The sequence below is a fragment of the Camellia sinensis genome, chromosome 8 (assembly GCF_055761805.1).
Source record: "Camellia sinensis isolate YWXY chromosome 8, ASM5576180v1, whole genome shotgun sequence".
In the NCBI taxonomy this organism is placed as follows: domain Eukaryota; kingdom Viridiplantae; phylum Streptophyta; class Magnoliopsida; order Ericales; family Theaceae; genus Camellia; species Camellia sinensis.
This window is the reverse complement of record NC_138968.1, coordinates 155189971-155262059: the sequence shown is the minus strand read 5'-3', so window position 1 is coordinate 155262059 and position 72089 is coordinate 155189971. Positions and strand designations below refer to the sequence as shown.

At 32.8% G+C, this 72089-nt stretch overlaps 2 protein-coding genes and 1 long non-coding RNA gene across 8 annotated transcripts; 2 read left to right on the top strand and 1 right to left on the bottom strand.

Annotated features, from left to right (window-relative positions):
• Positions 1–9810: 9810 nt before the first annotated feature.
• LOC114317788 (uncharacterized) lies at positions 9811–14278 on the top strand. Of its 6 annotated transcripts, none has more exons than XM_082883863.1 (9): positions 9811–10403; positions 10553–10624; positions 10717–10784; positions 11831–11893; positions 12596–12779; positions 12901–13046; positions 13247–13364; positions 13525–13639; positions 13962–14278. In XM_082883863.1, exons 4-8 carry the CDS (start codon positions 11847–11849, stop codon positions 13636–13638), a joined length of 609 nt encoding a protein of 202 aa, XP_082739989.1. In that variant the 5' UTR covers positions 9811–10403; positions 10553–10624; positions 10717–10784; positions 11831–11846; the 3' UTR covers position 13639; positions 13962–14278. The 6 variants fall into 6 exon arrangements, 2 of the variants coding, with proteins under 2 accessions (XP_082739989.1, XP_082739990.1); XR_014338488.1 differs by having other exon boundaries at positions 9815–10403; positions 13247–13387; XM_082883864.1 differs by lacking the exon at positions 11831–11893 and having other exon boundaries at positions 9814–10403.
• An 11308-nt stretch (positions 14279–25586) lies between these two features.
• Positions 25587–28009, top strand: LOC145796721 (uncharacterized). Its single transcript, XR_014337209.1, has 2 exons — positions 25587–25722; positions 27081–28009. It is a non-coding gene; the product is annotated as an uncharacterized LOC145796721 (long non-coding RNA).
• An 8304-nt stretch (positions 28010–36313) lies between these two features.
• Positions 36314–40830, bottom strand: LOC145798203 (uncharacterized). The gene is made up of 4 exons (XM_082885695.1): positions 39700–40830; positions 36842–36940; positions 36641–36748; positions 36314–36565 (listed from the first exon to the last, which is right to left on the bottom strand). The coding sequence occupies exons 1-4, from the start codon at positions 40828–40830 to the stop codon at positions 36314–36316; spliced, it is 1590 nt and encodes a 529-aa protein (XP_082741821.1).
• Positions 40831–72089: the final 31259 nt, after the last annotated feature.

The following is a 72089-nucleotide window of genomic DNA, read 5'->3' as shown; positions in this document are numbered from 1 at the left end:
TTCTTTTTTAGACTCGATAACTCAAGCAGTGCTTAAAGCTCAAACAATTACATTTTTTCTAATTTGTTTTGTTATGCATGTGTTTCAGTTGAATTGGGATTTTAATGAATCAATTTAATTTGGTAATGCTATACATTTGAATGACAGGGTTTTTTTTTTTTTTTTTTTTTTTTTTGTCAATCACTCCAGTCATCTTTGTAATTTTTCTTTAGTTAGTGTTTTAGGTGTGATTTTTTCATTTTGAAAATGCTATACTCTGTAGAGTATGGACATCTATGTTGATTCTCTTTGATAATGAACTATGAAAGTGATTCGAGCCTTGACAGAGTCACCTAAGATACCGTTATTTTCTTTTACTTACTCCGTGTATAATGGACATCCATGTATATTTTCCCTTGCACTGTCTACAAACATTAATGATATTTTGATTAATTATTTTCTTTCCTTCGTTTCGATTGTTATATTTCTATAATTCAATTTATAATATCTGATTTCCTCTTGCTGCAGTTCATCAATTTTAGGATTTCTTTGATAATATTTTTCATTAAAGTTTTGATAAATATGTCATTTCCTTTCTACCTCTAATTGTTAGTTTTCTCCCAAATTTTAGTTTGTTACTTTATGTTGTTTTCGTATTGTGCTATGTTTTTTGTTGGTGGTCATCAATTTATAGGTTCTCGATATAATCAAAGGTATAAACCCTCTCACACAATTTTTCTTTATTACATCTATTTCATTACTCATATAATTTTGATAAAAGTTAAATTTTTTGGTCTGTTACTTATTGGGTCTTCGGTGATTATTGGGTTTATAAAAAATTTCTCCCTCACCTCATTTTGTAGTTATGTTTTAAACAAAGCTCTCTTTCCATTTGCATAAAAGATGGAAGCAAAATGGGACTAATGAGCAGTAAATCATGATAAAAAAATAATATTGCTCAAACTTTTTGCTTTCATTTGCTTTTTTCACTAGATTATTTTTCTCAATCTTTCTTTTGTTATGGAGCTTAGTAAAAGGTGTTATAGTAGTTTTTGTAGCTTTTCTGTGAGTGGTTTTGGTGAATGTAAAGTAACAGAATGAAATAGAATGGATTGGTATGACTTATGAGAAACCTAATATAATGGCTTATTTGACTGACTCATGCACTGTACACTAGATTTCTTTTCCCGCCATAAGAAAATGTTGGCTTGGCCATTACACATTTTGGTGATTGTTGGGAGTATGTGTTGAAGATTTAAACCAAAAAGAAAATGTGCATAATGAGGATTGAAAAAATTAAAACAAAAAAAACAAAAAAAGAGAAGATAAACAAAGATAAATCTCTTTTTTTCTTCTTTTTTTTCTTTTTTGGTGAACACAGATTAATCTTAGAAACAAAATAAATGTCTTGCTTAAGACAATATATGTTGGTAAATTTTGAGTTACTTTGGGAATAACTTTGTGCGAAGTTTTGGAATCCCCTAAGTTTGGAATTACAGAGTACAGGTTGGTGTGTTTTATGTGGTATTCAGTAATTTTTTTTTTTCTTTTTATTATAGAAAGTTAACGAGTATACAATAGCGCTAATTTCTGTATTTTGTTTAGAGGGAGTTATTATTTTATTTGAGTTCTATACAACGTGTGGTACAAGTAAAATTGTTACAAATTCTTTAAGAAGAATAATATTTCTTTATATTTTCTTAGTATCTTTATCAAAAAAAATGACACAGATTTCATAAATTTCAACATAATATGTATAAAATACAACTGCATTTTAATCCCAACATTATTTACACCGTACCTTTAGGCACGGACATATACTAGTATATATATATATATATATAGAGAGAGAGAGAGAGAGAGAGAGAGAGAGAAATTTCAAATTAGTGCAAGTTTTTTTTTTTTAAATAACAAATAAGTAATAAGTTTTATATATATTAATAATTAAAATAATAAATTTTTTCCCAATTATGTACTATAATATTTTTTTTTGATAAGATAACTGATGGATAATTTCTCCATATATATATATACAACTATGATAGAGAGCTCTAGTAAAGCTGCTCTAAAAAGAGCTCTACTGAGCTGACACCTAAAAAAATAAAAAAAAAACAAACAAATAAAGAGAAAAAATACAAATTAATACTATTTTAGAGCTCTTCTTTTAGAACTCTAAAACATTTTTCATATAAATATTTAACTTCTCTCATATTGAGATCCTACATATTATTAAACTTTTACTTAAATATTTTTTTTAAAGACAGTATACATAAATTAATAAGAAAATTACATGTCAATGAAATAAATAAATAATTGGAAAATGAGTGAGAGCACTAATTAGTGCTATCACTAATGATGTGGCAGTGGGCCCCACCAAGAATGATTTGATGTTTTGGCCTTCGTGTTGTATTTTTTTTCTTTTTTTATTGAGTGTCATGTTATTAGTGGTCTTTTTAAAGCTCCAAAATTAGTGGTATCTATCATTGTTGTAAATAATTACACAAATATAAAAGGACGCAACTCGTACTTTCACCTCATAATTTTTTAATTGCATCCCATCACACTAAGTCTCCGTTTGGTAAGTTGGTTTATGGATTTTTTTGATTATTTTAGTCACAAAAAATAAAATAAGTTATTTTAGCCACAACAAACAAAACATCACATCCAATCCATAATCAGTACAATATTCTCTCTCAAAAAAATTTAAAAAAGCCAAAAAGTTAAAAAGTCATTCCTAAACCAAGCTTTTTAGCCCAGGCTAAAATATTCAAAAAAAACCAAAAAATCAAAAAGCCAACCCACTTCCCAAACAAATATTAAAAAAATACATAAAAAAATAACTTTGCTCCGTTAGAGTTTTTCAAAAACACTTTTTAAAAAATTCTACTTTTCTTATTTTTTGTGTTTTTTTATTTTTACTGAATTTTTTAAATATTTTTAGCAATTTTTTTTAATTTTTAGACATACCTAACATAAATATACCTAAAAAGTAAAAAAAATTATGAAAAAAACTTTTAAAAATTCACTAAATACCTAAAATATAAAGAAAAAATACGAGAATTCAGTACATTTTTTTATATTTTTATATATTTATTAATTTTTTAAAATATTTTTTTACAAATTTTTACTTTTTAGATATATCTAAGTAAGGTGCATCTAAAAAAGTTTTAAAAAAATGTTTAAAATTTTAAAAATATTCACTAAAAACAAAAGAATATGAAAACCAAAAAACTTAATTTTCAAAAAACTTCATCTAAAAAACTCCAGCCAAGCACACTGAATAGTCTTTTAACCTGTACAGTTATTTCTCCTAAATTAATTTAGAAATTGTTTAGGAAGTATTAGATTAGTATACTTTTTGATTTTTTAAGAAAAAAATATAAAAATATGAATTAGGTTGAAGTGATGTGATAAAGGAGTAATGTAATTTAAATAAAATGATTATGATCTAAATAGGATAATGTGTTAAAATAATATTTAGCACATATCAAACAACCACTTCCAAATATTTCTGATAAAATAAGAATTCCAAAAGAGTAATTTTAGAGATTCCAAAAATTCTACCAAAATTCTTACTTAATATTTCACATAATATGAGTCCTATATATGTAAAATTTTTAATAAAAGTTTTAAAATCACTAACATTTTTACTACAAAATAGTGATAGTTAGGCCAAGTTTGGGAAATCTCAAAAAAGTCAAAAAATGAAAACGTTATTCAAAAAGTTAAAAAGTTATCACTATTTATCAAAAGTCAACAATTACTGCTGCACAACTCTCAATACTAATTTTCTCCTACACATTAATTTATATAATTTTTTAATACATATTTTTTCATAAAAAATCTAAAAATTAATCCAAATATTCATATTTTCAACCTCAATTTTTTAATTTAAAAAGATAAAAAATACACTTATTTAAGATATCCTAAACAACCCGTAATGAGTAGATTTGGTGGGAAGGGAGAGTGGGGCGGAACAGGCGGGGCGTGTCTTCGCAAGTTGAAATAAAAATGTCATATTGGACACGACGCCATTAATCTTCTCTCCGAAGCCACGCCTCCCCGAAAATTTATTTGGTGCTATTGGGATATTATGAGGTACTTTGGCAACTAAATAAAATATTAACTTTTAGTTTTTTACTTATTTTCACTCATAATATCTCTTGTATTTTTTTTACCTATAAAAAGATAAAATAAATTTTAAAAGTCAAAAAATTAATTTTTTCTTAACTTTTCAAAACACTGCTATGTGATCAGGGACGGACTTATGCGTGGACCAATAGGGGCCACGGCCCCGCTAAAATAAAATAAAATAAAATTATATTATATATTATTTTTGAACCTAATATTAATAATATATGATTTTGTAGGAGATATCCCCCTCTTTTGTCATTGTGAAGTAGCATGCGACTCACCTATTCATTATAAGGCCCACTCCTTTTTCTTCACCTCTTCTTTCCAAGAAAAAAAAAAATTAAACTGAACATAAAATAAAAAATAAAATATAATTAAAAATTCACTTCTTTTATTCATATATTAAATGTAATTTTTTACCAACTCTTTGCTTGTGTACATTAAAAAGAAAATTGCTGAAAATTTTATTACAAAATCAATCCTTGAATACTTTCGAGATATGAAAAAGCACCGAATTCCACTTTGATAGATGATTGAGTTGATTTGTATAAAGGATTATTTAATACATGACTTTGCTTTTATTCGTATTAAATATACCTATCTATAAAAATAAAAATAAAAATCACTAAATATATGATTGTTTTATTTTTTATGTACTAATTTAATAACAAATTTAGTTTATTTTTTGAATTCAAAAAAATAATAGTTCATATCAATTCATATAAAAAAAAATTATTTATGTCATGGACCACCACATATGAATTTCTGGTTCCATCCCTGTATGTGACGGTAATCTTCATCAACTACAATGACTCATGTTTTCTATTATTGTTCAATCACTCAATAATCTTGTTTGGAAAGAGAGCTGCGTCAAAATAAATCATTAAAGGGTAAAATATAGGTTAAAGTAATTAATAAAATAAAATATAACATTTAATTCATAATCATTTTATTTTTTCTCTCACAATCATAAAATCAATTATAAAATAAAAACAACCAACTTTTCAAATATAATTTTTTTAGTTAAGCTAAAATAGTTTAAAAAATTAAATAGTCAATTAAAATAGTTAACTTCTCAAACATGATCATTATAAAATCATTAATCTCACTTCTTCCACCACTTATAATACTCCTAAAATATTATGCAATCATATCCTAATATCACCAAATAACTTCTCCTCCAGACCCTGACAAGCTATTTGATGCAGGTGGTGCCAGAGCATTGTGTATTGTTCAATATTAGAGTAATGATACATAACTCTAATTTGAGAGTTTTAAATAGAGCTCTAGTGAGGTGGAAGAGAGAAAGATAGAGAGAATAGTGTGGGCTCTACCTTCACATGGGTACTCTCCACATCATTAGAGTTGTATTAGGGCTCTCAAATTGGAGCTCTCAAATATTATTATTCATATTAAAGAAATGAATGTAACAACTAAGGGTATGTTTGGTAATCATTTCATTTTCAGTTTTCAGTTTATATTTACAAAAATTTTAAAAACTATTATAAAAACTTGTTTAATAATTTTTTTGGTTTGTAAATGGTTGTCTCTAGGGATGGGCGCGGGTTGGTTGCGCCCACGAATTCAATCTGCCATCCGTCCGCCAAATTGGCGAATTAGAGAAAATCAATCCGCATCCGTCCGCCAATCCGACGGATGTGGATTGAGCGGATTGGTGGTTTGGCGGATGGATGCAAATCGGTTTGGCGGTTTAAAATTTTATAAATTTTCAACATAATTCAATTTGTGCCCTTCCTCAAAAAAAGAAGAAGAAAGTATTATAGTCAATGACTTAAAAAAATATTACAATCACTGCATATCTCATCTAAAGTAAGAAAGTTTGAAACTTTAAAATATCACAATGACTACATGTCTCATCTACATATTAAAATCACAGCATGTTTCATCCACATAAAGTATTACAATCTGTGATTCTTAAAATATAAAAACAATTCAAACCACCAAAATCATGAACAGAGCAGTAGTAGAGATTGTATGTCTTTGTATTATTACATCTATATTTGTTTTTGGAAACAAAAACCAATCAACATATATCATATTTTCTATTTATTATTTTTAGAGATATATTTAAAAACCAAAAAATATAGATATATAATACGTTTATTTTTTTCAATTCAAAAAAGATATTCAAGTTGAAAACTTTTTTTCAACAAAATATTTAAACTCTTTTTTAATTGAAAACACAAACAGAATATTTAAACTCTTTTTTAATTAAAAACATAAACAGAATATTTAAACAAACTAAAAACACAAAGTCTTCTAAATTACTAGGAGTGCTAGCGATTTGACGGTTCGGTTGCTGTCAAAGGAATTTCAAATTCGCCATCCGTCCGCCAACTTGGCAGATTAGAGAAAATCAATCCGCAACCGTCCGCTCGTCACCATGCATCCGTTCAAAGTGCGGCGGATCGGTTCGGTTTGGTCGGTTTTGGCAGATCGGTATATTCACTGCTCACCCTTAGTTGTCTCAGTTTATAAATTTAAGGAAAAAACGTAAACTTAAAAAATGAGTTTACGTTTTCAGTTTTAATTTTTTTCTAATTAATTTTTTTTTCAATTATTTTTTTTTCAATTATTTTTGTTTCAATTAATTTTTTTTTCAAATAATTTTTTTTTCGATTAATTTTTTTTTCAAATAATTTATTTTTTTAATTAATTATTTTTTCATATAATTTTTTTTTCAATTAATCTTTTTTTCCAATTAATCTTTTTTTTTCAATTAATTTTTTTCCCAATTAAATTTTTTTTCAATTAAATTTTTTTTCATTTTTTTCAATTAATTTTCTTTTCAATTAAATTTTTTCCAATTAATTTTTTTTTCAATTATAATATGTGTGATCCCATTGTCATAAATAAATAAATATAAATATAAATATTTTAGGCTTGAACAAACATATTTTTTAGTTTATATTTTTAAACATTTTGTTCAAACCAAACGCGTTTATAATTTACGTTTTTTTTAAAAATAAACAAAAATCATTTTATAAAATTTTTGTAAAGATAAACAAAAAAATGTAAACGTTACCAAAAGCTACCCAAGGGTTCGTTTGGGAAGTGAGTTGATTTTTTAGTTTTTTGGATATTTTAGCCTGAGGCTAAAAAACGTTATTTGGGAATGATTTTTTTGACTTTTGTGAGAGAAAAAAGGTAATGGTTATGAATTGGATGTGATATTTTGTCTTATTAGACTAAAAAGTTTATTTTATCTTTTTGTGACTAAAATAATCCCAAACTCAACCAAATCCTTCTTCCTAAAAGAAACCTAAAACACTTGATAATTTTTCGACGACCTCAATCAAACTCAGGCCCCGTTTGTTTTCAGAAATAGAATGGAGAAAATTGATAGTGAGGGGATTAATAGTGAGGGGATTGATAGTGAAGAAATTAAGTAAAATTGTGTTTGTTTTGATGATAGTTGTTATTAGGGCTGCAAACGAGCCGAGTCGAGCCGAGCTTTAGTGTGTTTGGACTTGTTTATTAAGATTTTAACGAGCTCGAGTTCGAGCTCGAACTGAATAAAAATTTAACGAACCGAGCTCGAGCCGAGTTGGCTTAGGCTCGACTCGAGCTCGAGCCTGTTCACGAATCTTAACGAGCCAAAAAATTTATAAATTCATACTTGCATGTGAGACTAAAGTTATAATTAAAACTTTGATTATACAATTATATATACAATATATATAAACATACTAAAAAAAAGTCTATATTTTACTAAAATAATAATATCTACTATCACTATTATATAAATATACTATCTATAGTTAAGTATTATTTACATTTATATTTTTTAAATATATAAATAGCATATTTCTCTTATTTTTTATACATAATTTTATATTATTTAATATATAAATAATAAATTTTAAACGAGCCAGCTAACGAGCCGAACTTTAGACTGTTTGGGTTTGTTTATTAAAAATTTAACGAGCTCGAGCTCGAACGGCAAAAAAAAATAAACGAACCGAGTTCGAACGAGCTCTTACCGAGCTGAGCTCGAGCTTGTTCATGAACGGCTCTGTTCATTTGCAGCTCTAGTTGTTAGTGTAGGGATTGTCAAATTATTTTTATATAAAATAAATATAAAAAAATTAAAAAAATTAAACATTAATGTTTAAAAAAAATACCCAACATGTAAAAAATTTTAAAAAAATAAAAATAAAATAAAAAAATTTTAGAAAAAAATAAAACAAATAAAATAATGATTTTTACTTAACAAAAAATACAAAAAATTAAACATTAATGTTCAAAAAAAAATACCCGACATGTAAAAAATATATAAAAATGAAAATTTTCTATTCTCCTGGACTATTTTTTTAATACCAAGTTCTGGAGGTCTATCCAAATCCCCTTAAGGAGGCCTATCCTAATCCGGAGCTCACTATTAATCTCTTCCCCATCTCTCAAAACAAACACAATATTAGTGAGTCTCACCTCACAACCAATTCCAATCCTCCCTCTAACTCTCTAAACAAACGGGGCCTCAACCTGTCACCGTGACTCGCGATTTATCACTGATTATTAGATGGTTGACAAAATTTATCACTTAATATTTTTTAAATTATTTCTCGAAACTCTGATAGAAAATATTAAATTATACAACTTTAATAAATTAATATCAAATTAAAATACTATATAAATTTACTTTAAGGTGAGGACATAATTTTTAATCACCAACTCCCCCCATACCATAATTTTGAATTATTTTGAGAAATAAGTTAAAAATTAATTTTTAAATTTTTTTGATATTTTATGAAAACTATATAAAAGAATAATATGACCAAAAAAATCTAAAAAATCAATTTAAAGTCAAGTTTGAGAAGACTAAATAAGTGCACTTTTTGACTTTTTATGAAATATGGGTTGGATTTGGGTTGGGTTTGAAGTGATGTATTAGAGAGGTGATGTGACTTAAATAAGATGATGTGACTTAAATAAGATAGTAACTTTTTGACTTTTTAAATTTTTTGGAAGATGCCAAACTTGGCAGTTTCGTTTGACATTGACTACGGTAGTTAATTTTTTTGTGTTGAGATTTTTTTAACTTGACTTTTTTAGTCTCATTTAGTTTTTGTTTTTTTGACTTTTTTAACTTTTATTAAAAAAAATATAATAATTATAATTTAAATATGATATTTTATTTTATTGACTTATATAATTTATTTTATTTTATTTTTTATATATTTTTAGACCTTAGAGATTTATCAAACGAGGACTAAGTTGATCATTGCTTTGGCTGAAAGGATGTAATATCCAAAATTCAAAATGTTCCACAATTTTATCAAAGTGGTTCCGTCCCACCATTACCCCCACTATAATCCACATCCACTCTATTATTACCGGAAAGTTGGGGCTCCAATTTCAACGACTTTCATTGGGCAGAAGAGGCGGCGACAAGATAGCATGAGTTTGGCGACAAGTTCGATAAATTATGAAAAACATTACGAATTCTAAATGAATTATTAAATTTTTTATTAAAGTGTGATTTAAAGTGTTTTAAAAAAATTAAAAAATTATTAAAAAAATAAAAACAATATTACTATTTACAAATTAAAAATATAATAAAATTAATATACATAATATTTTAATACAAACCAACTTTACACCACTCTAGGCACTAACGTGAAAGGAGACACTACAAGAAAATTGTGATTTAGAGACTAATATTTAGGGACTAATTGAATTTAGTCTCTAAAAACTATCATTTAGGGACAAAAACAAACTTTAAAAAAAAATTATACAAATACACCACATTCTTTTAGAGTAGGCCAAAAAAAATTATTTTGAGACTGTTAGGGACCAAAAAACTAACACGTACGCTTATTTCGACACTTGACCCGCGTGTGTGAAGTGGATAAAAGCTGGAGACCAATTAATTTGGTTGCTAAAGGTTGTCAAATACGCGATATAGAATCGATCTTCACTAGGACTTAATCGATCTCAGCTATTTCCCCTGTTGCTAAAGGTTGTCAAATACGCGACATCAGAATCGATCTTCACTAGGACTCTCGATCTCGGCTATTTCTTCTGTCTAGGGCTTAACGATCTTCAACTTCGATCGATCTTTAGCTTCAATCCGAATCAATCTTTGTGCCGCCTCATATCAGAATTGATCTTCACTTCAATCCGAATCGATCTAAGTACTGATCTCAGCTTCAATCGATCTTACCTATTGTAACTTTAATCCGAGTCGATTAAGATCTTAGCTACTGATCTCAGTTTTAATCCGAATCGATCATTAATGATCTGAGTTCTTTGGCTTCAATCGGAAGGTAAATCAATGATTTTCATGGCTGCTGAGATCTTCATCTTGATACACAATTTTGCTGAGATTTTCTATCATTTTTGTTAGCTTCACACACACACACACATTCTAAGATCTTATATAATTCATTCTTCATCTTCTTCAATTTTTTCACAGATATATATAAGTTTGAGTAAATCGATTTGGTTTCCAACAGAGATCGTAGTAATTTGGATCAATAACGATTTGGTGTGTTTTCAATCTCTCTCTCTCTCTCTCTGTGTCTCTGTGTGTATTAATTTGATGGTATCTCACAATATATGTACATGATGCAATTGTAGAGAAGAAGTCCTGGAGGAAGCAAAGTTACTGGCATTTTTTGGAATCTCCATATCCTATCTCTAAACAGGTCATAAATTGTTTTGTCTTCCTTTATATTCAATTGAAGTAAATTGTCCATGTAGATGCAATACACCCTTGCCTCAACTTGCTACTTGAATGATGTGTACTCTGCATGAATTGTGTGCAAATATTAGATGTCTGGATGTATATGTGGATTTTTGTTTCAGTATATCTGATATTCTGATATTGCATGATTATAAAATTTCATGTTAGTATATCTGTGACTTCTTTTGTCTGCTGTGTGAATAATGTCTGCTTTCTATTGAATAGATTTTTCCCAATGTAAATCCAACTGTCCTGGACCAATTGAGGATTGTTGACTGCATCATTTATGCTATGGGATCCCTTTTTACATCCATCTGCCCATCTTTGGTAACACTATCCACAGCCCTGTTAGTAGGACCCATAAATATTTGCATAGGAGGAGGATCAATTATTCATTGTCTGTTAGTGCTGACAATACTCCAACCTTTTGAGTATCAGGTTTGTGGAGTTTGATTAGTATTATATATTTCATCATGTGAATGGAATTTCAAATCTGCACTGAGTTGGCAGGTTTACAAGGCCAGAGCCCTGCTGGAATGTGGGGGGCTCGGTAATTTGTATCGAGAATATTTTGATAATTTGTTTATGTAAACTGTGTATGTATATTATTATCTTTACAGTAGTAGTCGCATTATATTATATTATTTTTTAACTATAATCGAACATTTTATATGCTATGTACCTAAATAATTATGTGAAACTCGGTAAATTTGTTTGGCTGTTGTTTATGATTGATTGATTCTTTTTACTATTATTTATGTGTGATTTATTATGAAACAATTGGTTCCCCTTTATATTCCCTTATCCATCAGCAATTTTTTTTTTAAATAATAATTTTGCCCATTTTTTAAGCAAGAAGAATCGTTTATTTGATGATTGTATCCAACAAAAGATAGAAGTTTTGTGTGATTCTGTTCTTTGTAAGGAAATAATATTTATTTTAATTTATTTTATTATATTAGATAGTGATGATTTGAGATTTTATTTTTGACCACCAAATGATACTAGGGCTTAGTGCTTTGGGATGATGCTAGCATGGGGGCACGGGGCGCTTGCCAAGAAGATTGGGTGGTAAGAAGGGTGGACACCAACATCTTTTAAGCAAATTGTTTGATGATCACTATTTGTGGCTTTCACACCTATGATAACTACTAGCTTATTAGTAGGAAAGACATAATTCAATTGGTATATATGGACCAAATCATGATGTTATACTGTTCATTATTAGAACAATGACTTTTGAATATAAAGACATTAATTTTGTGTGACTACTGACTGGACCTGGGTTTTTTTTCATTCACTTGCTCTTTAGTAATGATGAAGCATTTTGCCATATGATTGGTACAAATAAAATTCCTAATATAACACTTCAGCAGTGAGTCCAGCTCTAAACATGTTGGAAACATATTATGTTAGTATAGATTAGTACTTTAAATTCTTAGTTTAAATAGCTTGGTCTTTTGTATTTCTTCTGAATCACTTGAATTAGTTCTAGTTCCTGCATGAGGATTCATACTCATCAAAGATAAATAATTGCACAATAGTTAACGTTTAGAACATTCTCTTATTAGTTTGGGATGACTCTTTCAAATTAAATGCGTCATTGTTAGTAGTTGCTTATGAAAATCTTGTAAATGTATTGGGCTCTGATTTAATTTGTAAGAAAAATGTTAGTTTGCATTAAATAAAACTCTCTTCTCTCTCATGATAAAGATCTAGAATAACCTTTAATCAACTGTTTCCATTGTTCCCTAACTGCATATTTTTCTGTAGGCTTCCATTTACCATGTGGGTTTTGCAAGGAGCTGTTAAGATGGTGTGGAGTCTTCTCGGGGTTATGAGAGTAGCATGCACATTCATGTTAGTCATGCTTTTATGGCTAGCATTATGGTCTTTCGGTGCAGCTGGTGTTGTGGCTTCAAGCATGGGTGATGGTGGACGTTGGTGGCTTCTTGTGGTGAGCTGGCAAGTTTTTAGCTATTCGTGCTATTTGTTATTGTCAGGGTTTAGTTAGAACAAGGTATTATCATTGTATGTTTCTTCCACTGAGACCAAGAAGTGTTGTTATTTATATGCAGGTATTCTCTGTAAGTTTATTTTGGATGAGTGCAGTTCTCTGTAATACTGTTCATGTTATTGTGTCTGGGATGGTGTTTCTTGTTCTTCTCCATGGTGGTCAAGAAGCGGCATCAATGCCTTCCAAGCCACTGATGAAGTCTCTGTTGTATGCCATGACTACTTTTGGTAGCATTTGCTAGGGATCACTCTTTACAGCTGCTATCTGGACATTGCGGTGGAAAGTAGTCAAATACTGCTTTGAATTAAGTTTACAGAAATATTATTTGCACAAGTGGATAGCATTCATAGATATTATCAAGCGTGCATGGGTATGACTGATTATGCAGTTTGATTGAATTCTTTCAGATTAGGGGATTCAGATCAAAGATTGGCAACAATGTGTGTTTGCTGTGCTGTGTTGATTTTCCTGTTTTATCTTGTGGAGACTCTGGTTCGTTTTTTCAACAAGTATGCCTATGTCCAAGTAATTCCATTATCCTTTTATTGGTAATTCTACTATCCTGTTTCATCTTGTGGCTGGTTTGAATTCTCTCTTGTCTTTGAATTTTTGTAATCACGTAGATCGTGATCTTTGTGTTTACTATAACCTCTTAATAGATCAATGTCTTTTGTGTATTTTACAGGTTGAGAGCTCTGTTTCTGCTCCTACGGATGGACAAAACACCCGTGGTCTAACAATGGCCCAAGCACCCTCCAATATGGTCGGGCATCTATCCCATTTTCACACCAAACTATGAGGTAACTATCGTCTATCATTTTGTCTATCTCACAGATGACTGAGTGACCAATATTTCTACCTTCTAAAACCACAGAGAAATGCAATCTTTCTAATATAACAACAAAATCTATATGATAAAGGACAGTAAGCAAGCATTCCACAGCAAAAGTCAGAGTCCTTGTTTTAACAAAATGATAAATAGTAGATGAACAACTTAAATCATATAGTAGCCTTCTAAGAAACCTTCTGATTGATTAGAACTTCAGTTCATGCTTTTGTTCTTAGACCTTCTCATTTGGATTTCTAAGAAAATGGTTTTGATCATTATCTTTGGTTTGCCAGGAAGACCATTAGGGAAGGCCACTGAAGCCCTTCCTTTGCCAGCATTCTCAAACTGGGCATGGCAAATGCAAAGCCATAATAACGTGGTGTTGAAGTCAACTGTGGTTGATATCTTCAGAGAGTTTTAATTCATATAATGACCTATGTTGAACTAATTTGATCCTATTTTGAGTTTTAACTCATATAATAAACCATGTTGAAGTGACTTTGGATATTTTGTGTTTTAATTTTTGTAAAATTTTATTTTCTATATACTCTTTGTGGTTTGGGAGGAAAATGCCTTTGGTGTGTGGATTTTAAATTTTTATTTTATTTTATTTTATTTGATTGGATGACAAATTTAATTTTTGGGCATTATAAGCTATGAAATTAAATGGTTACAAAATATTTTCTAAATTGACTTTTAGCGACGAAAATGTGTGGTAGAGAAAGTTATTTGTCTTTTGGCGACCAAATATAGTTGTCGTTAAAAATGTCATTATTTTGTTTTTCGCGACCAAATCGGGATATTTTGTGACGAAGTATTAGCGACTAAATGTTTAGTCTTGTAAAATCAAACATTTTGTGACAATATAAAATTAGTCGCTATTTGTTATTTTTAGCGATATTTTCAAAAATTGGTCGCTAAAGACTTTTCTAGACGCACTTTTAGTGACTTTTTTAGTGACAAATTTAATTTTGTCACAAAAACTATTTAGAGACCAAAATAATGGTTTTAGGGACCAAAATAATTGGTCGCCAAAAGTCTTATATGTTGTAGTGAGAGTACAATGAAAGAAATAAAAAAAATTACATATATATATTTACTAAGTTGGATGGTAATGTTGGGCCCGTGGAGGCCCACTACGGGTTCCTTTTTGATAATCCGAACCATTCAATATGTAGAACTCGTCCAGTACTATATGTCTATGAAAAATCACGTTGATCGGATATCGCTAACTATATGATCAAATTAGTTTGTATAAAAAAATGGATGTTGTTATAGTTAACAGTTGACAAAAAAGACTAACACGATCAGATAGCTATCGATATTCAATCAATGTGACTTTTTACAAATATATAGTACTTGACGAGTTCTACACATTAAATGGTTCCGATTACCAAAACAGGATCCGTAGTGGACCCTCACGAGCCGAACAACACCTTCCGATTCAAGCTCGAAAAGGAGGTAATTATTTTCCATCTCCTAACCAATCCACTACACTGCCCAAAGTGTACGGGATATTTCACTAACTTTTCCTATACATTTATTTATATAATTTTTTAATATATATTTTTTCGTAAAAATTCAAAAAGTTAACCTAAACAACCATGTTATTTTTCTCGACTTTTTAGTCCAAAAAAATAAAAAGTACACTTATTTAGAACACTCCAAACAACCCCTAAATCTTTGATATAGGTATGGAATTTACATAAATTACGTGTGTAGGTCTCATATCTATGTGAGAAGTTTAATAAAAAAATTGATAATTTACTTAGAATCCCTAACATAACTCATAAATTATTTTTTAATTTATTTGCTTATGTTTTTCACCTCATCTCTTATCTTATCAGTCTTAGTGTTCGTTTGGGATGTTTTATTAGGGCTAAAATAACCATATAACATAAACAATAGTGTTTGGGAGCTCTAATTTGAGAGCTCTAATAGAGCTCTAGAGCTCATGTTAGAGCTCTAGTATTAGAGCTCTCTGTCACTGCCCATAAGATAAAATAGGATATTTTAACCAAATATGATAAAATGTCACATCTAACTCATAATTATTTAATTTTTTCTCTCACAAAAGTTTAAAAAGTCTATCTCAAACAGGACTTTTTTAGCCCTAGGCTAAAATAGTCATAAAGCCATAAAACCAACTCACATTCTAAATGAGCTCTTAGAATTTGATAAGTATTTAGAAGTATTGGCCTATTTTAGCAATATGATTTAATTTTTTTAAAGTCATATCACTTCATTATTTATTTGTATATTCTTTTAAAAACAGTTAAAAATGATTTATTGATATGTAAGATGTAATATTTTATTTTATTAATTATTTGAATTTTTGTTATCTTTATTTATTGTTTTAGCCAAAATCAAATATCCCAAACTAAGGGCTTGTTTGGCATGTTGACATATCTATCCAAGTATGAGCTCCATCTCTCTAAGGGCTTGCTTGGCATGCAAAGTTTGGACTAATTTAGTCAATAAAGTGCTCGTTTGAGATGTCCCATTGGGGCTAAAATAGTCATATAAGACAAAATATACTATTTTAGACAAAAGTTATAATCATTTCATTTTTTCTCTCACAAAAGTCAAAAAAGATAAAAAGTCTATCCCAAATGAGACTTTTTAGCCAAAAAATTAAACAGCCAACCCACATCCCAAACGAGCTAAAACATTTATTTTAAGGGAGATTTGGTGATAGACTCCTTAGTGTCTCACTTGTCCTTCAACATGACAAGAATTATATGAATCATTTCAAAAACCTCTAATATTTTAAACTTATTTCTTTTACTATAATACCCTCATATATATATATATATATGTGTGTGTGTGTGTGTATGTGTGTGTGTGTCAGATTGCAATCATTCTCTCTCATCTCAATCTCTTTTCTTTTTGTTTTGCTCTTATCACTGCTGCTCTCTATCGGCGCCATCGCCGCTCTACATCGGTGTCACTGTCGTTCACTATAGAACTCTTTCTCTTCTGTCTTCATTGCAACCATCACTTGTCGCATCCACAACCTCATATTTGAGATCATTCACAGTCGTCTTCGCCGGAAAATAACGGTTCGCGACAGTTTGCAGACCTCAAATCTGAGATTCATCGCTCTCTCCCTCTCGTTGGTTCTAATTCTTCGTGCTCTCTTTCTATGTGTGTGTGTATCACTCACCATTTATACTCTCTCTCTCTCTCTCTCTCTCTCTCTCTCTCTCTCTCTCTCTCTCTCTTCTTCTTTCTCACGATCCTTTGTTTTCGAACTCTGTCTCCCTATCTTTCTTTCTTCTTCTCATGATACTCTGTTTTTCAAATAGTAAAATTTTGTGCTGGTTCATGTCACAACACTCTACTGTAAAGTCATCCTTGCAGCTTGTTTCAGAGTAAAATATTACTTTGAATCATATTAAACTTTACACTGATTCAAAGTAAAATTTTACTCTTTAATAAAAAAAATATAATTTTTTTTTCTGAATCAGAATAACATTTACTATGATTCAAAATAAAATTTTACTGTTGTTAAGCAGATCAACATGTTGTTAACTAGAGTAAAATTTTACTGTTACAAAAAAAAGAGTACATACTAAATGAACGAACTAGAATCAAATTTTACTTTTAAATCTATGAACAAACAAACAAAAAAACTCTTTATTTTTCATTGCAATATCTCAATTTCTCATTTTTCTGTCAAATCTAAGTTTTTTTTTAATCTCAGATCTCAAGTTATTGATTTCAAATATGAGTTCATATGTACAAAATCTGAGATGGTGGTGGTTTGAGGGTAAAAAATGTGGTTGACGACCGATGATGAGGATGAGCAACGCCAGTAAACGATGAAGATGGTGGAGACGATGAACTACTATCGAGTCAGTGAAAAGAGAGAGAGAGAGAGAGAGAGAGAGAGGGGTACAATGGTTAAATAAATATCCAAATAATTAATTTTATCCTTCATACAGAACTTTATAATTATGAGGAGATTTTGAAAGTATTAAATTTTTTTTTTTGTCCTTTTAATAAGAAAAGGAAATTGTGAGAGGGTATATGACCAAATTTTCCTTATTTTAATTAATAAGACAAATGTCACATTTAAATCATAATCATTTTTATTTTTTTCTCTCATAATCATCCAATTAATTACAAAAAAAACCAATCATCATCACAAACATAACTTTTTTTAGTTATGCTAAAATAGCCAAATAGTCAAAAAGTCAAATTAAAAAAATTCATCACAAAGCTAAGAACCCATTTTAAAATCAACTATATTACTTAATTTTTTATAAAAAAAATAAAGAACAATACAAAAATTTCTAATAATAATTTCTTTGACTTTTTAATTATCGAGGCACTATTTGACATCTCCTATATTAGTATATATTTTTCTCTTTTTATTTTTTTAAGTTATATCACATTTTTACTTTTTACACATCTTTCATAAAAAATAAAAAATATATATATTTGTTTAAATTATTTCAAAAATCCTCCGATTCAATTACCGAACGGCACCTTAGTCAAAGGAGTGGAATGTAGACCCAGATCACATGCAGACACAGACTTGCCCTTCTATGGAATATATAGGTAAAATAGAGATTTGCTTTTCTTGGAAGAGAAGACTAGAATGCATGAGCAAATAAAATTAAAAAAGGAAAAAAAATAATAATAATAATAATAATATTAAAAAAAAAAAAGAAGAAAGAAAATTAAGCTCACTCAAAAATGAACTAATGTCGGGCTGGCCCACCCCTCTGGGGCATTGGAAATGTTTTAAAAATATATTATATATTTCAATAATAACATAAATAAAGTTTTTTATTTTTTATTATAAAATTTTTATTTGAATTTTTTTTTCTTGAATGTATATTTATTCTTGTGTTTTGGAAGAGTTTTTATTTTGATGGACTTTTACATAAAGGGGATTTTTCCTTGTTGGGACTTAAAGCCCATGAATAAGAAGGGTTTTGGGCCTTTTTGTATGGTCCTTTTTTTATTTTTTTATTATATTATATTTATTTATTTATTTATTTTGTAACATGACACAAATTGAATAATTGTGCAGTTATAAGTAAAAAGCAACCCTCGTGTTTTCAAATAATTGAAAAAAAATACGAGAACGAGTCACTGTGTTTGATTTCAATTATTTGGATTCAATTTTTTAGAAATTGAATTTTTTTTTATTTTTTTGTTTTTTATTTTTAGTGAATATTTTTAAAATTTTAAGCAATTTTTTTTAATCTTTTTTGATATACCTTATTTAGACGTATCTAAAACGTAAAATGTTTGTAAAAAATATTTTTAAAATTTAATAAATAAATAAGAATACGAAAATATATTAAATTTTAGTATTCTTTTTGTATATTTGGAATTTAGTAAAAAAAAATTAAAAAAAATTACAAATATTATACTTTTTAAGTATATTTATGTTAAATGTATCTAAAAATTTTTAAAAAAATGCTTAAAATATTAAAAAAATTCAGTGAAAAAAAAAAACACAAAATATAAAAAAAAAATAATTTTTTAAAATATGAATTTTGAAAAATTAAACTGAACAAGCTGAATAGAAGTAAAAACAAAGTGACCATTTTGATTGAACTATTCCCTACCTAGAAGGTTTGCAAATTCTTTTCCTTCTCGGCAAGGAAGGCTAAGGCGCAGTTTGGGTACTTTCAAAAAAGTCAAAAAGTCAAAAAAATACTCAAAAAGTTAAAAAGTTAACACTATTCACCAATAGTCAACAATTACGGCTGCACAACTCCCAATTCAAATTTTTTCCTACAAATCAATTTTTACAATTTTTTATTACACATTTTTCAATAAAAAGTCAAAAAGTTAATCCAAACATCCATATTCTCAACCTCAATTTTTTAGTCCAAAAAGACAAAAAGTGCACTTTTTTAGTCTTCCCAAACTTGGCCTAATTCTTGTTATCCCAAGTTGATTGACACAGGAGGTACTTCTATTCACAAATTAAATTATTAAGCTGGTGACATTGGCTATAGTGAAGGCAATTTGAACCCAACCCGACGAGGACTCTGCCCCTCAACCCCAATTAGAACGATTTTTTTTCAAAAAATACCCCTGACAGGCCAGAGATGGTATTCGAAAATGTATCCAAGACAACTTTCTGGCCGGGGACAGTGATACATTCCCCAGCCCCCACCCGTCTCTGTCCTCGTTTCTCCCGAATTGAAATTACTATTATACCTCTATATATATAAACCAAACCCTAACACAACCTCACACACAAATCGTCTCTCATCTCTCTCTTCCTCTTACTCAAATTTCTCTCTCTCTTTCAATCTTGCGTCACTCACCATTGCCTCAAGAACATCACAGCGACTTTGACGCATTTCCCTTCTCTACCTTCTCTCTTTTCACACAAGGCCTAGTTTTCTCTCTCTAAAAGCTTCCATGGCAAAACCAAGCATCAGATCACCGTCGATCTCAAAAAGAATCTATGCAGATCTGAATCAATCGTCGACTCTCACTCACGCTCAAGTTCGCCTCCGGTCACTGCCCTCTATCGCTGACTCTTGCTGATCTCAGCGTCACTTGCCGCCATTACCGCTGTCTCTATCATCGCTGTCGTCAATGTCACTATCTCTGATCATCGATCTGCATAGATTTGTTATCATTCGGGGTTTTTTTTAGCTTTTGTTGGACTTATTTATTTTGATGATTTATTTAATTATGTTTTAATTTATTTGAAAGTGAAAAATAGAAGCAAAATTTATTTTGTCCCATTATTTTTCACATAAACGTTTACCCTAAATGTTGTTAGAATGTATTTAATATTTGATTAAATCAGGAGTTCAAACAGTCTAAAACAGAGGTTAAAACAACCCAGTACAACAGCAGTTCAAAAGGTTCAAGTGAAAGATATTCAAATTAGTAATGATGGAATGGAAGAAATTCAAATTAGTAATGATGGAATACAACGGTTATAAACGGCTATAAGTTTCATTATATATACCAAAGCGTCTAATGATATGCTTTACTATGGAATCATTTGAATCTATTTTTGAGATGTTTTATAAATTTACCAATATTATTAATGCTCTAAAATCTCTTGGTAAATCTAATACTAATGGTGAGCTTGTAAGAAAAATACTTAGGTCTTTGCCAAATGAATAGGAAGCTAAGGTTACAGCTATCTAAGAAGCAAAAGACCTAACAAAATTAGGCATTGAAGAACTCCTAGGCTTACTCATGGCTCATGAACTTTCAATGATAGATGGCAGCAAAAAGGAAGCCATTTTGGGAGAAAATGATGGAGTAACCAACCTGTGTCTCATGGCTTTTGGAGAAAAAAAATCCACTCAAGATGAGGTAATCTCGAATTACGTAGAACTTGAAAGTGCTTTCAATGAATTACATGACATATTTAGAAATGTTTATGTTAAGAATTCTGAATTAAAGAAATTAGTTACTTCTCTTTCAAATGATGTGGGTGTTTTAAAAATGGAAAATGCTACTTTGAAAAATGATTTTACGTCTATTGCCAATGAGAAAAATATTTTGAAAAACAATGTTGAGGATTTAAACAAAACTCTTGAAAATTTTGTAAAAGGAAAAGAAAACCTCAATAAGCTTCTTGAAAATAAAAGATGTGTTTTTGACAAAGTAGGCATTGGTTTTGATCCTACTAAACCTTTTATGAGATTAAATGTTCTTGAGACTAATTCCCATGAACCCAAGAAAGTATGGGTACCCAGAAAGAAATCAAGATATTTTGTAGGTGGAATCTCAAAGAACACCAAGGACTTCGAGAGGAAATGCACAACAAGAGTGTTCAATCTAAAGAGCAAAATCAGCTCCTACAAGAAGAAGAAGGATGAAATGAAAATCACCAAAATAAACAATAGAGGTAATGTATGGGTAAAGATTCCAAAGAGGTAAATGAAGGTATAACTCCTAACACACCTTTAAGCTTAAAGTTCTATATTCTTTAAGGTGTGATTTGTGTACAATAGGTTGTGTCTAATTATTGCTTCCATGTAACCTAGTTGTACTAAGTTTGCTAAGTCATGCTCTGCTACTTTCTTTCAAACACTCATTGAACTCAAAAATGAGAATTAAATTATTTTGATGAATGCCTATTAGAATATGAATGATTCATGCATTCATTAACATTTTATATCATGTCATCCATTGCTATGACAAAGAGATAAGAAATGATAAATTTTTTGTGAGCATACTTTTCACATCTTATATATGACTTCATACTAATATGTTAATTCCTTTTTTAGTCATATCTTTAAAGAATCAATTTTGATGTCATAGCATCTTTTTGAGATGTATACTATCTATATTTTGAATTCTACATTTGTGATCTCAAGAATATGCTCAATATGAAAATTTCATGCTTTACTTTGGAATATTTGAATGAGTTGTGAAATTTCTTGATTATGATCCATCAATAATGTCTAAATGAAAAGAAGTATCATGCGTTTGTGGAAACATTGCATCTATCCTATTGAATATCTTTTGAATATGGATTATATTGGCATACATTTCATGAAATGCTTTTGATTGATAAATTGTTGAATTAATTGTTTATAACATTCATGTTGTGTTCCACATTAAGTAAAATGTTTTATCACACTTAAGTACGTGAATTGAATTAATGAAAATGCCTCTTGATAATGTTATGTGATTATATGAGATTGTTGCATCATTTTTTAATAAAACAAAGAACATAATATTATTTTCTTATGCATATTATGCTGTGTGTTACAACTTGAAAATTCTAAAAAATAGCATTCCAAACTCTCGTTTGATCATTGAATTATTTTTCACCTTTTGAGTTTGTGATAAGAAATTATTTGTATTGTATTTTTATTGAGTAATAGTGATTGTTCTATGAATGCTATATTTACACAAATCACATTAGAAAAGGGTAGCACCAACTTAGGGGGAGAAATCATTTTGCTAACATACTTGTTAAACCCTTTTGAGATGAACTCTTCATACAAGAAAATTAAAGATTGAAAAGCTTCCATCTCTTGAACCTAACGTATGCCTCATATACTCTCTTAAGCTTTTGAGATAAAAATTCTATCTTATATCCTTTGAGCTAATACTCTTGTTACTTTGATATGAAAAAGATTGATTGTGCTTCATATGATGCGCAATATATACTCTTTGATGATGCTCTTACCTAAAAATCATGTCTATGCTTAAAATGTGTGCTATATATTGAAATTCATAATTTTTCTTGGCATATGGATTGCTATACCTTGAACATGCTTCATTTTTTAGATTTACATTAGCTCATTGAGATTATATTGAGTTTAACCTATTACGAGCAATATTTGGTATTCTAAATAATGCTTGAGTTATGATTGCTAAATCTTCTAGATTGCATATTGGTATCTTTGGTAGATTTCATGTTGGTGTCATTTTGGCATCATTATTAGTAACATTTGGCATCCTATTTGATATTATTGAGGAGAACATTTCAGTTATGAGCTTTCATTGTTCATATCTCCTATTGATTTTGCCAAATGAAATAAGAGGAAGAATTTAAACTTGATTAGTTTAAAAAAATAAAAATCCCCTCAGATTCTATTTTATTTTTGATATCACACTTATGAGCTTGCACCTCATATATATATTTTTTAATTATCTTGTATAAAATCTGTATGCTTTTGCCAGAAATTGATTGTTAGTTCATGCTTAAATCGATTGTTAGATCATGCTCAACCACTTCACATATACTTTAAGTTTAATTTGTACTGGTATTAATTTATTTTAATTTATTTTATTTTTTTATTTTACTATTAGGCTTAATTTCTTTTATTTTTATTTTTTTCTCCTTATTATTTTTTGTTTGGACTTAATTTTTTTATTTTTTTTCTGCTTTTTAATTTCATTTTTCAGTACTTAAATATAAAAATAAAAACAAATCCAAAAACAAATATTTACATAAAAAAAAAACCCTTTATTTTTTTTCCGGCCATACGCCGATCAACATACACATATTTACATAAAAAAAAAAACTTCATTTTTTTACGGCCATACGCCAATCTTAATTATTCGCCTCTTCCACCGCTCTCTTCTTCTTTTTATCACCTAGGACGACCCTTGACGCCCCTGCTCCCGTGCTTTCGTCGAGAGTGACGACTCCCCGCTGACTATCAAAGGCCAAGAACGACGTTGCTCCAAATCGGGCCATGGAGGTGGTCTTCCGTTTAAGTTCTTTATTTTCGGCCTTCAGTGCGCCTATTTCTACTCGCGCATCCTTGTACATGCTCTGAAGCAAAGAGAGTTGGGCGTTGACCTGATGGAGCTCACTCGTCCTATTCTGCAATCGGTGAGCCAATTTTGTGGCTGCAGTCACCGTCTCCATACAAGACGTTAGTGTGAAATAATTGGCTTCAATGTCTGATTGAGCTGCCATGATTTGCTCAATCGTCATCATAAGAAGGTTAGGCAGAGGATTGACAGGAAGAGTAGGAGTAGGGGCACTCGGTCCAACAGAGCTTATGGGATCGTTCAGGTCCAAAAACAGAGTGTAACACCCCAACAATGCAAATTATAATTATCTGAGAGGTTGTTTGGGATGTTCTAAATAAGTACATTTTTTGTCTTTTTAGACTAAAAAAGTTGAGGAAAAAAATATGGATGTTTGGGTTAATTTTTTGACTTTTTATAAAAAAAATATGTATTAAAAAATTGTATAAATAATTGTGTGGGAGAAGATAGGTTAGGAGGCCGTACGGATGGAGAGAGGAACCGGTTGGGTGAGTGATGAGGAAATACTGTTTCCTTTTCGGTGATTGATTGGATGGTGTTGTTTGGTCCGTGGGGGCCCACCACAGGTCTCGTTTTTCTAATCGGAACCGTTCAATGTGTAGAACTCGTCGAGTACTATATGCTTGTAAAAAATCACGTTGATTGGATATTGATAGCTATTTGATCGTGTTATTTTTTTTGATTAACTGTTAACTGTTAACTGTAACAAAACTAATTTCATCATGTAGTTAGAGATATCCGATAGATGTGATTTTTTACAAATATATAGTACTAGACAAGTTCTACATATTGAACGGTTCAGATTATCAAAACGGGGACCCATGGTGAGCCCCTACGAGCCAAACTTTACTATTAAGATTTAGTGAATATTCTACTATAATTTTTTTTTTCTCTGTCACCGGTACCTCTCATCACGTCAGTCATCATTTCAGCCAACTTTTGATTTGTATTAATATTTGTTTATTAATATTTTAATATATTTTTTTTGATGAATAGTAATAACTTTTTAACTTTTTGTATAACTTTTTGACTTTTTGACCTTTTTGAAGGTTGCCAAACTTGGCTTGAATTATCTATGTGTTAATTGCGGATTATATGATTTAATTTGTGTATATTGTCCAAATTGGGAAATTATTTGTTGAGAATACAACTTTGGAATTGAAATTGATGACATAAATGGGTTCAGAAATCAAAATTGAGTACAAGGATATGTTAATTAGAATTTTTAGAGTTATCTGGGAAGTTTAATTAAAATTAAACTTGTCTGATTCGCTAATCTTAATAAGTTAAAATTAAATAATTGGATATGAAATTAGAGCCTAATTTACATTAGGCAAATTGAAACTATTCTGAATAAATTGAGTTTTATGATAACTTTGATTAATTGTATTTGTCCAAGATGTTGCATGATTAGTATCTAATTCAGCTCTATTCATGATTTAAAATTTCATTAAGTGTAGTAAGTGTTTGGGAATTTTGTGATGGTAAGTGTAGGAGATTAAATGTTGGTGGGTGTACTGAGATCTGGGTGTGTGTGTGTGCAGAGAAACCAGCGTGGGTGTGTGTATGTGATTACACGGGATGTGCAATTCAAATGGGAGGGTGTGTGTGTATAATCTAATGCTTAGAATGAAGGTTTTTATTCATTTGGTTCATTGTGTTGTGAATATATATATATATATATATAGAGAGAGAGAGAGAGAGGGGGAGAGGGAGAGAACTCATCTAGAGAGAGAGAGAGCTCAAGATTTTGAAGAGGAAGAAGAAGAGAGCTAGGAAGAGACCATCCTATAATCTGAAATCAAGCTCTAGGTAAGTGTTTATTTATGAATTAGACTCATCATATCTTTGGATTTAAGGAAATTATGGAGTTAATGTAAGAGAGAGCTCATAGATGATGAATATGGGAGATTAGCTCACATGCATGAACATTTATGTGTTCTAGTGTTGAATTCATGGAAGTAATTTGGTCTCTTGCATATATTTTGTCATAGAAAATCAAGACAGTTGAATTCCTTCATGCATGGATGATTTCATGAAGATTTATTTATATATTTTGCAATTCATGCATGGGTTTTCAAGATTGAAGGAAAATGTCATGGATTTTGAGGATTTAAATTTAATCAAGAAGAAATTATGCATGAGTTTTCCAACTTGAGGAGGAAACCTCCATGAAGTCAAAGATTAAACTTCGAGATTATGAGTTTAATGTTTTAATTTAAGGGTTTGAACTCTTTTCATGGGATTTGAGTTTCAATTTAAAGTTAAGAGTTTGTTGGAAGCTATAGATGGTACATTCAACATGTTTATGAGAGGTTTTAGGCCTTGATTTGCTTGAACATGAAGTTGAAATTGCGAATTTATATGTTTATGAGTTTCTGATTCAGTAATTTAAACATGACTGAATAATTGTAATTTAATGTGTATGAGCTTAATTTAAGTTTGATTGTGTAATTAGTGAACTTAATAAGGATTGGTTTATGATTAGATTATTTATATTTAATTAGTTTGGTTAATACATGGTTAAACATGTTTTAATTAGAGATTAAAGGAAATTAATAATCTAATTAACTCATAATTCTAGTCGTCTATATTTAAAAGCTTAAGTGAACTAAATATGTTTAAAATGATTGGGTATTGTGCTATGCATATTTGTGATTGTAGGTCACGAGTCAAAGATTGCTTGACCAATCGTTCTGGAAGCCCACTATAAATAACGTTATTGTAAAGATATGTTCATATGAATTATATTCTAAATGTGATTTGTTAAGTTATAATTTCTGAAATGATATTTGTTTACGTGAACGAATGTCCTATGTTTGAAATCTATTATGGCATCCATAGATAGTCCCAAGTCATGGGGGACGGCATGTTAATGCGGGTCCATGACATATATGTGATTACGAGATCTCGTTAGCCACTTCATTGTGGTGATATGTGTTTAATCGGTATCCAGAACCGATTACTCTAGTCAGAAGACGATATGTGATGTGTTCTATGAGATGTACCATTATGTTATGTTCTGATATGAGACTGATATGAATGATCGTGTCATGATTTGTTTTACGGATATGATATATTTGGAATTCGTTCATTAACCGCTTTAGTTTAATGTTATTCACTGGGTTTTAGCTCACTGTTTATATATATATATATATATATATGTATAGGTGAGCGTTCTGGAGGACAAGTCTAGAAGGAGTCTTTAGTCGAGCCACCGTTTTGAAGCCTACCACGTGGTTTGAGTGCCTTAGAGTTGAGGCTAGGCCTAGAAGGCCGTTGTCAAGCTTTTGATCATGCAATAAACTTTTATTATGTGCATATGTTATGTATAAGATGTTAAGTTATAAGTTATGTATTGAATGTGGGTAAATTAACGTTTTTGCATGTAAATATTTGTTCATATAGATGCATAGCTCATTGGACTATTGGTGTTTTTGTGTATTACTTCCGCTAGCCCCGATTGTTTGTGATTGTACAAGAAGGCCCATGGTAATCTCAAATTACTGGCCGGTTATGACGCCAAACTTATAGGGGTGGGTTTGGGTCGTGACACAGAGTGAGGGGACGGGATAAGGAAGCCATCAATTAGAGGTGAGAGGTGTCAAAGAAATGAGTTGCAGAGAAATAGAAGCGAACAGACTAAGGTTTGGCCTCCTCTGTTCAGTTTCTTTGTCTCTCGATGAGGAAGAAGAAATAGAAGAGAGTGGTGAAGAAGAGATAGAAGAGAATGGTGAAGAAGAAAATGGAAGAGTGTGTGATTAAGAAGAAGGCAAAATAGAAGAAGACAATAAGGGAGAGGGAGCCGAGGTGAGTACAAATCGAGGCCTGCTTTTGTCGGCCAATGACGTAAAAGTGAGGCCGCGTGTCAAATGCGTTTATCGAAGGAAAAAGAGAGACGTGAGAGAGTTGTATGTGTATGCATATATGTATATATATGTTTTGAATTGTATTGATGCCATTTATCCCTATCATTTTCCTCCTCCTCCTTCTCTTCCTCCTCCAGATTCTGACCCATGATTTCCTTTTGATAATGTCACAGGGGGCGAAAACTTATGATGTTATGATATTATGTATTATGGTATTATTTTCAAACTAATCCGATGTTATCTGATGTTATGTGTTTATAGTTTAATATCTTAATCTTATATCATGTTGTTGATTAAAGCATATTTATTACACATGTGCTAACCTATGTAATTAGAAATGAATTCAGGGAGCATGACTTGAGGGGGAGCCTTTCTTACTCCCAAATCAAATCAAAACATCATTGTGTGCCATCATTAAAAAGGGAGAGATTGTTAGACTTATTTATTTTGATGATTTATTTGAAAGAGAAAAATAGAATCAAAATTTATTTTGTCCCATTATTTCTCACATAAACCTTTATCCTAAATGTTGTTAGAATGTATTTAATATTTGATTAAATCAGGAGTTCAAACAGACCAAAACAGAGGTTCAAACAGCCCAAAAATAGAGGTTCAAACAGCCCAACACAGCAGCAGTTCAAAAGGTTCAAGTGGAAGATATTCAAATTAGTAATGATGGAATGGAAGAAATTTAAATTAGTAATGATGGAATACAACGGCTATAAACGGCAATAAATTCAAATTAATACAATGGCTATAAACGGTTATAAGTTTCATTATATATACCAAAGCTTCTAATGTAAACAAGTTACAAAAAATCAGAAAATATTCTTTGATCTATAATCACTCACATCTATTCTCTGAAAAATTCTCTGAGAAGTGTTCTTCAATTTTGTTTACATCATCTCTCAGAAATTATACACTAAGCCTTATAGCATTAAACTCATCTTTACGATGTGAAATTTACAGAAAAATCAAAACTTCATTTTATATATCTATCTTTAAGAGATAATTATTATAAGCTTTCTTTGAAAGCAAAAATATCATTTCATCTTGTAAAAGTGTTGCAAACACTATATTCTTGAAATCTTGAGAGTGATTGTGAATCACCTAAGATTTGCAAGGGTTTGGGCTTGTGATGTCTGTGTAAAATCTATGGAGGATTGCTCTATGTTTATGAGGTTGCTAGCACCCCTGTGAAGTTAGAAGATAGTGAAAAATCTCAAGTGAATCTTGAGGAGTAGATGCAGGCTTAGTTGAAGCCAAACCACTATAAATCTGTTTGTTTCCTCTTCCCTAATCTCTTTACTTTCCTGCTACTGCTATAGCTATCTAATATTCATGTGTTAATCATTTGATTTACCCTATATGTTAGTTATACTTCATTATTATTTTGCTTGATCATTTACTGCTAAGTTCATCATTGTGCTTGTTAATAATTTGTTGTACTAGTAGTTAATTTTATTAGGGTATTATTAATTTTAATTTGTAGAAACCTAATTCAGCCACCCTCTTAGGTTGCTTTTTGGGAACAACTTTGATTTTGGTTCAATGAGCTTTTCTCCACTAAAATTGAAATGAATCAAAAACTGGGTTGCGGAAATATTGTAACACCCCGAAATAAATACAATATACCCTTCTCATAACAACTCATGAGTAGCAACATAAATGAATTGGTAAGCTTTTATTAATCAAAGTTTGATATACAAGAAGTGACACATGTGATATACATTCATAAACAGTACATCCTGAATGTACAACATGTGTTGCAAGATGGTGAAAAGACATGAAAACTAAATAGATAATCCTATGCCTTAAAGGTTTACATCTTTCCAAGTCAATGTTTAGGTACATCAAAAGTGAGTCTTAATCTCAATACATATAAAGCGTTAGGCTTGTACAAAATTAAACACAAAATACAACACTAAGCCTTCAGTTCTACAGTCCTTCTAAGCTAAGTCCTTGGTGGAGGCATATCACTAACACCTAAAAATGGTTTTCCCATATAAGGTAAGCTAAAGTTCGGTAGAAATAATCTAACACAATATATGAATCTTAACAAAGATATATAAAAGTGAAATGTATATGCAATGCCCATATCAAAACGTTTTACAATTCTTTCCCAAAAATCATGCCATGCTCAGTTTATATCATAATTCTCAAATCATGTCCTTTACAATAGAAAACAAGGGGGAATTCTTAAACCGGTACAAAATTTCACGGATATTTCGTCTACGGGAAACTATCAAATAGCACCCATGTAAGCGTGGCCTATACAAGCGTTACTATTGCCATTTTACGAATATATCGTCCGCGGGAATCGGCACCAATGTATACGCACGTTTTTTTGGACTTTCATCTTGGACACATAGGCCAACTTCATTTGGTGATACACACATCTTTCCCACATTCACCCATTTTTCTCAAAATCATATACATTTGCAATGTATTAAATGAGCAACAATGTTCAATGCACATGGATAAAAATTAGTTTTAATTCACCTAATCCTCATATAATTTTTACAACACTCATAGCTATCCTCCATCGATAGCCCAAAATAGATATCTCTAATAAATAGAAAATTTCAATAATAATATACATTATTATCATTTCCAAGATGTGAGCGATATAACATATCTAACTCCACCATCATCATCAATACCCTCCATCACCATCATCAAAACGTGAACGATATTACAAAACCAACATCACCCTTCAATATTTTTCCAACACAAGTCAAACCTATGGTTTTAGAACAAAACTTCGTTTTCTTTCAAAATCATTTTTGAGTAGAAAAAGATATCATTTCAATTACATAAAACCCAATATCATTTCCATTATCTTTACAAGATCAATATTTGAAATTTTTAGGGCAAAATCCCATTTTCCTTTACAAATCATTTCCAAAGGTAAAAACCCATCACTTCATCATAGATCAGCAATAAACACCTTTTTACAAGCATTTCCAACAAACCATTTGAAAACCCCTCTTTTTTATCTCCAACCAAAATCTCCAAAAATCATAATATTGTTTTAGAAATAACAAATAACAAATAACTAAGTTAAAAATCATAAGAGGGTGCGGAGAATCTTTACCTCAAACTTAGAAGAGGAAGAAGGAAGAAAAACCCAAAAGTTGACGGTGACGAAACAACGATTTGCTCCAATCAAAACGAAGCCCTTGACAAGCTCTGTACTTAATCGGAGCAACGTAAGGAGATGCTTCTAAGTAAGTAGATCTGAAGATCTTTAAGCAAAAAAGTGAGTTTAGAGAGAAAGAAGAGTGACTCAAGGTTTAGAGAGGGGAAAGAGAAGAATAAGTGAAGAAAATGGTAAATAAGGGCCCTATTTATAATACTAGGTTAAAGTGAAATAAAGTCTCAAAGTCAACCCAAAAGAACAAGTCAAAATCCCCAAGAAGTAGGGCCTAAAACCGAACTAAAATTTAGAAAAAAAATCACAGAGGTCAACCCTTGTATCGGTGGTGTCGACCCTTCAAGAAGAATTGACAAAAGGACAATGCTAGCAGCAGACAAGGTGTCGACCCTTGGACCCAAGGTGTCGACACTAAATTTCATCAATTAAACCCCAAATTTTGCAGTAGACAAAGGTCAACCCTTCCCAAACTGGTATCGACCCTTGAGGCCAACAACAAAAGACAAGTGTCAACACTAAATTTCAGTAGCTATTCCAAGAATATAACAACAAGATGGCATCAACACCTCTAAAGTTGGTGTCGACCCTTGGAGTAGAACACAACAAGGAAAAAAAGGTAGTGTTGACACCAACAAAGACGATGTCAACCCCCGAAGCCAAAACCAAACATGAAAAAAAGGGAACGACCATCATGAATATTGTTTTCCAGATTCAGAAGCAATAAATGGGTCAGGTCTAAATCAGGATCGCTATAGATATCATATGTACTAGAGAAAGACAATCGGCCAAGATGTTCTTGGACCCAAGGTGTCGACACTAAATTTCAACAACTAAATCCCAAATTCTGCTGTAGACAAGAGTCGACCCTTCCCAGAGTAGTGTCGACCCTTGAGGCCAATAACAAAAGACAAGTGTCGACACTACCAAGGCTGGTGTCGACACTAAATTTCAATAGTTATTTCAAGAACATAACAGCAAGATGGTGTCGACACCTCCAAAGTTGGTTTCGACCCTTGGAGTAGAACAAGGCAAGGAAAAGAAGGCAGTGTCGACACCAACAAAGACGATGTCGACCCCCGAAGCCAAAACCAAGCATGAAGAAAAGTGAACGACCATCACGAATATTGTTTTTCAAATTCAAAAATAATAAATGGGTCGGGTCTAAATCAGGATCGCTATAGATATCATGTTGGATGTGGACCAGAGAGAGACAATTGACCAAGATGTTCTTCGACCTAAGGTGTCCTTGGACCCAAGGTGTTGACACTAAATTTCAGCAACTAAATCCCAAATTCTGCTGTAGACAAGGGTCGACCCTTCCCAAACTGGTATCAACTCTTGAGGCCAACAACAAAAAACAAATGTCGACACCACCAAGGCTGGTGTCGATACTAAATTTTAGTAGCTATTCCAAGAACATAGCAGCAAGATGGTGTCAACACCTCCAAAGCTAGTTTTGACCCTTGGAGTAGAACAAGGCAAGGAAAAGAAGGCAGTGTCAACACCAACAAAGACGGTGTCGGCCCCCGAAGCCAAAACCAAACATGAAGAAAAAGGAACGACCATCACAAATATTGTTTTCCAGATTCAAAAGTAATAAATGGATCGAGTCTAAATCAGGATCGCTATAGATATCATGTTGGATGTGGACTGGAGAGAGACAATCGACCAAGGTGTCCTTGGACCCAAGGTGTCGACACTAAATTTCAGCAACTAAATTCCAAATTCTGCTGTAGACAAGAGTCGACCCTTCCCAGAGTTGTGTCGACCCTTGAGGCCAATAACAAAAGACAAGTGTCGACACCACCAAGGCTGGTGTCGACACTAAATTTCAATAGTTATTCCAAGAACATAACAGCAAGATGGTGTCGACACCTCCAAAGTTGGTTTCGACCCTTGGAGTAGAACAAGGCAAGGAAAAGAAGGCAGTGTCGACACCAACAAAGACGATGTCGACCCCCGAAGCCAAAACCAAGCATGAAGAAAAGTGAACAACCATCACGAATATTGTTTTCCAGATTCAGAAGTAATAAATGGGTCGGGTCTAAATCAGGATCGCTATAGATATCATGTTGGACGTGGACTGGAGAGAGACAATCGACCAAAATGAGGATCAAATACTTGGGTCGGGGATTTTTCAGAGTCAGGGAAACCCGATCCCCGTTAAGGGATGGAGACGGGGGCAGGGGGGTGTTGGGTTCCTTGCCGGGGATCGGGATCAGGGGTCGGGAATTTTATACCTTCGAGGATCGACGATGGAGAGTGTAATCCCCGACCCCGGTCTGTTGCCATTCCTAATTGGCTATTCTTTTTTGAAATGAGGTTTCTCATCAATAAAACATATGTTTCCACTTCAATATTGATTACGCCCTCGCTTGGCAGAATGGGTTGGGGTGGGTTAGAATAAAAATAGTCAAAAAAAAAAGATAAAATAAACTTTTTAGGACCCATTTGGGAAGCAACGAAAAAAGCTAGCTTTTAGCTTTTAATGCATTTTTGGTCACATTCAAATCATAATCATTTTATTTTTTCTCTAACTAAAGTCAAAAAGTTCATCTCAAATGAGAATTTTTAATTCCAGACTAAAAAAATTTAAAAAGTCAACCCACATTCTAAAAGAATCCTAAATTTAAAGCCAATATTAGTTTAAGTCCATTTCTCAAAATCCAAAATTCAGCTGCAAGTAATTTATTATTATTTGCTATGTGATGGTCAAATCTCCCTCTCACGCCCTTGGTTTTTATTTTTGTGTAAAACTTTGAATAATGCCTAATATTATGACATGATCTACAAAATATGTTTAACAATAGTTATACTTTGAGATCTCTCATTGTCTATAATGTTTTCAGATTTATGCATTTTTTACAACACTTGAGAGGTATATGAATATAGAATGTGGCCCTAAAAAATTTGCCCCTAATGCCCCTAATTTCCATTTTTAGAAACTGTTTTCTTTTTTTCTTTCTTTTTTCCTTTTTTTTTTTTTTTTTTTTTACCTAAAGTGGAAATTTCGGGGCATTCGAGCCCCGAAATTCGGGCCCTCAAGCAGCGCCGCATGTTTAATTTGATGATCATAAAGTAATCATATATATATACATATACAATAATACAAAAATACTTGGGACTTGTAAATAAGCTTTCACGTGAGATACATATATGTGGTTGGCATCCATTTTAGCTCTTTTTTTGGGATCTTGTTTTTCCACAGAGCCGTCACTTCCAAGTCTTTAAATATTTTATTATTTTACAACACGCAATTCACGTGCCTCCTACTGTGCCCAACCTACATTCCACTCCGTTGACTAAGGTCCCGTTTGGGGCTTGAATTGATAGTTACAAAGTGAAAGAAATTATTATTATAAGTTTTTATATTATTTTTTATTTTTTATATTTTTTATAAAAGATTAAAAAAATAATTAAAATAGTCAATTTTAAAATGGGATTTTAGTTTTCGTTTGTGATGAACGTTTTTTTAGTCTGACGTTTTGATTATCTGACTATTTTAACGTAACAAAAAAGTTATATTTGAGATGATGATTGATTTTTTTTGTAATTAATTTGATAATTGTTAGAAACAAATAAAATAATTATGATTTAGATGAAATATTTTATTTTTTTAATTAAAATAACTTGTTTTGTCTTTATTGACTAAATTAGTCCAATTTTGCCTGCCAAACAGCCCCTTGGAGAGATTGAGCTCATCCTTCAATACTTGCATAGTTATCTCAGCTTGCTTCACACGAAAAACTATTAAGGTGATTAGGCCTTGTTTGGGATATTTAGCCCTGGTTGAGGATGTATTATTTTATTAATTTTTAATTTTTTATGAAAAATTATGTAAAAAAGAGAAAGAGGGATATGACAATATATAATAACTTTTTATTTTTTAGCTAAAATGATAGTTGACAAACGAGGCCTTAGTTTTGGCTAAAATAGTAAATAAAGATAAAAATAAAATAAAATTATTCACTGTGTTTGATTTCAATTTTGTGAATTCAATTTTCTAAAAATTAATTTTTTAATTTTTCGTATTATTTTATATTGTTACATCTTATATATCAATTAATCATTAAATTTTTACCAAAAAAAAACCACAAATCATTCCAAACAAGTAAATTTTTTCATTTCATTAAATAACTAAAAAATTAAAAAGGGCAAACTTCATTTTTTCATCCTATGGTTTAGGCCATGTGCAGATTACCCCATGACTTTTAAATATAACCACATAACTTTCCTGTGGTTGATAGAGTAATGTGCACCGTTAGCTTTTCCGTGTATTCTAACCGGCTGTGTAGTACACGCAAGAGTGGTGTGAGTGGGCATGAATTGATGATATTCCCTCGCAATGAAAAGACCAAAATGTCCCTAGGGTTAAATATAAAAGCTTACCTTGCTTTTTATATTACCTCGTTGCATTATATGTTGAGTTGCAGGTAGTCTACCCAACAAAAATGTCATCTTTAAGCATTAGAGGTGGAGAAGGACAAATGTTGAGGTTTATGAGCAAGAAATATGGTTGTGGGAGAAAAGCAGTCATTAGAATTATGGAGTCTGAGAAGCCTTCAAAAGGTAGGTTGTACTATGTTTGAGAAAATGTGGGTTTGAGGGGTTGTGATTTCTAAGCTTGGTGCAACCCAGTTGGATATGCTCCCATCTATGGAAGAGATGAGATTGATAATGAGAAGCCAAGAGTTGAGGAAGGTGTGTAGTTTAATGGAAGACTGATGAAGCTGGAGATGAAGATGGAGGCACTGACCATGATGATGGAGGCATCGATGGTGGTTTTGCTTATGTGTTTCATTTCCACCATGTTAATGTTCAGTATGAAATGAATTTGTAAGAATTTGTAAAGTGCTTTATGTACTTGATGTATGTTTGAAAGAAATGAAATTATGTTTATGAAACTTGTGATTTTTGTATGATTTTTTTTTACTGTAACATGATTTTTGTATGAATTTTTTTCTGTAACATTAAAAATTATTCCAACAAATTCATAATTTCTTTTACTAGAAAAAAATGCTTTCAAATTCTTAATTGTAAAAAAATCAACCCTGCTGAGTTTAATTGGAAAAAAATCAACAAATTCTTAATTTCTTTTACTGCATTCCAATGCAAAATATACAACCAACATTTCCAATACAAACAATGCTATTCAATACCAAAAAAAAAAAAAACTGAGATTCACAATGCTATTCAATACCAATCCATTTACAGAAGTATGCTGCATTTGAAAACTATTCTCAAAAATCATAACTCTAAATACAAAACGTAGCTTAAATACAAAAACCATAACTCTAAATACAAAACATAGCTCTATATACAAAAACCATAACTATAAGTGTTGTTTCATTACAAAAACCATAACTATAAGTATAGTCTACTTTGACCCAGTTGCCAGTTCTTTGTGCAGTCTCCTTGCTTTGATTGTCTCTAGTATAGAAGTTACTGAAATAGCATGCCCTCTGACATTAGCATTCACTCCAGCATTCACTCCAGTTCTTCCAACATTGACTGCAGAAGCAAATGCATTAATTGGTCCTCTACCTCTATCCCTCCCACCAACTGTGATTTCAGGTCCTTTGCCAGGACCACTTGATACCTTTCCACCATAGGTTGGTAGTTTTGTAGGCTGCAACAACATTTTCAATTAACAAACTGAAAAGTTACAAAATTAAAAAGTTGGTTATATAAACAAGTGAGTTACCTGAGTGGATGACCTAGTACTCCTCATCTTCAGTCCAATAGAAGCAATACTCATTGGTGGCTGAGATGCTGTTTGGCCTCCTCTTCTAGTTTGGATGTTACTGGACATCTAAGGCAAAAAAAATTTCAGTTAAGAACAAGTTGGGCAAACTACTCTTAGTTTCCTACTTGAAATTACAAGTCAACATTGAAAGTTGGTTACCTTATTTGATAGGATGTTTGTTGTTGGAGCAAGAGTAGGAGTACGAGCATGAGTAAAAATTGATGCAGGTTGAGATGATTGCCCAGTAATACATCTTTGCTGCAACAAACAAATTAAGTACAATAAATTAAGTATACAACAAACAAATAACAACATGTGTACAATAAATGAATGCATAAGTATACACTAACCTTTACAAATTTAGACTTAGGATGCAGTTTGTTTTTGCATGACCTCTGATTGTGCCCCTTCTACAAACACTTAGCACATGTGACATTGATGTTCTTCCTTGATGCCTTGTGTGGATTTCTTAGCTCATCTACTTGTTTGTTTCTTAACTTCTTTGGTCTTCCTGCTAATTTCTTTACTTCTGGTGGATTCAATTTCTGGACACCTTTCTCATACTCATGCATATCTGGAACTAGGTGTAACAACCCTCGTCACTGTTTACCGAATAACCACTGATTACCGTTAAACTGAAACTGATTATGATTGATAAGTGAACTGAATAAACTACTGAACTGACTGACTGAAATCTGAAACTGATTGATTGACTGTGTCTGTTTAAATGCATTTTCTATCTGTTGATTGTTAATTGATCTGTTCGTGTTTTCATGGTTGAATTGCGAATTGAAGGCCTTATCGGTGGCCGAATCTGAAACTGATTGTTGTTTTGTGTTAGTTAGAATTTGTAGGATTTTATGGCATATTTATCTGAAAACTGGTTAGGTATTATTAAATTAGATTAAATATTGACATTGCATAGTTGGCCTTATTTCCATTTTGCCATCCTTAGTGGCCACTACCTCAACATGGTGAGCCTTATTACACTTAGACACACATTGTTCAGCCACATTTGAGAAGCCAACCGACTTGAGAGAGTGAGAGGTAACAATAGCTTGAGTTCTTTACAATTTGGCTTGAATCTTGAGGAATTGAAAGCTTAAGTGCATAATTGAGCCTCTAAACTTGTAATTGAGGAATCTAGGTATGAATTTCATCATTCTTATTGTGTATTTAAGTCCCTTCTAGCATGGATTATGGTAGTTTAAAGAGCTAAGGCAAGAATTGGTTCATTAATGTTGAATTGGAGCTCATTCCATGCATGCATGTTTGAATTGTTGAATTTTAAGTTGTTTCCATGGAGAATTGTCACATGCATGCTCATAGTTATGTTAAGTCCATGCTTTCATCTTGTTTTTGTAAGAGTTAGCTCATTAGAGCATGAAATTGAAGCTTTGAAATGGTTTAAATTCATGCATGTTTGCATGTTTTTCATATTCATGAAAATTGGTTTGAATTGAGTTGTTTGAAACACCCTTGGCCTTTGATTTTACAAATTGAGCTTTGAATCATGTTAAAGTATGAGTTTTGAGGTGTTTTCTGGAAAATTAGCCCAAGAGGATCGAAATTTATGGTTTAAAACTTGGTTTTGAGCTTAAGGTTCAAATCTGGAATTTCCAGGATTTGGACTCAAGCTCGAGCGGGGTGACTGGCGCTCGAGCGTGGAAATCGTGCTCCTAGCATTTTTGTTCTGTTTTGAAGTCCGCTCGAGCGGAAGAATTGACGCTCGAGCAGGACATTGTGTCTCGTGCTTGAGCGGGTGTCGAGCGCCCAATCGAGCGTGATTTTCACCTATCCAGCACTTTTGACTGTTTTGCAGAACGCTCGAGCGGGTAAGTATACGTTCGAGCGGAAACCTTTGTCTGCATGTCCGCTCGAGCGGAGTAACCTACGCTCGAGCGTGACCCCTGTTTTTTGAAAATTCTGAAAATGCTTTTAAAGTGCATCTTTGCATCCTCATCTCATCCTATGCATTATTAGGCCTAGTTTAAGGCATCTTAATGAGGATATAGATGTAGAACCACACCAAGGCAAATTAGGGATTAAGTTATTATCTTTCCCAACTGTGTAGCTTAGCGTGTGTTCAATCTATAACTGTGTAGGGTTGGCGACTGGGGACGCGCTCTAGCTTACTGTAGCCCAGAACTCTGTGAGTAACAACTGTGTAAAGATATGTTCAAAAATGATTATCTTCTGAACAATTGAACTGTACTGTTTCTGAATTGATACTGTTAATAGAATGAATGTATGTTCTCTATTCTGAACTGTATTGTGGCATCCTTAGCAACTACTATTACTGACTGTTACTGTTACAGAGATCTCTGTCGGTTCTCTCGTTGGAACCACTACTGTTACTAACTGATGGCCATCATTTACTGTTCGATCTTTTAAGACCTATTTTTACTGTATTGTTATGCTAATTGATGTACCACATATGACTGTATCGACTGAACGACTGAAATACTGATTTAATGAACTGTTTTCATTACTGTAAGGACATTCATTCTTAACCCCTTTACGCATTGTGTTATTCACTGGGCTTTAGCTCACTGCTCATATATATATATATATATATGTAGGTGTACAGGCACCAAACCGCAGCTAGAAGCGTCGGGGTAAACTCCAGTTTTGTCGAGCCAACCTATGTGCCTCAATGCGAGGTTCCGAGCCTGTCAAGCTACGGCTTAGGGGTGTTTTTAATTTCCCCGTCTGTCTCTGTATCTGTTTTGTGCGACTGTACAGACTGTACTGTACTGTTTAATAGGGATTAGGTCCCTGAACTGAATGGTTGTATATATGTACATACTGTTTTGTCTGACTGTATATATATGAATGAAAAGTCTTTTTGCATACAGACTGTCACAGCTCATTGGACATTATTTATTTACTGTATTGGCTTCCGCCAGCCCCTGTACTCTGTATTATTGTATTACTGTTATGCAGGCCTTCGGTAATCTTGGAATACTGGCCGGTTACGGTGCTAAACCCATAGGGGCGGGTTTGGGTCGTGACACTAGGTATATCATGAATGCATAAGTATCCAAGTATCTAGACTTGCTATAATACTCATACACATAGGCTTCTGGCTGCTTATGATTGATTTGAATTGCACTGATGGCATGACTACAAGGCAAACCGGACAAATCCCATCTCTTGCAACTGCATATCCTAGTACTTAGCTCCACTATGTACTTCCTCTGAAAATGATCAACCTCAAATTCGAATTGTCCACACCAGGTTGCAAAGCAGTTCCTTGATTCCACCTTTAACTTCTCAAGTTTGTCATGAATATTAGGGCAAATTTCACCACTGTATTTTGCCATTCCAGCCTTTTTAACTTGAATCCTTTGCATCAATTTCCTTCTGATCCATTCAAACATGGATATTATTGGTAGCTCTCTAGCTTCTAGAATGTAAGAATTGAATGACTCACTCAAATTGTTCACAAGGATGTCACACTTGCTTCTTGGCAAAAAATGTGACATTGCACACAAAGCAGGGTCAATCTCCCTCAACCACTCCATAGTTGTCTTCCTATTTCCAGTCTTAAGATCAGCTTCTTCAATCTTCTTCATCCAATAATTGAATTCATGCATATTTCCAATTGATGCAGCTTTCCAGAATAGGTCTTTCAACACACAATCATTGTATTTTGTCTTGAAGTTACTATACATATGTCTCAAGCAGTACCAGTGATCTGCAGTAGGGTATAACTCTGCAAATGTTTCAACCAACCCCTTCTGTCTATCTGATATAAATGTCCACTCCATCTCCTCAAAACTCCTAATATCACTCATCAATTCCTGAAGAAACCAAGACCAAAAGGCTTTACATTCTATCTCAACCAAAGCTACTACAACAGAATACATGTTATCATTTCCATCTCTCCCAATAGCGCTGAGTAGCTGACCTTCAAAAATCTCTTTCAAATGACAACCATCTAGTCCTATTATTGGTCTACACCCTGCTAGAAATCCATCTTTCTGTGCACCAAGTCTGAAATACATTCTTTCAAATGTAGACTCTGTCTTTTCAGGAATAGTTATTATTGAAATGTGTAAGGTTGGATTTTTCGTAACAACGGTAGCTGTATAATCCTTAATCCTGTGATATTGCTCTGTCAAATCCCCTGCAATTATCTCCATTGCTTTTCTCTTTGCCCTATATATTTGAAATTTACTTGCATCTACCATTATCTCTCTTTTAATTTTTTTCTTGAAAAAAGTTATGTTAATGGAGGGGTCATCTCTCACCTCATCTACAAACTTCTTCCCCAAGTACTTAGAGTTGGCTTGTTTGTTGTTGTAATTCCTCCTACTTGAGTGTTTCCCCTCTAGAGTTTTGATCTAAAAGGTTGGGGTTCCCCCAAATGGAAAGCCATGTATCCTCCAAGTACAGCCATGCCAACAAATAGCAGTGATCCTAGCACTCTTATTTCTAATGTACCTTATATCATAATCATGTTCTATATTAAACTCCCTCAAATACTCTCTAAAAACTTAGGAATTGAGAAATTTCATTCCAACTACAAGTTTGGGATCCTTTATCATCCTTTCTGTGTATTCTGGGTATCCAGCATCATCTAATGACCCTTTAAGACTATTCAATTCATCATCACCATCATCAACATCTGAATACTAACCAACATCACTTGGTAAATTAATTTTAGGTGGTGGTCCTTCAGTTCTTCTGTGTGAGGTTTCATAAAAAAATGTCATCATTTGGACCCTCTAGGTCTTCATACAACCAACTTGGGTCATCACTTTCGTCTGCACTATCCTCAGAAGTCTCGGTATCACTATATTCTTCACTAACTATATAGTCCAAGTCCATAGAATCATCACTATCAGTTCTCTCTTCATCATTCAAAAATTCAATCTCACTCTGTGCACTGTCACTCCCATCAACCTCATTACCTTCTACAGACTCAGTGTTAAGAGTATGCTGCAACCCCTCATCATGTTGTATATCATTACCCTCATGTTGTGTATCACTACCCTCACATCCCTTACCCACATCCTCACCCTCAGCTACCTTTGCACTATCATTTGAGTCATTCCCAATGTCATCAACTATGATGTCAATATCAGACAAGTTTATATCAATAATGTCTGTGTCAATACCACATATGGCATTACCACCCTGTTCTACACCATTGGGATCAGACAACAACTCACCATTAGATGACAAAACCATAATATGATCTACACCCTTCTCTACATAAACTACTACATAATCCAAACCCTTATAAGCCTCAAGCATTTTCATCACATCAGCATCACTATATATTACTTTCAACCCAACATCTAAACTATAACCAGGTCATGCATAGTACATATTTATGCTTGCTCATTTTTCCACCAACTAGGTCATAATAAAGGTCTCTTAACTCAAACATAGACATTTTGTCAAGGTCACAATTCATTATTTCATTCACCCTACCACCCTCATAAACAACATGTGGATGAAAGAAAAAAATGGCCCCTATGGTGCATTTGAACAGTTATGAATTTATCTGACATTTTCAGCATTCACTCCTAAAGTAGAAAAGACTTTCATCAATACATTTTAGGACCACAACCCTAAACCCTAAACAGAGATATAGTCATGCATGTAACCAACATAAACTAAAATAATAAATAATTCCTAATCCTCAAACATATCACACAACACAGAAACATAATATAAAAGCATAAAGTAAAAAAAAAAAAAAAAAAAAAAAAAAAAAAAAAAAAACCTATTCTTCAGGCATAAAGTTAAAAGTTAATTGAAGAAGGAAACAAACAAAGTAATACACTAAGGATTAAGGATAAACTTCACATTTTCAGTGCATACCGCACACAAAACACAATGGCAATAAACAAACAAAGTTGTATAAACAAACAACCATAGGAGACCACAGTATATGAACAACTTTATATATACAAAAAACCACCATAGCAATAGGATATGAACAACTGCATCGCACACAGTGCCATGACAAAAAGTTAACCACTAATGGTACGAAAAAGGGAGGCACACAAACCCTAATATACAAAACAAACGGGACCACAGTACGTAGCAACAAAAAATACATCAACTAACATTCTATATACATATATATATATCAGTAAATCGAACTGAATGAAACACAAATTAAAAAGCAATGATCGAAAAAATACCTTGCAACTTATTCTTCGTGAACTTTTGGGCTTCGTTTGCTTCGTAAATCTCCAAATCAGTGACAATCGAACAATCGAAGCCCTACTTTCTCAAATCTATACACTATTTTGTTCAATTGAAACCCTAATCTGTTCAATCGAACAACCCTAATTTGTTGAATCATTCAATCGAACAACCGTAGTTTTCTTCACTTTCCTTTTCTCAGATGCACAACTTTTGGAAGTGAAACTGGTAAACAAGCTTTGATATATATATATACACAACGGCAAATTGGTCTTTTTACGTCTGTCATTCATGGTGTTAACGGTGCACATTACTCCATCAACCACAGGGGGGTTATGTGATTGTATTTCAAAGTCAGGGGGGAATCCGCACACGGCCTAAATCATAGGGGGGAAAAGTAAAGCTTGCCCAATTAAAAAATCAAATTCCCAAACAACATCTTAAAAACACCAGATTTCTTGACTAGTCCCCAAGTGCCAAGTCTATTAACATTTTTCATTCTTAAGATAAAATCATAATACACTGGGTTATTTTGGGAATTTAGTTAAAAGTTAATTTTTTTATTTTTTTTTTAAAAATGCGTAAAAAAATTTAGAAAGTGGGTTGCCTTTTTGGTTTTTTGACTATTTTAGCCTGGGGTTAAAAACCCTCGTTTGGGAAGTATGTTTTGACTTTTTTTACTTTTTGTGAGAGAAATAATATAATGATTATGGGTTAAATGTGATATTTTGTCTTATTGGGTTAAAAAGTCTATTTTATTTTTTTGTAAATATTTTAATCAAAAAATTCCAAACATCAACTTCCCAAATGAGCTCAAATAAGTGATATAACTTAAAATAGGTAAAAAGCTAAAAATTAAGTCCTCGTTTAGTTTTCTAATTGAGGCTAAAAAAGCACAAAAAGAAAAAATAAGCTATATAAGTCAATAAGACAAAATATTACTTTTTATCCATAATCATTATACTTTTTCTCTTATAAAAGTAAAAAACATCTCAAAACAAAAACCAAAAGAATCTAAAAAAATCAGACTAAAAAGGCCCAACATAAAAAAAATTGACTGAAAAATCAATGCCAAACAAATTCTAATTTTTAACTATGTTTTCAAAATAGTCCATTTTTAACAATTACAATACGTCTAAGTACATATCAAATTGTAAGACTAATAAGATGAGAGATGATGGGATAAAATTAAGTTTATAAATTAAAAAACAATTTATTGAACTAGTTGCCAAACTCCTGCTATTTTGTCGCAGTCGTAAAGCCTCTTCTTCCCAATCAAAGTTGTTGAAATTGGAGTTTTAAACTTGCCTGTAATAATAGGATGGATAGTATTTCACATATTGGCTTAGAACATCTCCAATGGTTCAGTAAATTTTTCACTAAATTTGAGTAAAAAAAAGATAATTTCCTTAATCTAACATGAGCAGCTTCAACCGTTGCACTGTAGCGTGCATCAAAACACTAGGGATGTCTGGTGAGACGACCAGCCGGTCGACCGGGCAATGTAACTCAAAAAAAAAAAATTTCCCTTCCATTTTTGTTCCCAATTTGTTTTCTCTTTCTTTTTCTCTCCATTACAGATGTAGGCTATGACTTGTGGATTCAGATACAGAATTATTGGAAGCATGGATTATCCCTTTTGACTGTTAATTAAGATTTATTCAAGAAAAACTTGTGATTTCGTCGTTCACTGATGTATAGAAGGATTTATTAGTTGAATAAGAGAAACCAACTCCTGCTAGTGACTCCAAGTATAGCATGTTTGCTTCTGTAGAAACATATATTTTAAGTTATTTATTGACAATTGAAATCACATTTGAGAGAGAGAGAGAGTTACCTTTATTCCAACTACAATCATTTTTGACCAAAACCTGTCCAAATGGTTTAAAAGGTCCATGCTCACAGAAAGCTCCAGCCCCAACAGATGAACAACCAGGCCTTGTAAAATCAATCACAGTATAGAAAATGCAGAATTGAAATTATATGACATTTTTCCTATTTGGGTATTATGATTTGAATGATTAAAGGAATGTCTAACAAGAACCAACCTCCATTTAACTAGAGAACAAGAGGCTTTGAAGATGGATCAGTTTTTGCTTCAGCAAAGTAGTAGAAAAGAGCTCTGTCCTGCTTTCTTGCTTCCCTTATGTACAATTTTGAATTTTGCTGTGCAAGGACTTCTTCACTTCTAAACTTGAAACGACTTTGTATACCTGGGTCAACTGGTGAGTCAATCAACCGAACGTCCGGCCAGTTAACTGGTGGGACCCAACTCCAACGTAAACGCACAGTGAAATGGTGAAATCTCACCCAGCTCCTCAGTTTGGTGAAAGTTTTGCTCCGTTCTCAATTTGATATCAGTTTGGTGAAACCATTGGAGAGAGATAAAAAGTAACTTTTTTCATCAAATTTAAATCTGATGCTCAATCTGATGAAACGTTGGAAATTATCTTATTTGTGAAAGTAAGTTAAGATTTGATTTTTTTTAATTTTTTTAAATAATAAGACTTAAAAATGCTAAAAACCAACTTTTTAACTTAACTTTCAAAATAGGTCACAATGGGGTGGTGATGGGACGGCAAATTGTAGTTTGGGCAGAGTTGGTTATTAGAAATGATGTCTTCATCTTAAAGTTAATTTGATATTGATTTATCAAAGTTGTATAATTTAATATTTTCTATCAGAGTTTTTAAGGAATAATTTACAAAGTATTAAGTGATAAATGTTGTCAACCATCTATTAATCACTCAGTCGGTGACGGGCTGAGTTTGAGGCCTTGTTTGATTTATATTTGATAAATATGTTTTGAGATAAAAAGTATGAAAATTTATTTGGTTTGATTTTTTTTTAAAAGATGTTTTAAAAATTTATTTTGAGAGAGAGTTTTAGAAAAAATAATTGATTTGATGTATATGTGAGAGAGATTTGTTTGGAAAATTTATAAACTAAACAAGTTTTGGAAAAAAAATTTAGAAAAATTTGTTTGGTTTGATTACTTTTGAAAACTTATTTGTAGAGAATTTTTTCTAAAATTTTTTGAGAAACACAAACCAAACAAGGCCTGAATGAGGTGGGCGAAAAATTATCAGTGTTTATGATAGTGTTTGATTTAATTTTAGAATCTTGATTTTAATTAAAAAAAATTAAATATTTTTTTAAAATTTATAATTAAATATATAATTTAAAATTTAAAATTTTTAGTTCATAATCAATCACAAAATTCAAATTTTTTTAAATTTAAAAAATAAATATTTATAAAAAAAAGTTTAAAAACTTGAAATTTTTAAAAAATATATTAAAAATATTAAAAATAAAAATAAAATATTTAAAATAAAAAATTTATAATTAAAACAAAAAAAAATACAACTCATTTTAAAATTTTAAATATTTAAAAAAAATATAGTGCACACATATAGTAAATACAGAGCACAATAAAATTATATATATATTTACAATAAAAAAATATTTATCCTAAAAAAATATAATTAAGAAAATTTTTAAATATTTTAAAAAATAAATCTAAAAAATTTCAAAATACAACTCAAAACTCTTTTCAAAACTATTTTAAAAATTAATAACCAAATAAATTTTCTCATTTTAAAACTAACTCAAAACTAATAATTCAAAATATAACTCTACATTATCATAATTCTAAAACTAAAGTAAACGAAATTTTTATACACATTCTTATTGGTTGTTTGGAATGATCTAAATAAATAAACTTTTTATAAAAAAAAATAGAGAAGTGATATAATCTCAAAAAAATAAAAAGATAAAAAATTTATTTATATAACACATCCCAAAAAGCTTCCAAATAATAAACAATACACAATGCTTTGGTACCACCTGCGCCAAATAACTTGTCAAGGTCGGGAAGAGGAAACGTTATACGATGGTTTTTGAGTATGATCACGTGATTTTTTAAGAGTAAGTAGTGAAACTCACGATTTATATTGGTTTTATTTGAGAAGTTAACTATTTTAATTGACTATTAATTAAAAATGTTATATTTAGAAAGTTGGTTGACTTTTTTTTATAGTAGTTGATTTAAAGATTTTGAAAAAAATAAAATAATTATAAATTTGATGTAATGTTTTTATTTTATTAATTATTTTAGCCCAATTCTTTTTCCAAACAAGCCCATTGAGTGATTAAAAAACCTAGAACATGATGTATTAACCGTTGATTTTTGATTTTTTTTAAAAAAAAATATGTAAAAAAGATCATGTGTTATATAAGTGTACTTATTTACTTTTTGGTCAAAAAAGTAAATATATATATATATATATATGTTTAAGAAGTTTTTACAAAAAGATATGTAATAAAATATTATAATAAAATTAAAATTATCATTCTACTCTTATTGATTTTTTAATTTTAAACTTTTTAATTTTTAAATAGTTAAATTTAAAGAATAAAATAATAATTTTTCCATCTAACTTCCTCCGCCAGCTTTCCTCAAATAATATGAATTTTTTTATTTTTTAACTTTTTGTAGATTATTCCAAAAAACCAAAAATTCAAGAGCACCAAATAAATTTTTCGGGAGGAGTGGCTTGGGAGAGAAGATTAATGGCGTGGTTTCCGATAAGACATTTTTACTTCAACTTGCGTGCACACCACCCCCGTTCCTCCCTCTCTCTCTCTCTCTCCCCTATGAAAAATTATTGGACAAATTACATATATTCCTCGAGTTTTAACAAAATTATAGATATTTCTTGAGATTTAAAAAATTACAGATATCTCTTTAATGGTACTATTTACATAACAAATTAAGGGATAAATTGTTATGAAAATATAAATTTCATGGGATAATTTGTTATGAAAATATAAATCTCAGAAAGTATCTGTAATTTTTAAAACCTCAAAAGAATATCTGTAATTTAGTTAAAACTCGAGGAGATATATGTAATTTGCCAAAAATTATTTAGAGCTTATTTGATAAGATGTTTTGTCAAAAACTTCAAATATTTATTCATAAATTTTTATAATTTTAAAACTCTCTTTTTTATGTGTAATTTTTTTTTTATTGTTTTTCATGTTTTCTATTTTTCTTCATTTTCTATTTGTTTGATTAATTAAAATTAAAATTAATTTCATTACTTATGGACAAAGATTTGAATTTCAAAATTCCTCCATATAGACAAACATATAAAAATTGAAAATTCATTTTATAGTTTACAGATAAAAATAAAAATTAAACAATTAATTTCATAACTTATAGATAATTTTTTTAAAAAATCCCCACAAACAAACATATAAAAGTTGATAAATAACTTATAAAAATTAAATTCATTGCCTACAAATAAAGATAAAGATTAAATAATTGATTTTTAAAAAAAAAACAAAATTACTTCTTTTTTTTCCTTTTGTTTTGTACTTTAATTAATTTCATTATAAATAAGCATATAAAAATTTATAAATAATTTATGAAAATTTATTTCATGACCTATAGATAAAGATAAAAATTAAAAACATTATTTAAAAAATCAATTTCATGACTTATAAATAAATAAACATATAAAAATTGATAAATAATTATAAAGATTAATTTTGTGGCCTACAGATAGAGATAAAGATTAAATAATTGAAATGCCCTTATCTTTTTTATTTTAAATTTTTTATCTTATGAAATGCCTTTATCTATTGTTAGACTTATTTATTTTGATGATTCAATCAATTATATTTTAATTTATTTTGAAGAGAAAAATAGAATCAAAATTTATTTTACCCCATTATTTCTTATCTAAACTTTTATCATAAATGTTATTAGAATGTATTTAATATTTGCTTAAATCAGGAGTTCATTTCAACCCAAAAATCATGCCCAAAACATAAGTTCAAACAGCCCAGCACAGCAGCAGTTCAAACGGTTCAAAACTGTCAAGCACCGGACGTCCGGGTGAACATCCGACCGGACGACCAGCCAAGGCTTTTTTGCCCAGTTCTGCTTCAGATTGACCTATCCTCTCAACGGATCTATGCTACAACGGCCATTTTTCAAAATAAAGATGGTTCAGGCCAAGCTTTGTCTCCTACAAGTTCAAATCAGTAATGATGGAATGGTTTATATTCAAAATGAATTCAACGGCTCTATAAGCCTCATGATATATATATACATATATATATATATATACCAGAACCCATATACTAGAGCTTGAGTGAACAACACACAACAACTACATACTTACTTACTGAAATTCAGAAAACATTCTTTGATCTACAATCACTCTCATCTATTCTCTGAAAAATTATCTGAGAAGTGTTCTTCAATTTTTTGTTTACATCTTTCTCTTAGAAATTATACACTAAGCCTTATAGCCTTAAGCTCATCTTTCATGTGTGAGGTTTTCAAAAAAATCAAAATTTCATTTTATATGTCTATCTTTGAGAGATAATTCTTATAGTTTTCTGTGAAAGCAAAAATACCTTCTTTTCAACCTTGTAAGAGTATAGTACACTCAGTGTTCTTGACATAGAAAGTCTGTGTAAAATCCGTGGAGGATTGCTCCATTTGTGAAAATGTTGCTAGCACCCTGTGAAGCTAGAATATAGTGAAAAATCTCAAGTGAAGCTTAAAGAGTGGATGTAGGCCGAGTTGAAACCGAATCACTACAAATCTGTTTGCCTCTCTTCCTTATCTCTTTATTTTATTTAAATTACCATAACTATATTTCGCATTTTCACTGTGCCAAAATCATTAACTGATATAACTGTTAGATCACTTGTTTTAATTATCTTTATTTCATTAATTAAATTTATCTATTGTGCTAGTCATAACTTTTATTAGAATATTATTACTTTTAATTGTAAAAACCTAATTCGCCCCCCTCTTAGATTGTCTTTTGGGTAACAATTGGTATTAGAGTCTAGACTCTTGCTTTAGATTTAACCATCTGGGAGTTTCGATCCATGACAACCTTAGCTAGCACTAGCACTGAAGGACTAGCCACCAATAAGCCACATTTGTTTGACAAAAACAACTATAGTCATTGGAAAGATAAGATAACCCTATACTTACAAGCCACTGATTATGCCATGTGGATTATTGTCACCAAAAGTTCAAAAATTCCTACCAAATTAGTAGACAATATTAGTTTACCTAAAACTGAAGATCAATGTGATGAGAGGAATCACAAATTATTGCAAGCCAATGCTAAAGCCAAACTCACTCTTGTTTGTAGATTAGACTCTAAGAAATATAATAGAATTTCAAGTTATGATTCGGCAAAAGAAATTTGGGACAAACTTGAGGTAACGTATGAAGGTACAAACCAAGTGAAAGAATCTCGTATTGATATGCTTGTTCATAGTTATGAATTGTTTAAAATGAACTCTGATGAATCTATTTCAATTATGTTTACTAGATTTACTGAAATTGTAAACTCTTTAAAATCTCTTGGCAAAATTTATACTAACAGTGAGTTTGTGAGAAAAATTCTTAGGTGTTTATCAAAGAATTGGGAAGCAAAGGTCACCGCTATTATAGAAGCCAAGAATCTCTCCACACTTGGATTAGATGAACTTATTGGTTCTCTTATGACTCATGAGATCACTATGAAAGGACATGGGGATGTTGCAAACAAAAAGAAAAGTGATATTGCATTCAAAGCTTCATCCAATGAAGAAGAAGATGAAAACTCCAATGAAGATGAAAGTTATGCCATGTTTAGTAGAAATCTCAAAAACATTTCAAGAAAAATAATTATAGAGAAAGAAGACCTTTCAAGAAAGAGTGCAACAAAGATAACAAAAAGGAACCTATCATCTGCTATGAGTGCAAAAATCCTGGACATATGAAGATGGATTGTCCAAGCTTAAAAAATCATGAAAAGGTCTACAAAAGGAACAAGAAGGCCATGGTAGCAGCATGGGGAGAAAGTGAAGATGAAAGCTTAAGTGATGAAGTTGAAAATAAAGTAGCCAACTTGTGTCTTATAACTCTTGAAGATAAAGATTCTACTCAAGATGAAGATTTTACTCAAGATGAGGTAACCATTCTTTATGAAGAACTTGAAAGTGCATTCCATAAATTACAAGATGAATTTAGAAAAATTTGTGCCAAAAATAATGTGTTGAAGAAATATGTTGCATCTTTATCTAGTAATATAGAAGAATTAAAGAAAGAGAAAACTGTTTTGAAAAATGATTTTGATGCCATCTCTAATGAGAAAATTGCTTTAAAAAACAATGTTGATGATTTAACAAAAACACTTGAAAATTTTGTAAAAAGTAGAGATAATCTCAACATACTTCTTGAAAATCAAAGATGTGTTTTCGACAAGGCGGGCATTAGATATGACCCTATTAAAAAACAAAAGAATCTCAATACAATTTTTAAAAAGGCATCTCTCATGACACACCTTCATATTACTTGTCATTATTGTAGAAAAAATTTTGTCCATTCAAAAATAATATGAACATGGGAATTAAAAAGATTTGAATTATTAAGGGAACTAACAAAACTAACCAAGAAGAACTCAAGAAATTATGGGTACCAAAAACCAACATTTAATTGTCATCTTGTAGGTCTGCTTTAAGTCTGAAGCTAAAGAAGGGAAGTGGTACCTTGATAGTGGATGTTCCAGACACATGACCGGAGATAAATCCTTCTTTACTATACTATCATCCAAAGATAGAGGATCTGTTACTTTTGGAGACAACAAGAAAGGAAAAATAATTGGTATGGGTAGCATCGATATCTCTCCTAACCCATCCATTGAAAATGTTTTACTTGTTGATGGACTTAAGCACAATCTACTCAGTATTAGTCAATTATGTGATAAAGGTAATCGTGTTATTTTTGATAAATCACATTGCACAATTGAAAGCACAAATGATCATAAAGCTTTATTCATTGGTAATCGCCATGATAATGTTTATGTTTTTTATCTCAATGGTCTCTATGCTAGTGATGTTAAATGTTTATATACTAATAGTGATAATAGTTGGTTATGGCATAGAAGACTTGGTCATGCTCATATGGATTTAATTGCTAAACTTTTGAAAAAAAATTTGGTCGTTGGACTTCCAAAAATTAAATTTGAAAAAAATCAACTTTGTCGTGCGTGTCAACAAGGAAAACAAACTAAAACATTATTTAAATCAAAATCTCATGTTTTCACAACTAGATTTTTACAACTATTGCATAAGGATTTATTTGGTCCCTCAAGGACATCTAGTCTAGGTGGTAAACAATATTGTCTTGTTATTATTGATGATTATTCAAGATTTACATGGATTGTGTTTTTAGCACACAAAAATGAAACCTTTTCTTATTTCACAAAACTCTGTCGTAGAATTCAAAATGAAAAAGGCTTTCTTATTACTAATATACAAACCGACTATGGTAGAGAACTTGAAAATGAGAAATTTGAATTGTTTTGTGATGAGCATGGTATTGGACATAATTTTTCAACACCTAGAACCCCTCAACAAAATAGTGTAATAGAAAGGAAAAATAGAACTTAAGAAGAGATGAATAGAACAATGCTTTGCAAAAATAATCTTCCTAAATATTTTTGGGCCGAAGACATTCACACCGCATGCTATATTTTAAATCGTGCATTGATTAGACCTATTCTTAAAAAGACTCTTTATGAACTTTGGCATGATAAAAAGCCCAACATTAGCCACTTGCATGTGTTTGGATGTAAATGTTATATGCATAATAATGGTAAGGATAACTTAGGTACATTTGATTCAAAATCTGATGAAACAATTTTTCTTGGCTATTCCTTGACTAGCAAAGCTTACCGTGTTTTTAATAAAAGAACACTTGTTGTGGAAGAATCTATACATGTGGCATTTGATAAAAGTAACATCTCTTTTCAAAAGCAAATTGCTAGTAATGATATAAATTTGGAACCAAACGTGGAAGATTCAAGTATCTACAAAGAAGAGAACTAACCGTGTGAGTTGAACAAAGAGATTGAACAACCTATTCTTCCACCTCAAGAAGAAGGAGGAAATAATGATGATTTGCCAAGAGAATAAAAGTTTGTTCATAATCACTCTAAGGATTTAATCGTAAGTGACCCTACAAAAGGTATCGAAACTCGCTTTTCATTTAGAAACATTTGTAGTAACTTGGCTTTTCTCTCACAGATTAAGCCTAAATACTTTTAAGAAGCTGAATTCGATGAGCATTGGATGATGGCTATGCATGAAGAGCTCAACCAATTTGAGAGAAATAAAGTGTGGGAACTTGTGCCAAAACCTAAAGATCATACCATTATCGGTACCAAATGGATCTTTCGAAATAAGCTTGATGAATCCGGCACAATTAAAAGAAACAAGGCCAGACTTGTTGCACAAGGATACAATCAAGAAAAAGGTATTGATTTCGATGAAACTTTTGCTCCGATTGCTAGATTAGAAGCCATTCGCATATTACTTGTGTTTACGTGTTATAGAGATTTCAAACTTTATCAAATGGATGTAAAAAGTGCGTTTCTAAATGGTTTCATAAATGAGGAAGTTTATGTAAAACAACCCCCAAGTTTTGAAGATCATACTTTTCCAAATCATGTTTTTAAACTATCAAAAGCATTATATGGTTTGAAACAAGCACCTCGTGCATGGTATGAACGATTAAGTAAATTTTTGATTGAAAATAATTTTACTAGAGGAACGATTGACACAACACTTTTTGTTCAAACTAAAAATAATGACTTACTTATTGTACAAATATATGTGGATGACATTATATTTGGTGCTACTAATGAAACCTTATGTAAAGAATTTGCCAAGTGTATGCAAGGTGAGTTTGAGATGAGCATGATGGGGGAACTAAATTATTTTCTTGGACTTCAAATCAAACAATGTAAGGAAGGAATTTTTATCAACCAAGCTAAGTACACAAAAGAACTACTCAAAAAGTTTGGTATGTATGACTCAAAGATAGTTGGAACACCTATGAGCACATCCATTAAGCCAGACAATGATGAAAAAGGTAAGTCCATTGATCAAATAGAATATCGAGGTATGATCGGCTCACTTCTTCATTTAACTGCAAGTAGACCCCGATATTATGTTTAGCGTTTGTATGTGTGCTAGATATCAATCAAATCCTAAGGAATCACATCTTAGTGTTGTTAAAAGAATTTTTAGATATCTTGTTGGCACTCAAAATTTGGGACTATTTTATCCTAGAGGTGTTGCATTTGATTTAATCAGTTACTCGGATGCCAACTTTGCCGGATGCAAACTTGATAGAAAAAGTATCAATGGCACTTGTCAATTCCTTGGTAACTCATTAGTATCTTGGTTTAGCAAAAAGCAATATTCTGTTACTTTATCAACGACTAAAGCTGAATATATAGCTTCCAGAAGTTGTTGTGCCCAAGTACTATGGATGAAACAACAATTGGAGGACTTTGATTTATATTATGATCATATCCCTATTAAATGTGATAATACTAGTGTCATCAATTTAAGTAAAAATCCGGTTCAACACTCACGAACAAAACATATTGAAATTCGACATCAATTTTTAAGAGATCAAGTTAAAAAATGGGATATTGTACTTGAATTTATAAACACCGACAAGCAATTGGCGGATATTTTCACAAAACCCCTAAGCGAGGATTGCTTTAATTATATTCGTGGCGAGCTTGGAATGTCGATTTCTACTTAAAAGGTTTTGTTGTGACTGTGAAAATTCAATTTTTTTTAAAATGATATATGTGTATTGCTACATTAATATGAAAACATTTATATCAGTTGAATGCTCTCAAGTCCTTCATATATTTATTATCCTTAACAGTTTGTTATTCTCAACTGTGTATTTTTGTTCTGCATCTTGAGCTTAATTTAACTTTGCATACACTGATTTTTTTTTGGTTAAACCCTCATGGTATTTTTTTTAGCTTTAGCCTTACCCTTCCAACAACACTGACATCCCATTAAACTTAGTTTCTTTTATTTTTTTCTCATTATGTTTTTTTTTCATTTTGCTATTAAGATTAATTTCTTTTATTTTCTTCTCATTATTTTTTACATTTTGCCATTAGGCTTTTTTTTTTTCTGCACTTTAATTTCATCTTCAGTGCTTATAAAAAAAAAATAATCTATAAACATAAAAAAAAAAGTCATTAGATTGACGTTAATTCATGATTTCATATGCCTAATAAGTCACTAAGATCAAATTTTGGATTTATTCCATATGTGTTGCATTATTTGTGTTTCTATCTGTTTATTGTAGGAATATCTGTTTGAGATTCTGCTATATTTTGTGAATTGAAGGCCTTGTCGGCATCTGATTCTGAAATTGATTTGATTTATGTGTTATGTGGAATTTATAGAATTTTATGGTTGGTTTAATTGAAATTCGATTTGGAACGATTAAATTAGAATAATTAATGTTAATGTGATTAACATAAGTCAATCTTAATTAAGCCACTTTAATTATGCCTACCTAAGGTTATTTAGACCCCCTTATTTTACTTTACAGCCTCATTTCCTACTCTTTGAGCTCAAAAACGTGTGAGAGAATGAGGGACCGAGAGAGAGAGAGAGAGAGAGTTGAGATCAACAAGAATTATTAGAATTGGGAAGAATTAGCTTGGAATCTTAGTGTGCTCATCATCTAGATCTTACTTGAGAGGTTGAGGTATGAATTCAACAATTAGGTTATATAATTATGATGTTTAGAACATGAATTCATGAAGATTATGTTGAGTTAAGCAAGACTTGAGTTAAATAAGATGGTAAAAGGACCATACCATGTATGCATGTCTATTCCTTTACAAATTGAGCATGATTTCCAAGAATTCCCTCATGCATATCTTGAATTCACCTTGATGTTGGGAAATTATCAAGTTTAATGTCGTTTTATGGCATTTGATCATGTTTTGAAAAGCTCAAGATCAATAAAATTCATGCATGTTATGATCATGAAACATTCATAAAGTTTAAGTTGAATTTTGAACAATTGCATGCTTTTGGACCTTGATTTCATGAAATGACCTTCAAAGCATGATGTTTTGTGAGTTTCTAAATGTTTTCCAGAATTTTGGCCCAAGAGGATGAGTTTTGAAGTGTTTAGTTTGAGTTTGAAGCTTGGAGATCAAATCTAGAAATTCCATAATTTGAATCTACGCCTCGAGCGTAGGAGTTCACGCTCGAGCGAAGCACTCTGAATGCGTGCACTTCCGCTCGAGCGACATGATACCCGCTCGAGCATGAAATACATGTATCCAGAAGTTCACATGTTTTGCGGTACACTCGAGCGACAGAAGCCACGCTCGAGCGAGGGCCTGAGTCTCACTCTCGAGCAGAGATCGAGCATCCGTCGAGCGTGAAAAATAAGTGACCAGTACTTTTTCAGAGTTTACAATCTGTTCGAGCTAAGGAAGTCACGCTCAAGTGAACCCTCTTTTTTTGCATGTCTGCTCGAGCAAGGAAAGCCACGCTCGAGCGTGGACCCTGTTTTCAACAAGTTTTGAAAAATATTTTCTAATGCAATTTTTGCATCCTCATTTCATCCTAGGCATTCCTAGGCCATGGTTAAGACACCATAATAAGCATAAGGGTAGAAACACACTAAGAACAAGTGAAATAAGTTATGTACAATTCGAACATGTGTTTCAATATATGTATCTGTCATATTCTGTAGGTTACGCACCACGAGTTAAATGAATTACTTACTCTACTCGTCTACATGGAGCCGTCTGTTAACTGTGAGTAATAACTTAGTAAAGTTATGTTCAACTTTATTTATTTTTTGTATAATGAATTAAGATCTGTTTTCTGAAATGATATGTTATGTACAATGAATGATTGTTCAATTTATAATAATGTATTCGTGGCATCCTTAGCATCATGTGATATCTGTTAGTTGTTACCCGGTATCGAAGGTTCCATCATGGAACTTAATATGTCTGCACTATGTTACCTGTACTGGAGGCTCTATCATGGGGCTTAGCATATCTATTCTCTGTTTCCCAGATCCAGGGATTCCTATATTGAACTGGTTATTCATAACCACCATATGTTCTGCATCTGTTCTGTTAGTGCTAGTGGATGTACCATGTATGATTAAGCATGAATTCTGATTTCTGCATATAATCCGAGCAAGAATATGAATATTAATCTGAATTATGATTTCTGAATCTGTATGGACATCATTCATTAAAACCCTTTACTCCGTTATTATTCACTGGGCTCCAGCTCACTATTTATATTATATATGTAGGTGAGTAGGCACGTGACCAGGCCCAAAGTTGACAGCCTATTTTTCAGTTTTTGTCAACCAGCCTTTGTGCCTCCCGAGAAGGTTCCGGATGGAAACAAGTTTAGTGGTTGTTTTTGTGATGTACCAGACTTTGTTCCTTTTAAGTGCGGGCAAGATTTCTATTTATATGTTCATGGAGTGATGTGTAAATACTATATCTTTTGACTAAGCTCGCAAGTTTTTAAAAGTTTTAAATCATTTGTCTATATGTCCTATGTATGTCATCATAGCTCATTGGACCTCGTATATTTTGTATATTTGCTTCCGTAGCCCCTGACTATGTGATATTCTGTTGAGAGGCCTTTTGTAATCCAAGGATTACTGGCCGGTTATGATGCTAAACCCATAGGGGCGGGTTTGGGTCGTGACAGAGTGGTATCAGAGCACGTGTTCTACCGCACACACAAGTCCATATGAGCTTAGGATGTCCTAGTAAGAAGTAGGGGCATTTCATCTGCATATGTGAGTGTGTGGTAATCCAAATCGATATGAAAACTAAATGTAAATCTGAGTAATTGAATTGAAAGAAATGAATGAGATTATTCCTATGTTTATTATTATTTAGTGTCTCTATAGCAATATGGAGAATGCAAGGGGAAATGATCTAACTAAATCTTCAGAGGCTCGCATGAGCCGAATGGAACAGATGTTTGCGGCATTGACTGAAGCTATGATGCAACAACAAAGACAACAACATTTGCCCCCTCCGCCTCTGCCGGTACAAGCCGAATCAGATAATAATGATATTATCAACCTGACACAAAAATTCATGAAGATAAAACCACCAACATTCTTTGGTGGAATTGAACCGTTGAAAGCAGAGACATGGTTGCTTGAGATGGAAAAACTGTTTGAGGTATTTCCCTGTATCGAGACTTAGAAAGTTTTATTGGCCACCTATACTCTCAAAGACGAAGCTCAGAGATGATGGCTACTGATTCGGAATACCAATGGAAATATGACGTGGGCTCGATTTAATGAGATCTTTTATGAAAAATATTTTCCTCAATGCTTTCGGGACCGAAAAGTGTCCGAATTCCAAGAACTTAAGCAAGGCAGAATGTCTGTAGCCGAGTACGAGGCAAGGTTCACTGAATTAGCCAGATTTGCTCCTTATATGGTAGACACAGACTACAAGAAAGCCAGCAAATTTGAGGGAGGATTGGGCTTAGACATATTTGATCGAGTTGGTGTACTAAAGTTGCCAACATATGTGCAAGTTCTTGGCAGATCCTTAATGGCGGAAGCCACCCTAGCCGCTAAGAAACAAAGTAAGGCCCCAGCAACAACAACAACTGATTGGAGAGGAAAAAGGTCTGGGTATGGTTTCAAAAAAGGCCGTTCTCATGTAAGTAAAAAGCATAATACAAGGTCTACAAGCAACTTGAGTCAGAGTAGTGGGTCTATTCCGATTTGTCCTGATTGTAGAAAAAGGCATAGGGGTGTATGCTACCGAGCATCCGGTGCTTGTTTCCATTGTGGCAAGATAGGTCATGTAGTGAAAGATTGCCCACTTGGGTCTGAGAATGCCAGCCGTCCTATGGTGAGTTCAGTTGGGTCCACTTCTACAGTCAAAACAAATACAAAGACTAATACTAGGAAAGAACCTCTGAGACAAGGTCAAGTGTTTGCCTTAGTGCCTGGTGACGTACAAAACACTGAAACTATGGTGTCAGGTATACTCCATGTATGTTCTCAAAATGCATGTGTACTGATAGATTCTGGTTCTACACATTCCTTTATATCGCATGCTTTCTCTCGGAAATTAACTAGACCACTAAAACTTATGACATATGTATTGTTTGTATCTACACCATCTGGGGGTTCTATGATATGTGCTTATGTTTATCCAGCATGTGATATTATGATTGGTGATCTGACATTGTATGTTGACTTGCTGCCCTTGAACATTGATAATTTTGATTGTATTTTGGGTATGGACTAATTGACTAAATACTGTGCTACAATTGACTGTGCAAGTAAATCTGTTGTGTTTAGACCACTGAGTATGCCTGAATTTATTTTTACTGGAAATGGGGTAGTTCCTCCCCCATACTTGATTTCGGCCATAAAAGCTGTTAAATTGCTTAGGAAGGGATGTAGGGGCTACTTGTGTTGTATACTGACTGCATTATCTGATAGTACTAATGTGGAAACTATTCATGTTGCTTGTGAATTTCCCGATGTGTTTCCGAATGACTTGCCTAGAGACTTAGTTGATAGAGAAATTAAATTCACTATTGAAGTGACTCCGGGAACACAACCTATTTCCAAGACCCCCTATAGAATGTCAACTTCAGAATTGAAAGAATTAAAAACTCAACTTTAGGAACTACTAAACAAGAAATTCATTCGTCCGAGCACTTCACCTTAGGGTGCTCCAGTTCTATTTGTCAAAAAGAAAGATGGATCTTTGAGGTTATGTATAGACTATCGGGAATTGAACAAAGTAACTATCAAGAACAAATACCCTTTACCGCGAATAGATGACTTGTTTGACCAACTTTATGGAGCCCAAGTGTTTTCAAAGATTGACCTTAGATCCGAGTATCACCAGTTAAAAGTTAAGGGAGAAAACAGAGAGAAAACTGCATTCAGAACTAGATACGGACATTATGAATTTTTAGTAATGTTGTTTGGGGTGACTAATGCACCTACTGCCTTTATGGACCTCATGAACAGGGTATTTAAATCATTTTTGGATGAATTTGTTGTTGTATTTATTGATGATATTTTGATTTACTCCAAAAATAGAAAAAAACATGATAATCACTTAAGAACTGTGTTACAGATTCAAAGAGAAAAGAAGCTATATGCGAAATTGTCCAAATGTGAATTATGGCTTGACAGTGTAACATTTTTGGGTCACGTAATCAACAAGGATGGTATCTCACAGAAAATTGAAGCTATTGTGGACTGGCCTAAACTGACAAATGTGATAGAAGTTAGAAGTTTTTTGGGACTCGCAGGTTACTACAGAAGATTCATGAAAGACTTTGCAAAACTTGCCATGTCATTGACCCAGTTAACTCAGAAAAATGTATCATTTGATTGGAATAATCAGTGAGAGTCAGCCTCTCATAAGTTGAAGACCAGACTAATAACTGTACCGATTTTGACTTTGTCCAATGGTACTAATGGGTTTTAAATTTACAGTGATGCTTCCTACAAAGGTTTGGGGTGTGTGTTAATGCAAAATGGGAAAGTAAATGCTTATGCCTCTCGGCAACTCCGTCCACATGAAAAGAATTACCCGACTCATGACCTCAAATTGGCAGCTGTCATTTTTGCTTTAAAAATTTGGCGACATTATCTATATGGTGTTACTTGCGAAGTATATACTGACCATAAAAGCCTCAAATATTTCTTCACTCAAAAAGAATTGAACATGAGACAGAGGAGATGGCTGGAATTGACCAAAGACTATGATTTGCAAATTTTGTATCATCCAGGAAAAGCTAATACTGTAGCTGACGCCTTGAGCCGAAAGTCGATTGGAAATTTGTCATGTTTGATTTCCAGTCAAAAAGAATTGCTAGATGACCTAGAAAAGAATGAGATTGAAATTGTTTTGCGAGAGGAAGGTGGGATTTTAGTTGCCATTTCCACTCAACCTACAATCGTTAAAGAAATCAAATAGAAGCCACTTAAAGATGAGTACTTGAAAAAGATTGTGGAAGAATTTGACTCAAAGCCGAGGTCGGGGTATGTTTTTGAGAATAATGTGTTGAAATTTTAGAATAAACTTTCTGTACCAGATTCTTCCGATTTAATAAAGTGTATTATGACTGAAGCTCATAGCACCAAATTTGCCATGCATTCGGGGAACACAAAGATGTATCATGATTTGAGACAGAATTTTTGGTGGCCTGGAATAAAAAAGTGCATTGCAGATTTTGTGACTAGATGTTTACATTGCCAACAAGTTAAAGCCGAACATCAACGACTCGCTGGTTTGTTACAACCGCTTCCAATACTGGAATGGAAATGGGAGCACATTACCATGGACTTCATTATAGGATTGCCTCGCTCTCCTCGAGGTATGGATTCTATATGGGTTATAGTTGATCGTTTGACTAAATCTACTCATTTTCTTCCTGGCAAAACTATTTATATTGCGGATAAGTTAGCTAACATGTATGTGAATGAAATTGTGAGATTACATGGTGTACCAGTGTCTATTATATCTGACAGAGATTCGAAGTTCACATCAAGATTCTAGCAAAGTTTACAACAGGCTTTGGGGATAGAACTGAGGTTAAGTAGTACTTATCACCCACAGATAGATGGTCAAACTGAACGGACCAATCAAACTTTGGAAGATATGCTCAGAATGTGTGTATTAGATTTCCAAGGAAATAGCGAGTTTGTGTACAACAACAACTACCATTCAAGCATTGGAATGGCTCCTTATGAAGCTCTGTATGGAAGAAAATGCCGATCTCCGATATGTTGGGCTGAGGTAGGTGATAGACCTTTGTTGGGACCGGAACTTATATAAGAAACAACGGAAAATGTGAAATTAATTCAACAAAGGTTGAGAACTGCACAAAGCCGTCAGAAGAGCTATGCAGATATTCGAAGAAGAGACAGAGAATATGAAGTCGGGGACCATGTGTTTATAAAAGTGACCCCTATGAAAGGACAAAAACGGTTTGGTGTTAAGGGCAAGCTGGCGCCAAGGTGTGTTGGGCCATATGAGATTCTTGAAAAGATCAACCCGGTAACGTATCAAGTAGCCTTACCTCCGATAATGGAGCATATGCACAATGTTTTTCATGTTTCAATGCTTCGAGATTACTTACGAGACCCGCTCCATGTTATAGAGCTGACACATGTGATTTTGAAGGATGATTATACTTACGAAGAAAGACCTATACAGATTGTGAACCGCCAAATCAAAAGATTGAGAAACAAGGAAATTCCGTTAGTGAAGGTTGATTGGCATAATCAAGGAGGAACTTATGCTACATGGGAACCAGAAGAAGATATGATGAAAAGATATCTTGAACTGTTCCCTTTGGACTCGGTACTCCTCCAAAATGAAGGTAATTTGAATTTGGATGTCACGACCCAAACCTGCCCCTATGGGTTTAGCACCGTAACCGGCCAATAATCCGAGATTATCGAAGGCCTGCTTAACAGTAAGACAGTAATACAGAGTACAGGGGCTGGCGGAAGCCAAAACAGTAATAAAAGATGTCCAATGAGCTGTGACAGTCTGTATGCCAAACAGACTTTTTAAAACATATTCACATTCAAAACAAAACAGTATGTACATACATCATATACAGATAATCAGGTTAGGGACCAAATCCCTACTATGACAGTACAGTACGGTATCATTCAATCTATACAGTAATTACAAAACAGATACAAAAAGGGGGAAAACTAAAACGCCCCAAAAGCCCTAGCTTGAAGGACTTGGAACCTCTCAGTGAGACACAGTGGTTGGCTCGATAAAACTGGAGTTTACCCTGACGCTTCTAGCAACGGTCCGGTGCCTATACACCTACATATATATATGAGCAGTGAGCTAAAGCCCAGTGAATAACATATGTGTAAAGAGGTTAAGAATGAATGTCCTTTCAGTATTGAAAACAGTCATTAATCAGTATATCAGTTATTCAGTTTGTGGCTCATATCTCATGCCATAACAGTTATTCAGAAACTAGAATAGTCATATGTGGTACATCCAATAGCAAAACAGTACAGTAGGTCTTATCAGACCGAACAGTCAGTTGATGGCCATCATATCAGTAAACAGTAGTGGTTCCAACATGGAAACCGACAGAGATCTTTGTGACAGTAGCAGTACAGTACAGTAACAGTAGGTTGCTATGGATGCCACGAATACAGTTCACAAATAGGACATCATTCATTCAGTAACAGTATCATTTCAGAAAACAGTACAGTTCAATTGTTCAGAAGATAATCATTATTGAACATATCTTTACAACATTGTTACAGAGTTCTGGGCTACAGATAAGCTAGTACACGTCCTCGGATGCCAACCCTACACAATTACAAAACGAACACACACTAAGCTACACAGTTGGGAAATAATAACTTAATCCCTAATTTGCCTCGGTGTGGTTCTACATCAATATCCTCATTAAGATGCCTTAAACTAGGCCTAGGGATGCCTATGATGGAATGAGGATGCAAAGATGCACTTTAAAACACTTTTCAGAATTTTCAGAAAATAGAGGTCTCGCTCGAGCGTGGCTTTCTACGCTCGAGCAGACATGCAGACAAATGAGCTTCGCTTGAGGGTAACTTCCGTCGCTCGAGCGGACTGCAAGCTACAGTAAAAGTACTGGATGCACAAAAATCACGCTCGACGGGCGCTCGATACACGTTCGAGCGTGAGACACAGATCCTCGATCGAGCGTAAACTCTCTCGCTCGAGTAGACTGTAAACACATGAAAAGTACTGGATACATGCATTTCACGCTCGAGCGCCACTTTCCTCGTTCGAGCGGACTGTATGAACACAAGGCTTACGCTCGAGCGTAGAACTCCTCGCTCGGGCGTGAGTCCAAAATCTGGAATTTCCATATTTGAACCTCAAGCTCAAAACTCAGTTCCAATGCATCAAATTCGATCCTTTTGGGCCAATTTTCTGGAAAACACTTGTAAATTCATAGTATAACATGATTCAAAGCTCAATTTGTAAAATCAAGGCCCAAAGGTAGCTCAATTAATATACAATTCCAACCCAAAATCTAATAACATGAAGATTGATGCAAAACTCATACATGCATGAGTTCTAATGAATTCAAAGCTTCTAAAACATGCTCCAAAGAGCCAATTCTTGCAAAAACATGGTGAATTCATGGATCAAGGCCAAAAATATGAACATGCATGCAATAATTTCCATGAAAACAACTCTAAATTTCAAGATATGCACATGCATGCATGAATTAAGCCTCTATTCAACAATCTACAACCAATTTGTGATCTTAAGCTCCTATTTACCATGAACCATGCAACAATTAACTTGAATTCACAAACAAGACGGTAAATGTCCTACCTTAGGTCTTGAATGCAAGATATGGGAGCTCAATTATGCAAATTATCCTTTAATTCCTATAATTTCCAAACAAAACCTCCAAGTTGAACTCAATTTCTCTCACTCTCTCACTCTAGTCGGTTTTAGCTCTCAAAGTGGCTAAGGAAAAGGGTGCTCAAACAATGTAAGGGTGAGAAAAAAAGTGGTCTAGCATAACCCACTAAGTGGCAATTTGGTGAATAATCAACCTAATGCAATTTAGCTTTATTTAATCTAATTTAGTCATACTAATCACATTTCAATTAAATATACCATAAAATCATATAAATCTTAATTAGCACAAAACATCAATCAATTTCAGATTCGGCCGCCGATAAGGCTTTCAATTTGGAGTTTAAAACATAAAACACGAACAGATAATTTAACAGTCAATAGATAGAATTGCATTCAACCTAGCATAATCAATCAATCAGTTTAGTAATTCAGTCAGGCAGTCTATCAACATGCTTAATCATAGATTAGCACTAATCAGTAGTGTTATCAGTAAACAGTGGTGAGGGTTATTACATTGGAGGACCAAACTCTTTTAAGAGGTGAAGACTGTAACAACCTCCGACCTATGATTGACGTAAATTCATGATTTCATGTGCCTAATAAGTCACTAAGATCAAATTTTGGATTTATTCCATATGTGTTGCATTATTTGTGTTTCTATATGTTTATTGTAGGAATATCTATTTGAGATTCTGCTATATTTTGCAAATTGAAAGCCTTGTCGGCATCTGATTCTGAAATTGATTTGATTTATGTGTTATGTGGAATTTATAGAATTTTATGGTTGGTTTAATTGAAATTCGATTTGGAACGATTAAATTAGAATAATTAATGTTAATGTGAATAACCTGAGTCAATCTTAATTAAGCCACTTTAATTATGCCTATCTAGGGCTATTTAGACCCCCTTATTTTACTTTACACCCTCATTGCCTACTCATTGACCTCAAAAATGTGTGAGAGAATAAGGGACCGAGAGAGAGAGAGAGAGAGTTGAGATCAACAAGAATTATTGGAATTGGGAAGAATTAGCTTGGAATCTTAGTGTGCTCATCATCTAGATCTTACTTGAGAGGTTGAGGTATGAATTCAACACTTAGATTATATAATTATGATGTTTAGAACATGAATTCATGAAGATTATGTTGGGTTAAGCAAGACTTGAGTTAAATAAGATGGTAGAAGGACCATACCATGTATGCATGTCTATTCCTTTACAAATTGAGCATGATTTCCAAGAATTCCCTCATACATGTCTTGAATTCACCTTAATGTTGGGAAATTATCAAGTTTAATGTCGTTTTATGGCATTTGATCATGTTTTGAGAAGCTCAAGATCAATAAAATTCATGCATGTTATGTTCATGAAACATTCATAAAGTTTAAGTTGAATTTTTGAACAATTGCATGCTTTTGGACCTTGATTTCACGAAATGATCTTCAAAGCATGATGTTTTGTGAGTTTCTAAATGTTGTCCAAAATTTTGGCCCAAGAGGATGAGTTTTGAACTGTTTAGTTTGAGTTTGAAGCTTGGAGATCAAATCTGGAAATTCCATAATTTGAATCTACACCTCGAGCGTAGGAGTTCACGCTCGAGCGAAGCACTCTGAATGCGTGCACTTCCGCTCGAGCGACATGATGCCCGCTCGAGCGTAAAATGCATGTATCCAGAAGTTCACATGTTTTGCAGTACGGTCGAGCGACAGAAGCCACGCTCGAGTGAGGGCCTAAGTCTCACTCTCGAGCGGAGATCGAGCGTTCGTTGAGCGTGAAAAATAAGTGACCAGTACTTTTTCAGAGTTTATAGTCTGCTCGAGCTAAAAAAGTCACACTCGAGCGAACCCTCACTTTTTGCATGTCCGCTCGAGCGTGAACCCTGTTTTCAACAAGTTTTGGAAAATATTTTCTAATGCAATTTTTGCATCCTCATTCTATCCTTGGCATTCCTAGGCCATAGTTAAGACACCATAATAAGCATAAGGGTAGAAACACACTAAGAACAAGTGAAATAAGTTATGTACAATTCGAACGTGTGTTTCAATATATGTATCTATCATATTCTGTAGGTCACGCACCACGAGTTAAGTGAATTACCTACTCTACTCGTCTACTTGGAGCCGTCTATTAACTATGAGTAATAACTTAGTAAAGTTATGTTCAATTTTATTTATCTTCTGTATAATGAATTAAGATCTGTTTTCTGAAATGATATGTTATGTACAATGAATGATTGTCCAATTTCTAATAATGTATTCGTGGCATCCTTAGCATCATGTGATATCTATTAGCTGTTACCCGGTATCGGAGGTTCCATCATGGAACTTAATATGTCTACACTTTGTTTCCCGTACTAGAGGCTCCATCATGGGGCTCAACATATCTATTCTTTGTTACTCGGATCCGAAGGTTCATTTATGGAACTGGTTATTCATAACCACCATATGTTCTGCATCTGTTCTGTATCTATTCTGTTAGTGCTAATGGATGTGCCACGTATGATTAAGCATGAACTCTAATTTCTGTATATGATCCGAGCAAAAATATGAATATGAATCTGAATTATGATTTCTGAATCTATATGGACATCATTCATTAAAACCCCTTACTCCGTTGTTATTCATTAGGCTTCAGCTCACTATTTATATTATATATGTAGGTGAGCAGGCACGTGACTTGGCCCAAAGTTGACGGCCTATGTTTTAGTTTTTGTCAGCCAACCTTTGTGCCTCCCGAGGAGGTTCTGGATGGAAACAAGTTTAGTGGTTGTTTTTGTGATGTACCAGACTTTGGTCCTTTTAAGTGCGGGCAAGATTTTTGTTTATATGTTTGTAAAGTGATGTGTAAATACTATATGTTTTGACTTCGCTCGCAAGTTTTTAAAAGTTTTAAATTATTTGTTTATCTGTCCCATGTATGTCATCACAACTCATTGGATCTCGCATATTTTGTATATTTGCTTCTGTAGCCCCCTGACTATATAATATTCTGTTAAGAGGCCTTTGGTAATCCAAGGATTACTGGCCGGTTACGATGCTAAACCTATAAGGGCGGGTTTGGGTCGTGACAAGTAGCCTGCCGTTTTAGCTTTTTATTTTCGACCTTCAATGTGCAAATCTCTACTCTCGCATTCTTGTACGCGCGTTGGAGCAGAGAGAGCTGGGCGTTGACCTGGTGGACCTCACTCGTCCTATTCTACAGTCGGTGAGCCAATTTTGTGACTGCAGTCACCGTCTTCATACAGGACGTCAATATGAAATGATTGGCTTCAATGTCTGATTGAGCTACCATTATTTGCTCAATCGACATCATATGAAGGTTGGGAAGAGTAGGAGCATGGCCACTCGGCCCAACAGTGCTTACGGGATCATTCAGGTCTGGAAAGAGAGTAAGAGGATGAGACGAGGCCATGTAGTAGAAGCAAGAGATGTAATCAAAAGAATGGTAGTTTTTGGCAGCTTTTTTGCTCTACTCAGTCTTTATGTTCTATCTCTCTTAAGAAGACGAAGAAATGGATAAAAGCGAATAAGAAAGAAGAAGGAGAAGAGAGTGATTAAGAAGAAGACAGAAGAGGAGAATACAAAAGGGAGAGAGAGCCGAGGCAAGTTGATTGATCCGTCTCCCTTTTGTCAGTCGGCTGACGCAAAAGCAAGGCCACATGTCCGATGTGATTTTCGAAGAAAAAGATAGAGACAAGAGTATTGTATATATATGTATATATATGTTTTGAATTGTATTTATTTGTTTTGAATATCTACGTATTATATATATTTGTTTGCATATTGAGGCTCGCATTGATGTCATTTCTCACTATCATTTCTCTCATCCTCCTCTCGATTCTGAGCTATGATTTCCTTTTGATAATGTCACAGGGGAAGAAAACTAATACTCCCTCCGTCCCAAAATAATGGTCCCTTTTGGGAAATCCAACTTTTTTTGGTAGTACAATTATTGTACTTTTAAAAATTTGGTTTTCCAAAATTACCCTTTGATAGTATACCTTTTTGAAAATATCAATGTCATAATTGTACTTTTTATATTATTTATGAATTTAAAAGAAGGACAAAATAGGAAATTTATATTATTTTTGTACTTGATTTTTGAAGAGAGACTAATATTTTAGGACAATGAAAAATGGAATAAGGGACTAATATTATGGGACGGAGGGAGTATAATGTTATATATTATGTATTATACTTTGATGTTATATATTATGGTATTGTTTTCAAACTAATAAGATGTTATGTATTGTGGTATTAAGGTAGCATTTTTTTTAAACTGATATAGACTAACGAGTATTTATAATGATAATTTTTTTTTCATTTATAGTTTGATATCTTAGTCTTATATCATGTCTCTGATTAAAGCTTGTTTATTATACATGTGCTAACCTATGCATTTAGAAATGAACAATCATTCAGGAAGCATGACTTGATGGAGAGCTTTTCTTACTCCCAAAACAAATCAAAACATCATTGTGTATCATCATCAAAAAGGGGGAGATTGTTAGACTTATTTATTTTGATGATTCAATCAATTATATTTTAATTTATTTTGAAGAGAAAAATCGAATCAAATTTATTTTACCACATTATTTCTTATCTAAACTTTTATCCTAAAAGTTGTTAGAATGTATTTAATATTTGCTTAAATTAGGAGTTCATTTCAACCCAAAAATCATGCCCAAAACAGAAGTTAAAATAGCCCAAAATAGAAGTTCAAACAGCTGCACAACAGCAGTTCAAACGGTTCAAAACTATCAAGCACCGAACATCCGGGTGGACATCCGGCCGGACGACCGGCCAAGGCTTTTTTTCCTAGTTCTGCTTCAGATCGACCTATCCTCTTAACAGATCTATGCTACAACGGCCATTTTTCAAAATAAAGATGTTCCAGACCACACTTTGTCTCCTACAAGTTCAAATCAGTAATAATGGAATGGTTTATATTCAAAATGAATTCAACGGCTCTATAAGCCTCATGATATATATATATATATATATATACCAGAGCCTATATACTAGAGCTTGAGTGAACAACACACAACAACTACATACTTACTAAAATTCAGAAAACATTCTTTTATCTATAATCACTCTCATCTATTCTTTAAAAAATTCTCTAAGAAGTGTTCTTCAATTTTTTGTTTACATCTTTCCCTCAGAAATTATACACTGAGCCTTATAGCCTTAAGCTCATCTTTCATGTGTGAGGTTTCCAGAAAAATCAAAACTTCATTTTATATATCTATCTTTGAGAGATAATTCTTCTAACTTTTTGTGAAAGGAAAAACGCATTCTTTTCAACCTTATAAGAGTGTAGTACACCCAGTGTTGTTGACTTAGAAAGTCTGTATAAAATCCATGGTGGATTGTTCCATTTGTGAAAAGGTTGTTAGCATCCTATGAAGCTAGAGTATAGTGGAAAATCTCAATTGAAACTTGAGGAGTAGATGTAGACCGAGTTGAAGGCGAACCACTATAAATCTGTTTGCCTCTCTCTTCCTTATCTCTTTATTTTATTTAAATTGCCATAACTATATTTCACATTTTCACTATGCCAAAATCATTAACTGATATAATTGTTAGATCACTTGTTTTAATTATCTTTATTTCGTTAATTATATTTATCTATTATGCTAGTCATAACTTTTATTAGAGTATTATTACTTTTAATTGTAAAAACCTAATTCACCCCTCCTCTTAGGTTGTCTTTTGGGTAACATCTATAACTTCTTATCTCCTATTAAATTCTTAATCTTCTCTTGATAATTTTTATTGTTCATTATTATCTACCAAGTGATAAAGATTAAAAAAAAAAATTATTGGCTCTGAATGATAAAAGTATTAATAATGAAATTGGTTGGCTCTAAATGAGAAGAGTATTAATAATGAAATAATGAAGGCTACATAGGAGAAGGCAGCACAAAAATCTCACAAAATTAATTTTCGTCACTATATTTATACAAGGTAATAATTTGATATTCTTTCTATTAGTTATTAAAAATAGTTTGCATTAGGTCATTGTTATGTTACTTTATTTTATTTTATTTTATTTTATTTTTTATAAGGCTGTCATTTGTTATAGTATTTCTTCAATCTCATCTCTAAATTCTCTCTTTGAAATTTTTTGTTTTTTGCAATAATAAAGTTTAGAATCAATTGGGCCGAGCTAGGGCAATGGGCCGTTATGAGCCACCGTGTAAAGGGCCACGTAAGTCACTCCGGTCGTATGGATATTCCGAAGTTAGTCCGGTCCTAAGACTTCGAAGCTAGTCCGGTCCGACGTAAAAACGAAGTAAGATCGGTCTAACAGTACCTTTGCGTTAGACCGGTCGTGGAGTTATATCGGTCACGACTTGTTAGTTCGGCCTAACCACGCCGTGTGTTGCGCATGAGAAGCCGACGTACGAGAAGTAAAAGGAAGAGCTAGTTCGGCCTACTCTGAGGCTCGGCATAGCCATAATTACTTCGGTCATATTGGAGTTCGGCCATGATATAACCATCTCACTTGGTTTAAGCAGTGAGGGGGGTGTTAAAAGATAAGCATTATCCTACAGGAGTATGAATCCTAGGAGGACTCTACATGGAGAAATAAAAGTCCTACTGGGATTGTGCCACACGAAACCTATAAAAGCTCACAAACATCACCTTTGGGGAGGTAACACACAACTTTGCTTTCTGAATACACAGAGCTTTTGTCTATTTGTCAAGTTTACTGACTTAGGCATCGGAGAGGTTTCTGCCACACACCCGCCGGCTAGCTCACGTTTGTGTTTTCAGGTGATAAAGCGACGACGTACGGAGGATAGTGGACTTGGTCAACAGGATTATACGAGAAGATTTATTTCTTTCCCGTACAATTGGCGCCGTCTGTGGGAAGTTACAGACAGAACAAAACCTCTTGACTAAAAGCTTCTCCTCTTTACAAACAATGGCGTACATTGAAGAATTGTCACATTCCGCCATCGACGGGCAAACTCCAGAGGGGGGAGCAAGGCGTGAAGGATTACCTTCTATCCCTCCCATGGCAGATTTGGAGCCCCAACGGCATAACCCTAGGAGAGATACTAGGGGAAGACGAACTCACAGCGCCCGTCAATCTCGCTCGCAAAGTCCTGACAAGCAAAGACGGAGGATTGATCAAACTCTGGAAGATCGCGTGAAGGAGCAAGATGAATTAATAAGGAAGATGGCGGCAGACATGGAGGCCTTAAAGCACCAAATGAAGAGAAAAGAAGTGGCGACAGGAGAGGGGCTCAAAGACAAGACGCCCCCTCGCCACTCAGAAAATCATAGTAGGAATACCACACCCTCGTAAGGAGAGAGTAGAAGCCTCAGGACAGGCGATACTCAATCTTGGTCTTCCAGAACTCGTCACTCCAGGTCTGAGAGGACGAAATCTGAAAGATCATACACTGAAGGAAGCACGTATTGGCCCTCACATACGCACCAAACCAGATCTAGACAGACGGAGTTACCCAGATCATCCGACTTACGAACCGTGCTCGAAGAAAAAGCACGATGCAAGGAGAATGCCAGGGCACGGGATCCACACAGAGTTTCTGCCTTACAGCGGTTGGCTCCTCGGACGCATGGAAGCATCGAGGTTGGAATGCCAATACCGCGCCCTGCCTACGAACCAACGGACAAAGCGTTAGCAAGACTACAGACTTCGCCGTTTGTTCCGACGATTGAAAACGCGCCCCTACCATCAGGCTTCCTTCAGCCCAAGTTCACTACATATGAAGGGAAGACAGACCCCTACTCACACTTGAGCCACTTTCGCCAGGTCATGGCCGTGTACAGGCGAAACGAGGCCTTAATGTGTATACTCTTCCCATCAAGCCTTGGCGACCTAGGCTTGACTTGGTTCGAGAAACTTCCAGAGGGCAGCATAGCCTCCTAGGCACAATTGGCAGAGGCATCCGTAACAAG

Bases quoted from the DNA above. Each gene is read 5' to 3' on its own strand.
- LOC114317788 (XM_082883863.1), top strand. From the start codon at position 11,847: ATGATGCTAGCATGGGGGCACGGGGCGCTTGCCAAGAAGATTGGGTG. The intron at 12,780-12,900 runs GTGAGCTGGCAA...ATTTATATGCAG, and splicing joins GACGTTGGTGGCTTCTTGTG to GTATTCTCTGTAAGTTTATT. The intron at 13,047-13,246 runs GTATGCCATGAC...GAATTCTTTCAG, and splicing joins CCACTGATGAAGTCTCTGTT to ATTAGGGGATTCAGATCAAA.
- LOC145798203 (XM_082885695.1), bottom strand. From the start codon at position 40,830: ATGGAGATAATTGCAGGGGATTTGACAGAGCAATATCACAGGATTAAG. The intron at 36,941-39,699 runs GTGTCACGACCC...TGTTTGTTGCAG, and splicing joins ATGCATTCATGATATACCTA to CAAAGATGTATTACTGGGCA. The intron at 36,566-36,640 runs GTAACTCACTTG...ATGTTGTTGCAG, and splicing joins GTACTAGGTCATCCACTCAG to CCTACAAAACTACCAACCTA.